Source organism: Arachis ipaensis, chromosome B10, assembly GCF_059453495.1.
Source record: "Arachis ipaensis isolate K30076 ecotype BB chromosome B10, ASM5945349v1, whole genome shotgun sequence".
Taxonomy (NCBI): Eukaryota; Viridiplantae; Streptophyta; class Magnoliopsida; order Fabales; family Fabaceae; genus Arachis; species Arachis ipaensis.
The window spans coordinates 108,646,965-108,719,053 of NC_142435.1; the positions used below are offsets into that span (position 1 = coordinate 108,646,965).

Here is a 72,089-nt window from a genome sequence, read left to right on the forward strand (position 1 = left end):
TCTTGATGTGGACTTCACACAACCTCCAATATTTGACTTGAGTAATGATGAAGAAGATTCAAAAGAGATTGAGGAAGATATTAGTTTCCAAGAGGTGAAGATAGTTGTGCAAGAACAAATTGAGCGGGCGAAGATTTCTCTAACAAGATTTCTAGGCCCACATCAATATGCCATTTTGGAAACGGATGGTCAACTTCAAACTTTTCTTGGAGTAGTAGATGGTGAAAAGAAGAATGTTGATTGGCTAAAGAATAGGAAGTTCATTATCGGAGCCAATTCAACATTTGGAGCTCAATTTTGGTGCAAGAGTCACTTTAGTGAATTCTGGGAAGTGCACAAGCATGTCAATGGTGATGAAGAAACTCAAGTATGGGATTCGGGCATTAATTTCAAAAAGCAATACTTGAGGATCCCAGTTGCTAGCTTGAAGTCTCTCATAAGTTTGATGAAACTTAATTGGGACCCCGGAGGTCGGATCAATAGCAAACTTGGTTGGAGATTCAAGGAGGAGTGGAAGCATAAGCCGCCCTAGCAAGGATCTTCTCACCAAGTCCAACTTAGGACTATAAACAAAGTGCTAGGTGGGAGGTACCCCACCATGGTAATATCCTTCCAACCTATTCTCTTTTAGATTTTGTTTCATGAATAATTGGTTAGTTTGCTTGGTTGATTGCTTTATTTTGATGGTTGTCGAGTAATTTTAATGAAATAAGTGTTTTTGGGAGTTTTATGATGTTTTGGGGCTTGAAAACCTGTTTGGAATATCAATTTTGGTCCCTTAGAGCCAAAATTCTTGTTGTAGGAACAGAGACCTGTGCATCCGCACAGATCTGTGCTTGCGCACAGCTCTCCTATTTCGCATTCCTGTGCGTCCGCACAGAAGTATGCGCGAGCACGCCTTCAAAAGCCCTCTCAGCTCGCAGCACACGCACGCCTTGTGTGTGTGCACACCTCCCTCTTTTCCCTTCTATGCGTCCGCACACCATGCGTGCGGCCGCACACTTCCCTTCTTTCAAAAAAAAAATCCCTTGTGCGAGCGCACACCCTCTGTGCGCCCACACAGCTAGAGCAACACCCCGTGGTCGCAGCGCACGCACAAGTTGTGCGTATGCACCCAAACCTTTTCCTTCTTCTATGCGTCTGCACACTATTATTGCGGCCGCACAGGCTGCGTTCCACCTTCTACTTGCAGCACTCGCACAACCCTGAGCACGCGCACACCCCTTCTTTCTCCCCTGTGTGTGTCCGCACACGACCTTGTGCATCCGCACAGGTCACTTTTCGAACGTTAATTCGAAAAGATCAGGGGCTCGCGCTTCATTTCCTCACTTCTCTCCAAAACTTTCTTCTCCTTCTCTGAACACATACCCACCCAGCCCCTTCGTCCCTCCACCCCACAACCAACCACCGCCGAGGACCACACTGCTGCCGCCGTCACTCTCCCTCCCTCCATCTCTCTCTTCCTTTCTCTTCTCTCTCGCACTACATTTCTCTCGCCTTGTCCCTGTTTCGCGCTTCTCTGCCACCACGCCAGCGCTGCCCTAGGCTGCGCCTCTCTGTCCGGGGAGCAGCACCCAGTAGCGGCGGTCCCCTGTGCCACTGCGCCTCTCTCCATCTACCACCCTTCCTTCCCTTTACATTGTAGGTCTTCCCCCTGTTTTCCTTCACCCCTATTCCATTTCTTTCCTGCTTTTTTTTACTGCTTCTTTTTACTTTTGTTTTTTATTCTACTTTAGTTTCTAGGTGGTTTTAGGTTAGATGATTCACAGTTTTCTGGATTGAATATGAACATGTAATTTTGGCTGAATACTTGAATCATTTTCTGCACTGGATGAAGTTGCTGTTCTTACTTGAACTGTGAATGCTGCTTGTCAATTTCTGCACATGACATACCTGATTAAATGGAAATTCTGGTTCAAATTCTGTGTCTGATCAACATAAGTTTTTGCATTTTCTTTTATTTGGCATTATTAATTTCTGATTGTGCACATTTTCTTTTATTCTATTTGCGGTCTGAGATGATTTGCTTAGTATATTCTGTACTCCTGCTGAAAACATCAATCTGAACGTCACTTTGCCTATGTAATTATCGTGTTTGATGTCGCCTTTTTGCTGAGCATATCATTCTTTGAATTAACATGCTATTATGCACTTCTTTGCTGATCTTGTCCTAAAACCGAATTGGATTGGAATGTACATCTTTGATCCTCCTATTTGGTACTTTTAAGTGTATAGTATGCTGATTCCATGCATTATATGCTGACTGCCAAACCATCTTGTTTTAAACCCAAACTAGCTTGAATAGTATCAATCTTCAATTCTGTTTGGCACTTTATGCAGCAGTAAATATAATGTTTATTTGGTGAATTGAATAACTGCTTATTCATGTGTGTTTAACATCAAAGCCATGTACATAACAACTTGTTGCTTTAAGTTTTTGAGCAACGCAACCTTGTTTTCAATCGAGCATTGCTTTGGACAACAGATTGTGTATATATGGTGATCTCCTATCTTCTAAACATGAATATGCATAGGCTTTTGCTCTGAATCTGATTTGTACCCATTGTGCCAATTTTTACAAAATTTTTCAACCTATAAAGCACAATGGCGAAAATCAATTTCTCTCTATTCAATTCACATACATCATGCACCTAAGTCCTATCTATGCTTCCATTTGTTGTTTACTCGTTGATTTGTCACTTAGGTTGCTTAATTTTAGGAAAATGCATTCTCTTTTGAACATTCTACTATTTACACATGTTTTTCCTTGATTTGCATCTATTTATCTGACTGGCTCTTAATAGAATTGTTTGATTATATCCTTCTTCTTTCTGTGATTTTATCTGTTTCCTGAGTTGTATTCTGTTTTTGTCTTTTAAGGATGGGTCGCAAGGAAAAGGAGAAAGCCAACCCCTTGGCTCGCCCTCCTCCCGTGCCTCCTAGTGACCATCTAGACACTTTTATCAATTCCGAGGCCCAAGAGCAATATAAAAAGCTAGAAAAGCGCGCCTTTCATTATGAGAGGAAGCTAAACCTGCCTGAGAAATATGCGGATGCCATTCTAAACAGAATCGATTTCTATCATTGGGAATTCGTAAAATTCGATCCGTTGGAAGTAAATGAACACCAGGTCAAAGAATTTTACGCAAATTTCCTAACGAGGGATGCCAAAACTATTTTTCTCAGAGGTGTCACCTTGGACACCTCTGATACTGCTTTAGAGGCCCTCTTGGACATTCCGCATATTCCTCCGGCTAGGGACGCTCTCACTCAAATAATGACGGACGTCACCAAGGGCAAAATTTCATTGGATGGGATCCTAAAAAAGATTGGCCAGCCTGAGGCTAAGTGGGAATATAGCAAGGGAGAGCAGCCTGTCTCCGCGAGTATTGCGTGCACAGACCTTAACCCGGAAGCAAGGATCTGGCAGCAGATCATTGCCGATTATATCCTTCCAAGCACGCATGCCACGCATATTAGGATTCGGGTGGCAGTGATACTATGGTCTATTCTGGAGGGGAAGAGGATCTCTGTTCTTCCCCCCATCAGAGAGTCGATGATGAAGGTGAACCTACAACAGAAATTCAACATTCCCTTCCCATTCCTCATCACCATATTAGCAGCCTTATCTGGTGTAGAGAGACATCCGATAGACCGGATGTCTGTCTACAACAATAAGCAGCCGTATCTGCCATACATCGATTATGACGGGCCACCTCAGAAGAAAAGGAAGACTATTGAGCCTCCATCAGTAGCAGCAGAGCCTTCAGCACCTCCTTCAGCACCCGCACCTATACCCCGACCTCAGACACCCTATGAGATGTGTCGGGAGATCCTTCAGGCCGTCCACTGCTATGAGCACCGAAACGCTCGCCGCTTCCAGTGGATAGTGACGAAGTTTGAGGGTAGAGAGCCTGGACCACCTCCTCCAGATACGCCAGAGGCCGAGGAGCTTGCATTTGAGGAGCCAGCAGCTGAAGCTAGTCAGGTAGTCCAGCCACCTGAGCAGCTACCTGAGGAGCCTATGACTGAAGAGGTAGTAGTTGACAGAGCTGAGGAGCATGCAGTGGAGGAGCCGGCAACTGCAGCCGAGCCGAGAGCGGAGGCAGCTGACCAGGCAGTGGACCCGCCAGCAGCACAGACCACCACACAGCCATCCAATGCCCTTATTGTCTACCAGCGCCATCACCACCCACCACCGCCAGGCGGTGGAGCCTCACATGATTAACCTCTCCCGATTGATTCCTTAGGCACTGAGAACAGTGCATACCTTAAGTGTGGGAGAGGATCTTCTATTTTTGGGTGTAAATATTCTCTCCTGAACACTCTCATTCAGTTTACTCTTAGTTTTATTATGGTTTTATGGATATTGACAGCACTTTACTTTCTCATATTGCTTACTACTTTTCAGTATATATATATTAGTCGCCTTTAGTTATCTTTAGTATTGCATTTCTAGTCTTGGTATATATATATTGCATCTTTATATTGCTTGGTATATAGTATAGATATGGATTGTGATTGGATGATGCGAATAGCATATGCCTGGTTATCTTGATCCTAATTATTCATGTTACTTTTTGCTTGTTGAAAATTAGAAAAAGAACTAAGAAATTTTGAAAAATTTTGCATCCATCACATCATACATACATATAGGAAATAACTTTGGTGAAAAATAACAATTTTTCCAAGAATTTTGCTTCAAGGGCATTCTATTGAATTGATTGAGAAAACTATTTTCAAACTTGCTTGAATGAATTCTTCTAGAACATAGAAGAGTAAAGAACAAATACCTTGTGAGTCTTTGAGCTATATTGAGCGATATATCTCTTCTATGATAGTAATCTTGGTTTTGCTTGATTCTTTATTTCCATTGATTGATGTCTTGAATTGCATTGAGCATGATTGAGGCCATCTTTGATAAAAGCTTACTTTACCCATATAGCCTTACCCTTGCATCTACCATTGTTAACCCCTTTTGAGCTTTATTTACCCCATTGTTCTTGATACTAGCACATCACAACCTTAAGCAGAATACCATGATTTACCTTGGATTGTATCCTTGATTAGCTTAGGTTAAGGAGGGTGTTTCATTTAAGTGTGGGGAAATTTTGGGAAACATTGGTAGTGAATGACATCGTTTGATTTTTTGGGTGTTCATTGAAAATTTTGGAAAATGGGTGCATTCATGTATGAACTATTGAACCATATGCATTTGACTTTCAAAAAAAATATATCATCATGAAAAGGGGATGAAAGTTACCCCTAAGTAAGGAAAATGAATAAGAAATGCATATGTGATGAAAATGAAAGAGCATACATGAATGTGTATAAAAAGTAAGAATAAGAAGGTTAGGTTGCATACTCTTGTCATTGGATTGAGAAATATTAAGTTGGATACTTAAACTAATCAAGGATTCAACCAATTTAGTCCACTTAGCCATATCTATCCCACCTTTACCCTAACCCCATTACAACCATATGAAGCCCTCATGATAAATGCATTCATGCATCACTTGTTGTTGATTGTTAGATGAAAAGTAACTCTTTGAAAGTATGATTAGAAGAGACTTGAGTGAATTGACCCTTAGACACCTAGTAATTAGAGTGTATACATACCTAGTGAGGGTTCAATTACTCAACTCTATGTTTTCATACTTCTTATCATGTATTCATGCAAGTTACTTCATTTTGATGAGTTGAACCAATTCTTTAGATTTTGGTTGCAATGGATTGTTTCCTTGCTCTGCCCTACTTGTCTATACTTGCTTGGAAATTTGATTGTTTGTTTTCACCAATTTCATATAGATACTATAGATAGATAAATAGATAGATAGTACTTACATACTTGCATGCACATAGATAGTTGCATTTAATAAGTTGATTACCCCCTTGATGATTCTCCTTATTGGTTTAGCATGAGGACATGCTATTGTTTAAATGTGGGGGAGTTGATGAGTCCATATTTGATGGTATATTTCAACTCACTTTGAATGGATTTTAGCATATGAACTCACACTTAAGCACCAAAATAGCATACTTTTGTGTTTGATCCCTAATTTGAACTTAAATGTGAAAAGATGCAATTTTGTGCTTTAATAGAGCAATTTAATCCCACCTTTGTGTCATTCGATGCCGTGATATGGTTTGTGAGTGATTTCAGGCCTTGAAGGCAAGACTAGAAGGATAAAAGTGGAAGAAAGCATGTACAAGGGAGAAAACATGAAGAAAACAAGGAAAAGCACACACAGCGAAGTATGCGTGCGCACGGCCTTGCGTGCGAGCGCACAAGCGAGAAAATCCATGTGTGCGTGCGCACGCACAAGCAAGAATTTCCATATGTGCATACGCACGCACCTGTGCGTACGCACAAGTCAATTTTCAGCCGAGTGTGCAGACGCACACGTCTGTGCGTCCGCACAGGTCCCTGCACGTGATTGCATTAATGAAACATGTGCTGCGCAATTTCTGGGTTCTTTTGGGCCATTTTGAAAGGTTGGAAAGCTAAAATAGAAGGCTATATAAAGGGGATATCAACACATTTGAAGGAATTATGACTTAGATTTTATTTTTCCTTAGTTTCATATAGTAGGAGTAGGAGTAGTGTAGCTTTGCTCTCTTAGGGTTTAATTTCCATTTTCATTGTAGCATTTTATAGAAGCTTTTCTCTTGGATTTTGCATCTTTAATTGTAAGTACTCTTTAATTCCTCTTTAATTACATTGTCTTTATTTTCATTTCCTTTGGTTCAAGCACTTTGTTTATATTGCAATTTTGTGTCTCTTGAAGTTTTGATTAATGAATTTTACATTTCATGCTTTCTTTATGTTTGATTGCTTGTTTATGTTTGGTTTATGTTGATAGTTTGTTATAGTTTTCCATTTTCCTTTACAATTTTCCATGTTTTTCAATTATGCACACAAGGTGTTTATGAAAATGCCAACTCTAGATTTTGAGTAGATTTTCCCACCTTGGCTTGTGGTTTGAGTCCCTAGGATACTAGAGTCATAATGTCCGACATTTAGTGGTAATTCTTGGGTAGTTAGTTGGCTCTTGTTTCCATTGACGCTAGCCTTTTATCAATTAGTTTGGTAAGTTGGTTAGGACTTATGGATTAAGGTCAATTATGCTTGCTTGACTTACTCCTCGATGGTTGGAATTGACTAGGCGAGATTGACTCATGATAATTACCATAGTTGTGGTTATGGCAATGATAGGATTCCTTGGATCCTCATTCCCAAGTCAAAGCTCTTTATTGCATTTTCACTAGTTTTGACCTCACTTTCTCTTTAATTGCATTAATTACAATTTTGATCATTTCTTAGTTATTTTAATCTTTTGTTCTTTGATTTCAAAACCCCTTTTTGTTCCCTTCACAACCGAAAGAAGTAACATTTTATTTGCAGTCCTAGGGAGAACGACTCGAGGTTTCATTACTCTCGGTTTATATTTTGTTTTGAATTTAAATCATTTGATCTTGAGAATTTATTGTTGGTTTAGACTATACTTTCAACGATGGAATTCTATTTTGTGAAAATCTAGACTAACAATAGTCCTCCTTCTCATTGGGCTAAATGAATAAAAAATACTAAGCGGTTGGACCGGGTCCAAGTTGGACCCAAGCCTAACATATAAATATCTCATTAACGAGGCATTCAGTCTTATTCTCACCCTAAGAAGAAAGGAATCACGTTGAATGTAACACCCTAACTTTTGGCACCTCATGACCATACTAAAAGCTCAGGTATTACTTACCTCCAAACCTTGTTATTTTATACTATCTTTATTTAATATCGAGCCTTCACTAATACGAACCGAAACCTTTAATTAAGAAAACGAAGATTCTTTATTTTAAACCAATTAACCACAAAGGTATATATATTCACATAGCATAAAATACATAGACTAATTTCAAGATTCTCAAAACAAATCCTACCCCTCTAAAAATCGAAATAATAAATGATGAGGGGAAAATATATTCTAACAACTCAACTTGTGAATATAATCTTCTATGCTTCAGTAGCTCCCACTAAACCTTCACACCTGTAGCTAAAATGGGTGGAAATAGGGGGTAAAAACTGGGGAGTTCTTAATAAGGTCGGGGTTAGAAGTTAAGTTCTTTATCCAAATTTAAAACTCATATTTTCCTTATAAAAATTTCACGCAAAATGACATTTCATATATTTCACCGCTTACTAAGAAACCATTTTAACCAAAACTTACCACTGGTCCTTCTAATCACGGCCTTTGCCCCAAATCAAATCAATTCGGCCTACGGCCTAATTCAACACGAATCACCATCAAAACTCAATCACAAAACAGAATCAATCATAGGCACAAACAATGTAAGACAAACACAAATCAGAGAGCAATTATAGAACATAAAATCCAATCACAAGCACACACAATCATGAAAACACAATCACAATAAGTATACTCAAATAAGTATGATGCATGCCTAGTCCTATACAGGTCATGAGCTCATGTGTCAGTTTGTTGCCCGATTCCCGACACTGATCCTGAAATAAGCATTTTGTATCGCCGTTCTTATCTCAGCCAACGTCCCCTCCATGAGCGTTACACATCGCCGTTCTCATGGGAACCTTCCTTTCGATCTCCAGTGAGTGTTACGTATCGCCGTCCCCACTAGACACTTGGCACTAAAGCCCAAACGGCATTCAATTTCTTTTTAATCTTTGCTCTCTATTCTACCGCAGCAGAGATCCCTTTAATTAATACCTTCTTTTCTATCTACTCTACTATGGCAGACGTTCATTAAAATCTTTTTATCTTTGGTCTCTGCTCTCCTGTGGCAAAGATCTGCTCTCCTGTGGCAGATATCCCTTTAGTTAATACATTCTTTTTTTTCTCATCTTTCTCTTTTATTTTCTTACTTCTTTTCTTTCTCTCTTTTTTTTCTTTAATCTTTTAATTCTTTATCATAACTCAACTTCACATTCTTCTTTTTCCTTTCCCTAAGTATCTTATGAAAAAGAATTATAAAGTACTTTAATTAAGTCTGCGTTCTCTAAAACTTTTAAGATCACTACTCTATTTGCTCTTCTCTAAAATATAATAGTATTAATAATATCTTTACTAGATAATATTCTTAATAAAATAATAATAACAATAATATAAATAAGATATTTTAAATAGTAAGTATATATATATATTCTTAAAGCTTATTTTATAAAACTTTAGTTTTTAAACTCTTATTAATTACTTTTAAACTACGAACTTTTAAATATTCTATTTTTAACCTTAATATTTTATAAAATTATATTCAAATCCTCAATTATTTTCATATTTATAAAAATAGCCTGAAGTTTTATAAAATACTCATTTTATTTCTGAACTTTATTTATTATCCAAAATACCCGAAAAACGTATATAATTACAAAACTAACTTCGATTTTTATTAAATTACTATTTCATTCTCAAATATAAATTTTAATTCTCTGATTATAACTTTATCAAAGAACCGAATCTCATTTGCAAAATTCATCAAGTTTTCAACTTGAGTTTTAAGTCCATTTTTTAAGCTTTATTATTACCGATTTTTCTCATTTTTTAATTTAATCTTTTAACTACCAAATCTCATCAATTTTCTCAAAAATATCACATCACAACAGTCCTAAAATCATTAAAAGAACCACCGCTGAGCTATTTTTCAAACCAACAAATCACAAATAACAACAATAATTCAACATAAACTCATTTAAACTCAACAATTATCAACCAAATCAACATTCACCTAGTAAATTCATATTTAATTATTATAAAATTACCAAACCCTACCTTCGTACATAAATCACAACACCGGACCTTCTGAAAAAGCTTTCTAACCGAGTTGCTGAAGAGAAAAACGTTAGAAATCGTTTATGTCTCCTAAAACTCTAATTGGCCGAACTCAAGAGAAAAGGGAGCTATGTCACCGTCAGCTTCTACCAAACAAAAATAACGCTAACATGTAGAGGAAAATGATACAAATACTTTTATCAGATTAAATTTTTTATTGAAATTACAGATCACAAGAAATCGAAACCGAAAACTCTCGGGTTCCATGGAGCTTACGTTCCCTCTCTCTCTCATTATTTTTTCTTGGTTTAATTACTCTGTTGGTCCCTATAGTTTCACAAAATTTTCAATTAGGTCCCTATACTTTTTTTCTTTTTAATTAGGTCTCTGCACTAATTTTTTTTTCAATTGAGTCCCTATACTTTTTTTTCCTTTTATTTTAGTCCCTGCACCAATATTTTTTTTTCAGTTGAGTCTCTATACAATTAAGCCAATTACTACTAAAAAGGACTTAATTGAAAAAAAAATTAATACAGAGACCCAATTAAAAAGAAAAAAAATATAGGAACCAAAATTTCGTGAAACTATAGAGATCGACAAAATAATTAAACTTTTTTCTTTCTTAACGTTAAAGCAAGAAATGAGATGCTGATGATGGTGATTAAATGATAAAGAATGTGAAGGTGTCATGGTGTTACACATATGTATATATATACATGCCACGTTGCTTTCTTTCTTTACCCCTTCAATGGCTTCGGCCAATTTTTTTTTTGTTTTCATTTGTTCCATAATAATAATAATAATAATAATAATTAAAATTTTGTCTATTAAAATAATTTTTAATAAATAATTCAAATTAATAGAATAAGTTATAATTAAATTAAACTTTAATAATCATAAAATTTTATTTAATTATTTTTATTAAAAAATAATTTTTTTAAAAACAAAATTTTAATATAATATAATATAATAACTCATAAATAATTAATTATTTGATTTTTAAAAATTAAAAGTGTTACAGTGAACTTGTGAAGAGAAGAAGAAACTCCATTGTCACTATTCATCTCTTTTTTTTTGGCCATATCTTGAGTTAGAGAGCTTCTATTTGTGTGTTGTTTAGGGCCACGCGATATTTTTATCGAGTCCGTCATTTCTATCTAAACAAAGTTGGTAAGAACTCGAAATTCATGCTCCAGTTTTCTTCCCTAACATATTTTGTATTTTATGTTTAGTTTTTGAGTAGATTTTTGTGTTTTTGGTTGATTAAGTGATATCTAATGTTGGTCTATTATTGGTTTATACCTCAATCACCGTTGGGTAAGATAAGGTATCTCTTTACCCTTGTGGTTTAATGATTTTGTGAACTTTAAGATTGGTTTTAGTATATTATATGATATTAGATTGAGAATTGGTGTCTATTGGAGCTGACTTAGGGTATTTGGAACTTTTGGATTGAGCCTGGTTGGCTTTGTTTTGGTGTTTTGAATTTTACAGGAATCGACCAAGGTATTGTTTTGGTTTTCTTTAGTTAATATGTAATATTTTGTAAAACTTAGACTAATGGACCTTAAGATATGATTGAATTGATTGTTGATGATTATTGTTGATTGATGATGATTATTGAAGATTTTGTTGTTAATTATTGAGGTTGGCAAATATTGATGATGATATAATGATGAATAATGATTGATGATAAAATTGATGGTTGATATTGATGAGAGGTTGTGATTGTTATTGTTATTGATGAGTATTGAAGATGAAAAATTGGCAAATAATGATAGTAATGAAAATTTATAAGTTTTGGTGTGATTTAGATGGAATTTGGAGTTTATGAATGAAGCGATAGTGAGAAGTGTATGATCTAGGCTTTGGAATACTTGAAAGATGATTGAGGATTGCTTATATATTATCTTGGGTATAGTTAGTTTGGTTGTAAATTGAGTGTTTTGAAAACCAGAGGTTTTTACAACTTTTGGTAAAATTTTGTTTTTGATGAACTTTGATGAGCCATAATATGGCCTTCAAATCCTCGAATTTGATAAAACTTAATTTAACTAAAATTTTGATCCAAGAGGTTTAAGACGTTCAAAGAACGAATGAAAAATATTTTAAAACAAGAAAATATGGCGCATTTGAAGTTTGATGTCAAAAATTAAATTCTGTAGCAAAACAACTTTTTGTGAAAATCGGGTGTCATGCATACGCGGAACCGGCGTATGTACACGAGCCTTGGCCTTGGACAAACACTCCTGCGTATGCAACCTGGCCTTCGTACACGAGTTTGCCATTTTTACACTTCCGCATACGCAGCCATTTGCATGCGTACGTGGCACCCCTTTTCTGTTTAAACGCTCGCGTACGCGGACAACGTACGCGTACGTGAGATTGGAAAAATGACACCCATACGTATGCGAGAATGGGCATGTGTACACGAGACCCCCTGTTTTGCTGAAAAATGTAATTTTTGTGTTTTGAAGTACTCCTCTCGCTTTCTAAACCACTTAATTGCTATTTAGGACCCCTTAGCTATTATTTAGACTTTTGGGATAAGGGAAAACACTTTGAGTGGATTTAGTTAGATAAATTCTATATGAAATTAAAAACGAAGACTTAGGTTTGGAAAGTTCTGTGGATGGAATGACTTGAGTGGATTAGAGGAGTGTTGAGATGATAATGTATTGAGATAAATGAATGATTTGAGTTGTTGGAATTGACGAGATGAGTATTAAAGGACTTTTGTTATATGAGCTGTGATCACTGAGACTGATTCTATATTATTTGATATGCTGAGATTTGGTAAGTCGCTATGCGCCTCGAGTAAGAACGGTGGTGAATCCCGCTTGTCAAGGTAGCGGCGCCGGCGTAGGAGTTGTGGCAGTCTCCTGCCTACGTTCAGATGTGAGGGCTGAGGTAGTATCCTGCTCGCATAACCTTCTCTGTCGCAAGAGTGAGACGGACACTATATCCTTGGAATGCGCATGAAAGTGGGATGGGCTATATATCCCAGGAATGATAGTGTGCAGGCACTATATCCCTAGGTGCACAGAGTGAGTCGGACACTATATCCCAGGACATGGCAAAAAGGCTACATCCAAAAGGATGTGTCGAGTTGGCAAGTTTGAACCAACAATGTGATATCACAGGCAATAGGACAGGTATTCATCATAAGCATCTTCTATATGCTTGTTTGCTTTGCTTAACTTTATGCCTAAATGAATCACATGCCAACTTGATTTTTGTCTTACTTGTTGTATATGTATATTATTTGTGCTTTACTTGTTTGTATTACCTGTGTTTTCTCCTGGGATTGAGGAGGCTCAGTAGGCGGTGGCGATGGAAACGCATGGAGGATAGTTGGTAAAGGCTGTGGGATAGCGGTGACTAGTATTAGTTAGAAATCTCTTAAGTTAGATTACCTTATTTATGGTTTAATTTATATATATTTCAGTAAGCTTGAATATCTGTACCGATGTGAAGTTCTAGGATTGCCTTTGGCTTTCCAAAACCTTATATCTTAACTATTGGACACTGTTACCATACTGAGAACCTTCGGTTCTCATACTATATGTTGTTATTTTTTAGATGCAGGTCGCAACCCATCTCGGTGAGTTTGCGGATGGTAACAGAGTGGAGGATGACTCACTCTTGTATTTTGTTATTTTGTTGTAGTATTCTTTCAGTCTTAAATAGTTTGGTTGGGACCCGAGAAGGGTGGTAAAGTTCAAATTTTAAGAGGAGACACTGCCAAAATTTTTATAAAACTATGAGACTTTATTTGATGCATTATTTAAAAGAAAGTTAGGTTTAAGAATCATATTATTTGATTTAGATTTATTATAGAAAGATGATTTTGGGTCTTCAAAAAATTATTGAAGTTGAAAATGAAGTTGATTTGAGACTTTTATTTTAGTGAAAAGGAGTTTTATGAAAGAGAAATGGATTTGAATTATTTTTAAAGAGAGAGTTTGATATTTGAAACACCTGGGCAGTACGCAAGGATTGTGGTTTAGTCCCACTTGCTTCGAGTCAATATTTTAAAAGATTGTGATTTTGAATGTGAGCTTTCATCTGGCAAGGATCGTGGTGGTGTACTGCTTATTCAGTGTCGTGATGGACATAGGGATCGTGGTTGTTTACTGCCCACAGGTTGTGAAAGTGTTTGTAGGGATCGTGGTTGTTTATCACCCATGTGTTTTTTCCAATTAAAAATCTTGTGATGATTGTGGTGGTGTACCGCTCACCAGGTAGGGATCGTGGTGGTGTACCGCCTACCAGTTTTCAAGAGGATGATATCCAGGTTAGCTACCGGATGTATCGAATTCTGGCAAAATAACCGACACGTGAGCTCATGGCCAGTAGGTACATGCATGCATCATACTGCATTTGTTTGCTGGTGTACTTAAGTGTTTTGGTTTGCCTATCTGATGATTTTTGCCTAATTGTTATTTGTTGTACTTGCTGTAATTGCTCTCTGATTGTGTTTGCCTTACATTACTTGTGCCTGTGATTGATTCTGTTTTGGGATTGAGTTTTGATGGTGATTTGTTTTGAATTGGGTCGGAGGCCGAGTTAATTTGATTTGGGCCAAAGGCCGAGTTGATTTAATTTGGGCTGGAGGCCGAGTTGATTTGATTTGGGCCAGAGGCCGTGATTGGTTGGATCAGTGGTAAGTTCTGGTTAAAATGATTTCTTAGTAAGCGGTGAAATGTATGGAATGATATCAGTTTTAAATTTGGATAATGAACTGATGATCACTGTGATTGAAAATAGTTTTATTTAAAATATCTTCTTATGACAATTCTTAAAATCCTTTACTGAGAACTAGTAAGGACGATGTTTTTACCCCCTACAAAGTTTTCTTTTCTGGATGAAAGAAAAGTTTAAGGATTTTTCTGCGCGTCTGATTATACTCTATATTATTGTATATATAGTTATAGTTTTTCTCGCCTTTTTTATTATGTGTAAGAGGGATAGGAGTTATAATGATATGTTTTGTATGTACAGTTATAAGTTACTTGTATAAGAAGTTTTGTATGTGTATACATATATATATATATGAGGATTGTGATTTGAATTTGGTTATATATACATGTTTGAAATTTCAAAGAAAATAGTGATACAGTTTCGAGTTATAAGGCTCATATCTTATTATTAAATATATGGAAGTTGTCGTAATATTCTTGCTATCAGATTGGCGTAGCCGAAAGCGTGACATTCTGATAGTGAGGATGTTACAACAAGGATTGCTTTTTCTAAAGAATTCAACATCTCCGAAGCTTTTAATATTCCCTATCCTTGATTACTTTTCTAACTCTCTAAGCCATCTCTCACCCAATAATCGAAACAAAATCAATTCTCTCCTCTGTTATTTCCTCTACATCACGATCCAATTTTCTCTTGCCAATGTTTGATTGATCTAATTAGAGATTCAATTAGACGTTGCTTGTTTCAATCCGTTAATCTTCGTGGGAACGATATCCACTTATCATGATATTACTTGATGCGATTTGGTGCACTTACCAATAGTACGAGCATATCAATTTTGTTTCATTAATGATATTTGCATTTTGATGGAATTGATATTGCTATCTTGTGTTCTGTGTCAAGGTGTTGTATCCCCACTAGAGCCGTCATCAGAAGGTTCATGAAAATGACACCGATTCTTGAAAGTGCTAGGTTTAGTACTTTTGGACAATGTTTGTGTCACCTCCTGCCTCCATTTCTCTAATTCATTCAAGCGATTAATTAAGTGTTGAGTGACCCTTTTGCATTATCCTCATATCAACTAAAATATTATTTAAAATGGATCGCCATAGCAATGAACCTGCAAAAATGTTATAAAAAAGATATCACTCTCTCATGTATTTTACTTAAAAATGGACACTTGTATTTACTTTTAAAATTAATTTTTATCCTCTATTAAATTTATCACTCTTACTTTTTACAACTCTAAAAATTTTTTAGTTGTTACACTTTAAAAACTAAATAAAAATAAAAGAATTTGATCAATTAAAGAAGAGTTAAATCACAAGTGTAAAAAAAAAATAAAAAAAAAACCAAAATATATCAAAATAAAGATAAAGACCAAACTAACAAGACCAAAAAAAAGTGAACTAGCAAAATTGAAAATTATCTAAGATATATAATTTATTTTTTTATTATTCTTGTACTATATGGGTTTTTTTTTTTTTAAGAAAAAAATGCTACTGATGCTCACTTTTTTTTTGGGTTTAAATCAAACCTCTCTTAAAAGGAAACAAGTTAGAACGAAAATAAATAAATAAAAATAAAGAAAGAAAGAAAGAAAATCAAACAAAGAACAAAGGACATAGAAAAATAAATAAGAGAAGGGGCAACACTGGAGAATGAGAATCACAATATTAAATGAATAAAAAATAATAAAATAATAACAAAAGAAATCCACTTTAAGGTGACTTAGACAAATGTAATTGACCAACATCATAAGAGATGAGAATATTAAGACTATATTTAGCTATGATAATAGGATAAAATAAGATATTAAGAATAAAATATAAAATATAAAAATATAAAAATTAATATTTTTATATTTTATTTAATAATAAATTAAAATAAATTATAAAGTTTAATTTATTTTTATTTTTTTATTTAAAAAATAAAAAAATATAACAATAAAAAATATTATTATAAAAAATTAATAAAAATAATTAAAAAAATAAAAAATAAATTGTGTCTTTTATTAATATTTTTGTATTTTTTTTGTCAGAATGAACACAAAACACACTAATTTAGTATTTTTAGACACAATATCTCTATTTATATTTCATATTTTTAACATGTTTTTGTGTCTTTGTATTTCTGTCTTATTGTTCCATACTTATAAACAAACGTAATCTAAAATGCAACATTTTTTTTTTGGAACAAGAACGAAGATATGATACTAAAAGAACAAAAGTGCAATTTATTTTGTTTTTAACTTAAGAACACAAACAAACACAGACACACAAAAAATAAATGAAGATAACATTTTTATCTTTGACTCAAGAAAAACAAACACACAAATAGAGATTAAATATAGTTTAATAAGAATTAATTTAATATTTAAAATCTGATACTAAATTATACGAAATAAAACTTAGGATAAGATAAAAATTAAAAAAAGAAAATCACTTTACGTCAATTTGATTTTTTGATACTCCAATTCATACTTTGATTTTTTGATACTCCAATTCATACTTAAGTTTTTCAAGAAATTCAGAGAAATTTCATTCATCAAAATTAGTAAAAAATAGCTATAAAATTCAAAAGTTTTTATATCACTTAGTTTTTTTCTTTTTTTTTTTTTGGACAGGGATCTTGGCCAACTGTAACAACCCGAATTTTTTAAATTTTTATTATAAATTATTTATAACCTATTTTATTTAATTAAATTATTTATTTAAAAATTATTTTGTTAGATATCATTAAATTAATTTTATGACTGTTGAAATTTAAATTGACTAAAATTATCATATATAATTTATTATAATAAAATATTTTATAATCAAAATTAGAATTTCAGTAATTAATAAATAATAAAAATTATATAATTTAAATTGAGTAATTGATATTTTGCTAAACATATTATTTTAAATTGTTAATTATGAATACCTTGTAACTTATTTTGTTGGAGCTTTTATTTTTAAAAATTATTTTATTAAAAATATTTAAATTAATTTTTTTTGTTATAACTTGAGTTTACATTAACTAAAATTTTTATATAAGTTCAGTTTAATTAGATATTTTGTTTAATTGAAATTGAAATTTGGATCATTAAAAAATAGTATAAGTTACCTAATATAATTTGACTAAATTAAAATTTTGAATTTATATTTTACAAAATAAAAATTTATTTATTTAATTATTTAAAATTTTAAAATTTAAATAATTATTTAAAATTTTAAAATTTAAATAATTATTTAAATTTATTGATATATTAATAAATTTTATGTGTTTCTAAAATTATTTTTGATATTATATTTTAGTTCTAAATTATAATTTTATTTTAAATATTTTATAAAATCTTATACTACTAGTAAATATTTTTCTAATCCAGTCACCAAAAAAATATTTTTCTAATCCTAGACACACTCATATCACTCACACGTGTATCATCCTCTCTTCTCCAACACATACATGCGTTCTTCTCTTCTTCATCATCACTGTGACTCACTCATCCCTCAACTTCACTCAGACACGTTCATCTTCCCTCAGCTACTCATTCATGCATAAAATCACTCCCTCTCCCTCTCAATCACTCATTCACTCTCTGACAAAGAAAAAGAGAGGAGAAGGGAAGAAGAGGGAGACCGCGTTGCTGCTGCCGCCAATTGGAGTTGTTGCCATCGCTGGAAGGAGCTGAGCAGGCAGGGGAAGAACGTGACGATGGGCGCATCTACTGCTGCTGCTACCATCAACGTTGTTGGGACTCACGAAGAATTGAACCGTGTTTCTGCTGCCCAGGCTGATTGGGTTGGTGCTGCCACCACTAAAACAAGTGTCTTGGCTTCTGGCTTCTGTTCTTCTAAGCGCCAGAGCTGCTGGTGCTTCGTTTGATCTCCCCTGCTGCAGTAAGTCAATTTCTATTATGAAACTCTCACTGCTACCTTGTTCCAATTTAGGTTCAGCGTCAATACTTTGATCCAGCATGTCTCCTAATTCTGCTCCAGCTTCGTGTTCTATTCCGCCATCAATTTAATTGTCTGTTTGTTCTTGTTCTAATTCAATTTTAGTCTCTGCCTTGTCCTGAATTTCTAGAACTATTTCCATATTTAATTTCCGTCAAATTCGAATCCCTTGTTTTGCTGCGATCATCATCACTGCCGTGGAAAGTTGCTGCTGCTGCTGCTGCGGGAATGATTTCAGAACAAAAAGAGGGTTTTGCATTTAATTTCTGAGTTCGACTAATCTAGGTAGGGGATGCATTTTTAAATTAAAGATTTTAAATTTTTAAATGCCTGTGAGATTCAGTAAATAAATGCAAATATATTATAATTATTTTGTGTAATTAATTATTGATAATGGTTGATTTGTGGCTGTAATTGGTGACTGGTTTCATGTTATTATGGTTGTGGATTATGTTTGGTTTCCTGATTGTTTGGAAATGATTGGTTGTTGGAATTCTCGGTTATGTGGATTTCTTTGATTTGGTTGTTGGATTTAGACTTGCTTGATGTTTGTGTATATTTTTGCAAGTTTGATTGAGAATTATTATTTGATGGAGAAAATTTGATTGGATAATGCTGGGCTGTATGTTGAATTGAATTAGGATAAGTTGAGATTGAGATTGGGAGAACCCTTAAGGGTGGTTAAATCTATTTTCAAGAGGAGATTATGCCCGTATTTTTGTAAATGTAAGGATTAGGTAGTTATGTATCTATACATGTGGCTGTGTTTGATGATGATTGTTGATGATGAACTGTATATATGATTGATGATTATGTTGTTTGAAAATTCTTGTATCATGGGCGTACATGATGGTGAATGATGATTTAATGCTCTTGGGGATGTAATAATATATGAGACAAGTAGGAATAACCACAAATATGTTAGAATGAAGAATTGATGGGAGTTAGAAGTTTAGGAAACCAAACTTACTTAGTATAGCTTCAATACACTTGCTGCAAAAATTCTGCAAAATCTTGACAGCAAATTATAAGAATTTCTGGGAACAATCTAGATGGTCTTTTTAAATAAAATTATTTTTCTAATAAACTTCAAGAAGTATATACCATCCCTTAAAATTTTCAGAATTTTTTACCGAGTAGATTGGATGGAAGATATGATTTTTCAAAATCTGTTTTTCTCTGCTAAAATTGTTAATTTTGAGTGATGAGGACAGCATCTTCCAAGCTACTTAATTTTTGATTCCCTTAATATTTTGAGTTACAACCAAAATAATATTGAAGCTTTGTATGTGTAGTATATCCTGTCCAATTTTCAGCTCAATTCAAGCTCTAAAAAGAAAGTTATTCAAGTTGGAAATAATATTGCTGTTGTTGTGTCAGAACAGAGTGTTACAAAATTTTAGTCAACTTACCCGATTTAATGCTTTTATTCTAGACATCCAATTTGAGTGAAATCAATTTTGTATAAAACTTTGACATGTTAAACTTACTTTCCTGAAAATTTCAGAATTAATTGAGTTATAACTTGGGAGTTATGATTTTTGAAAGTTTGGACGTTTTCTGCATAAAACCTATTTTCGTATTCTGAAACAACAAATTCCAAGTCATATATCTTTTGAGTCTGATTGAATTTTAACTTAAAACTGGTGGCAAACAAAAGATTGAGATGTCTAGAATAATTAGGTCCAAAGTGATTCATTTCTATTTTGAGTAATTAATTATATAACTTGAAAGGTGACTAGTTCACTGAATTTTCATGAATAAACCGATTAAAACAGAACATGCTTCACAATTACATAACTTCTTCGTATGATATAATATGAGGATAAAACTTGGTTTAAAACCTCACTAAACAAGTGCTCAGTGAGGGAGAGTCTCCGAACTAATAAAACATGATATAGGACATATTTTATTGGCTAGGCAGAGATCCCCAGCCAGGAAAAATGTATTGGTTAGGAGAAGAGCCCTTGGTCAGGATGGATGTACTGGCCAAGTATGAATATTTTGGTGAGGACCAGAGTTGGCAGTAAATATTCTAGGCAGGACCAGATTTGATTAGTGGTAGCATCGATGGACCCAGAGCGAATTGTTTGGTGAGAAGGGGTGAGGTCGAAGGGGTGAGGTTGCTCTGACGAAACCAAAGCGAATTATCTGAGAAGGAAAAACGTGTTGGGTAGGGATGAATTATTGATAGCCCCAATGGACCCAGAATGGACTATCTGGTGTGATGGAGTGAGGTTCGCTCCGACGGAACCAGAGCAGATTATCTGGTGAGAAGGAGAAACGTATGGGGTAGGAATGTCTACCGAAAAAGTTGTTTCTCTTTCGAGCGCATACCTTTGAGTTGCATTACTGATTGAGTTGAGAAACTATATCCGAGCATAACCTCAGGTAAGTCGGGATGCGAATAAACAACCGTTGCATGAGCTCATGGTTTACACTAGAGACAGGCATGCATCATATTGCATTGGATTGTGTTTGTTTATTTTATTTTTTGTGATTGTGCTGTTTGTCTCATTGCGACCTATTTGTGTATTGATTTGGGTGTCTTACTTGTGTTGTTGGTCATGAATGTATTGAGGTAATTGAGAATTGATTTATATGTTTGAGGAATGGTTAGTGTGACTGAGAACTGATTAGGAACGTAAAACTGTGTTAAGATTTAAGAAATTTTTAGGTTTGATAAAGAAAATTGTTTTTGGAATACGAGTTAACTATTTGTATTTATTATTTCTTTTTGTGGCATTTGCGTTCTGTATTGAGAATATGTGGTTTGTTCTCACCCTAAATTTTCTAAAACCTTGAGATACAGACAGAACGAATGAAAGATTTGTTTCGGATAGTTACTTTTGGGTTTATTTTCCCTCGTCCTTGATGTTTTAGTATTGTACTTTTTTTTTTTTTTTTATAGAGGGGTAGGTTTTGTATTTGAATTCTTTTGAATAATTATTATGTATTATCCGTATGAATTATGTAAATGTGCTTTTTGATATACATTCATACTTGATGGAAAAGAATTTAGTTTTTGGTAAAACTGTCGACAAGTTAACGTGTAGAGGAGGCTTAATATTATGTAGGTAATAACAGAAAAGTCTTGTGACGTCTATGGCTTAAGTATGGTGTTTTGTTGGGAGGGTCGTTACACCATCAGCCTACCCCAGGCCCAGAACAGAAGATCCATGTCTAACCCAACTCGAAAAGTTCACTAAGGGAAAATAGGACAAATCATAATTGAGTCTAAAAATACCAAAAAAATAATTGAGTCTAAAACAATAAAAGTAAAATAAAAACATAAGTCTTAAAATAAATACTAAACAAATGATGCATATTTGTTTATAGTTGTTTAGACTTGACTAACGAGAATGTTCAATATAACTTGAAAATAGTAAAACGTTTGGTTTTCTATAATCATTAATGATAGTCTTGGTTAATTTTTGATGTATATCTTAAACAAATGATTTAGTTATGTTTGTAAAATATTTATTTATTTTTTAGATGTTACTCTTCTAATTGGACTAATTGGACTAATTAGCATATAATAGCTCTCAATTTGTTCCTCAAAACTCATATTAAGTAATGTCAAAGGTCAACCTGATGCAATAAAAAATTCAAAAGCCTGTGTCAAACCGTAAACACTCTAAATCGGTCTATTTTAATTTTGCTGTATCAAACCAACCAGGTTAAGAGAATCTTTACTAGTCTAATTAAATGAGAAAATTTATTGGATATGTGTTGCATCTCCAAAGAAGTCACATCACCGTTTGAAGAAAATGATGTTCTTATCGTAAACATGTGAGTGGGGCTCATTTTTTAAGGTATGTTTGATTTATATTTTTTATTTTAAAAATTTTATATAAAGAATAATAAAAATAATAAAATTTTTGCTTTCATTGTTGGTCTTATTTGTTTTACAAAAATTTAAAAATAATTAAAAATGCAGATCAAACAACCTTAAAATGAAAGAAATAAAAAGTAAAAATTTTAACTAAAAATGAGTAGGGGTGGCAAAGAGGGCTGGCCCGCCCCAACCCGCCCCGCCCCGCCTAGGCCCGCCACATAAACGGGACGGACCGGCCTGCCCCGCCAACTAAAATGGGTTCAAAATGCTAGCCCGCCCCGTTTTATGGCGGGTTGGCGGGCTAGCCCGCTTGACTCTTTTTTTTTTTTTGAAAAATAAAATTCATTAAAATTAACCAAAAAATAATAATTAAAAAATCAAATACAACTAAAAAATAGTCAAATTATAATATAATTTTTTTACTATTTTTTTTATTTTTAACTTCAATAAAATTGTTCAAAATAATATTTGTCAATAGAATCATCTTTATTTTAAAAAATAAGTCACATAATTTGAGCATATATACAAAATTGTAAAATAAAATAAATAAAGTTAATAACTCAAAAAAGAATAAAAACAAAAAATGAAAAAAACGTGTTTAAAAATTCTATAATTATTAATTTTATAATAGTAATCACTCTTTTATTTAATTAAAAAAAAGAAAATAAAAATCTTCGGCTCGGCGGACCGGCCCGTCCCGCCCCGCCAAAACCCGCCAATTTGGCGGTGCGGGTTTGGCGGATTTTTTTAATTTGGCGGGCTCCAATTCCTAGCCCGGCCCGCCTTTTTTAACGGGTTTAGCGGATCGGTCCGACGGGCTCGACCCGTTTTGCCACCCCTAAAAATGAGGTTGGTATTAGTTTTACTTTTGTTTTTCAATGTTGAATCTGATTACTATTACTACGAATCTTCCTTAATTTGTAAGAATTGCTTTTAAAAAATTATAATAATTATATTTGATAAAATAAATAAAAATTATTTGTTTTTAAAAAAAAGAAAGTGTCATAGAGAAGAATCCATGATCACTACTCACAACATAGGAAAACTAATGGCTCCAACAATTTTTACAATGTGCTATTAAGCAAGCAGGGATGTTTGTGGTGGGCTTTGGATCGATTTTGAGTCAAAAAGTTATTCGATCCAAACACTTATTTTACTTGCGATACAATTTGGATTTGATGATTTTTTAAAAAAAAAATCCGATTCAATTCGGATTAGATGGATTTATGATTTTATAAAACTAAAATATTAAATATACATAACAAGTCTTAACATCAAATTTTAAATAACCAATTTTAAATAACCAATAATGACATAACAAGTTTCAATAATATTTTAAAAAATCAACAATAACATAATAATAGAGATAAAAATATAGATTAGTTAAAATAAATTTTATTTTGAACATAAAATTTTTATTAAATAATAATGTATGAATAATATAAAAAATTTTAATAAATTGAACATATTATAAATAAAAGTATAAATTTAATAATAAAATAATATTATAGTACATTGTGCAGTTTGGATTGGATTGGATCGGTTTTGACAAATAGATTCAAAATCCAATCTGATCTATGCGGTTTGCAAAAAATAAAATTCAATCAAATTTAAATTAGTGCGGTTTTAATCGGTTTTTGATTTGGATTGGATTGGATGAACGATTTAATTCGGATCGGTTTGAATTTGAATACTCCTATTATTAGGTATGAGCGAGTAAAGATCTAACCTGACTTTGTCCATTTTCATGAAGGACAAACCACTCATTTTTACCAAAAAAAAAAAAGGACATTTCGACCCTCAATCTTTTTATTTTAGGACAATATAATTCCTCTGTTATTCATTAAATAATAATGAATAATTTTGTGGGGGTTTTATTTATAATTGGTGGGGTTTTAAACTCTCACAAACTATTAATAAGTTTATTTTTGAAAAATTCTTTCACCGATGATAATTAAGTGAAGAAAGACCATTGCTAGAAATGATATCACTGGAAAAAAAAATAAGTAATTATAGTACGAATATTTTTTAAAGAAAAAAATAATATCGAACAAGAAATGAAATAAAATAACATTAACGTTGATGATATTCGTATTGGTGATGATAACAGTAGAAGAGATAACGATGATGATAAAGTATGGTTACATAACAGAAATAGTAGAGGTAGAAGTGATCATGATGAGGATGAAGAAAGTGGTGGTAGTAATAGTTATAATTGGTTATATTATTGAAAAGAACTTTATGGAGATTTAAAACCCCCATAAATTACAAATAAAACTCCCACAAATTAATTTGTTACTATTTAATAATTTTTTTAACAGAAAAATTGTATTATCCTAAAATAAAAAGATTGAGGGATAAGGTGTCTTTTTTTTTTAAAACAAAAAGCCTTGTTTTTCGTAAAAATGGATAAGAAGTGGGTTGGGTCTTTTATTCATTAAAAATTAACATGAAAAGAATGAATAACCATTTTCGACCATGAAAGATTTAAACGCCGACAAAACTAACAATAAAAGAACAAAACTAACGTTTTACTTGTAAAAGATGAATTATGTTCGACAAAAATAACCAATTATTAATTTTTTATTTAGGGTAAAGTATTAAATTAGTCCCTTACGTTTGGGTATAATTTTGTTTTAGTCTTTAAGGTTTAAAGTGTCTTATTTGAATTCAAAAAAGTTTCATTTAGTTTCAATGTAGTCCTACTGTGAGGTCAAAGTTAAATAATTAACGGATTGTCGTACGTGACAGCATTACATGTAAAACTCGGAAGATTAGTAAATAATTAATGAATAAATTAATTATTATTTAAAGAAATTAGAAAATAGAATTTTATAGTTTAATGAGATAGAACTAATTAAAATAAGAATTTTGTCACTAATTTTAAAGAATTTGATCCAATTTAACGGGTCCGTGGCCCAACCCCACTCACCCAATTAAATGAGCTTCAGCTCTGAATTTGGATCCTCAAAATTTTGAATTTTTACTTTAGAGGGTAAAGTGTGATCTCTTACTCTTAAATAGTTTCTCTTTTATATTTTCTCTTGGTCTTACTTATGAAATAAATGGTGAGAGATCACACTTTACTCTCTAAAGTGAAATTTAAAATTTAGAGGATCCAAATTTCTTCGGCTCCTCCCTCTTCCCTAAGATGAAACACGCTGAAGCCATAGGAAAAGGGGGAGAAGGAGAGAGCAAACCCTTGGCCAAAATTCAAATCACCATAACTTTTGATTCGAAACTCCGATTGACGAGCCGTCAGTGATGAATCAATATTTGAAGATATATTTTGGTTTGATTTGAGTGGATTTCATCATATAAACTTATATTTATTCATCTAAATAGCATACTTTTGTGTTTTCTCCCTAAATTGAGCTTAATTGTGAAAACATGCTATTTTGTGCTTAATTTAATCTCTTTTATCTCATTCGGTGCCTTGATGATTTTGATGAGTGATTTCAGATGTAATAGGTTGGAATGGCTTGATAAGAGTGGAAGAAAAGCATGGAATTGGGAGAAAACATGAAGAAATCAAAGGAGAAAGCATTTTAGAGAGTGCCCACGCACACCATCTGTGCCTACGCATAAGAGTCAAAATCAGCACCTGTGCCCACGCACAGATCTGTACGTACGCACAAGTCCCAACACGTGACCTCATTAATGCAAATCGCTGGTGTAGCACCCTAACTATCAAAGCTCACGCTTCCGGCTGCGCAACTCTGATAGCTCGGACATTACGACGACTCTTATACTATTTAATACTAAAATATGAGCATGTTTAAAACTTTAAACCGCAATACCGCTCCAAAATACTTTTGTTATACAACGTACATCCATACGTACAATGCAACTTACAAAAACTCACAAAGAACACACACACACACACTACAAGCATTAACCAACACAATTCCTATCCCTCTTACATAATGTATAAAGATAGAGGCGAGGGAACAATAAGCAATAACTAAAGCAATACAAAACATCACGACAACAACTAGATAAACTCTTCGTGTGACTTCTGCATCCATATCCTGAGAAGGAAAAATTTGTAGGGGGTGAGAATATCATCCTCGAAAGGGTTCTCAATAGAGGGTTTCTGAGAATTACTATAATAGGATACGTGAGATAAAATCATTTCAGTGATCAATAACTGCCTTATGCCTCTTTTCAAAAGTAAAGGTTTACTATCAAGAAAAATCTGAAATCATTTCTGAAAGAGGAAACTGTTCATGTAAATTAAAATTCAAAAATCTTTCAAAAGGTTTATCTATGCTGAACCAACTTAGCCTTTTATACTTTTCCAAACCAGAAATATCAACCAGATATGGCCTTCGACCCACCTCATGATCAACCACAGCACTAGGCCTAAACAATCCAACCAACAACCAATCACCACCGTCCAACAGAATCTCATTTGCAAACACAAATAGGAAAGTTCAAGCACAACCAAACAGTTACTACAAGTAGAACAATTAGCAGTTAATCACAAGTAATCACAAAGACAAACCAAGTACAATATGCACACCAAAATAATGTCACATAGATGCATATGATGCATGCCTATCCTAGTGGTTGATGATATCATGTGTCGGTTATAAAGCCAACCCGACAAGTCCTGGTAGCTAACCATTGGACTGTCCCTCTGTCGTGCATCCCCAACTCGAGTTATACTCAACATAAATAATAATCTCATATATATCCAACACCCTCACTAATGTATCTTTACGGGGGCAAGCTCATCTGGGACTTTCACAGTGCCCGGCCACACTTACGACATAGGGTCAGCAGAGTATCAAGACTTAACTTGGAGCACGTGGTGGCTAGCCACTGCTTTAACCCAGAAAAACTCGTGTCTCAGATAGGTGGAAGTGCAAAATCACAATATCAATATCTCAGCATATATGTATTTATTCTCAGCCATAAATCAACATTCATTTTAGCCTTTCGGCTTAAATTCATGACTCATAGTCAGCCATCTGGCTCATAACATATTCTGCAATCAGCCATAATTCATTATCATACACAGTCATTCCGGCTCATAACAAAATAGCACTTCTACCATCCAACATCATCAAATTCATAAAATCATTATTCAAAGCTATAAATCACTTTTTCTCAATTCACTTCGCTTTGAAATCGAGTTTCAGATTTTTTCAGCCTTGGCTTTAAAGTTCTCATTTCTCAAATCATCTCAGGCTCATAAGCCACTCTTACTCAAAGTAAGTTCCCCTTTTAAAAACAAAGCCACTCTCAACATCCTCTTTCCAAAACTTCCAAAACCATGGCAAATTAAAATTTCCTGTTAAGGATTCAAAATCATTCATCCTAATATAGGATTCGATAATAAAATTTTCTCAGCCGAGTCTCAAGACTTTAGGGAAGGGCAACCTATCTCAATTTCTTAAAATTCATTGGAATTCTTAAAATCATAGATCCTTGGTTTAAGCAAATAAAAATAGAGTTTATTGTAAAACCGGATCATATAAAGTCACAAGTCCCAACCCAATCCAAAGTCAATTCACTTGAAACGGAACCGATTCATTTAAATAAAAACCACTTTCAGGTTCCTCCTTAAATCAATTCTCTGACTTCTTCCAAAATGTCACAAACACAATTATTCAGTCAAAGTCCAATTTCCTTTAAAATCACTAAAAGCTCCTTTGAACAAAACCTTTATGTCTAACCAAAAGCAAAAGCCCTTTTTATGTTAAAACCAATATTAGAACATAATACTTTCCTTCGGTGATTCAAATGGTAAAATAGTTCATTTCTAAGTAAATCAAACTCGAGACATATGGTTTACTTAAATAAATTAAGCTCGAAAACATAAATATTTTCTTAATAAGTCAAATAATACGATTTTCCAAATCCAAACCTTTATAAATAACTTTTAAAACAAAGTCTAGGATTTTTATAGAAATTTCGACAGCACCTCCCCTAAAACTTGGACTTTGCCACCCGGTTCGGATTCTAACTATACCGTTCCACAATCCTTCTCAACAATCCAGAATCCAAAAATCAGTTCAAAAGCAAGCTAAATCCAACAGTAATCTCATTTTCATATCTCAAGGAAACCGTTTCAAAATCAAATCATTATCAACCGATTAAACTCATTTCCAAAACCTTAAAGAAACAGTTCAGCAGCAATTCATTTATCAAAACCAAATCAATTAAAGCAAACCAGGCTGAATCCACAAATGGTATTCTATTTTTCACATTATCAAGAAAATTAACTCAACTCAAATCAATTCCCATCGGATTAAACTCGATCTCAAATCTTTAAAAGAATCAACTTCAAAAATATTACGTTTCACAAAGCCGCACAACAATCCAGTCAAACAAATGTTCGTAATCATTCAGGACAACCACACAATACATAAGACTGATAGAATCACCAAATAGACATTGTCTCACATTAGTATCAATATGTAATAATTCCAATATATAAAACATAGTTTTCGGAAAATAGCCCCTACCTCAATTGTCGAAACCTGAAAACTCTAAAACTCATCACAACTTGTTTCCTCTTAGCCCGTAACTGCGGCAGCCGCAACCTCAGCTCCAAACTGTTCTCTCAGCAACCACAACAAATCTACTCGCAATATGTAAAAATCAGGACTCAATCCCACATTACCAAAGCTCAGATTCATTAACTAAACACAACGGAATACTAATGCGAGACTTTTCGAAACATACTTACTTACCGAAATTCCAAAATGAGGTAGCTGCGATTCCGAACCGACCCGGCAACAGCTCCGGTAGCGGCCAGAAGCTCCGGTGGATCAACTATAATAACCACGCAGCATCAAAACCTTCTCGAAATCCAAAAAGACAAAAACCTCAATTAAAACCCTTACTGGCAAAGTTTTCCGGCGACGGCAGAAACAGCCAGAAGCTTCGACGGGGGTCCCGAAAGTCACAGAACCACTCCCATCGTCCAGAATCCCAGAGACGCAGCTCCCTTCTCCGGCAGTGACAGTGATAGAACGGCAGCTTCCAATGACAGCATCAGAACAGCCGGCGGTGACCAGGGACACGGTGAACACCGCGACAGTCACGGTAGCAGCGGCGTCGCAGCAGCGGACTCCTCTTCATAGCGACTCAGCTGTGGCAGCTCTGAAGGAATGGCGACTGTATTGCAACGGTGCCGGCCATGGGAGCTTGGTGCCAAGCTGACGGCGATGATTTCCTCCCGCGGCAGTGAGGATGTAGCTGGATGCGTGACTGCTCTCCCTCTTCGTGTCTCTCTCTGTGCCCGATCTCTCTCTCTGCTCCTCTGGTTTGGGTGACTGGCGCGACGGAAAGCTGGGCGGTGGTGAGGCGCAGCTCGCGGCGAGGCGTGGCATGGTGGCGGCAGCTCTGCACAGCGCGGTGGCGGCGAGCTGAATGGCGACAGCAGCGCGGTTCATCTCCTCTTCTGATCGCAGCTCCGCTCCTTCTCTCTTTGACCCATTCTTTCTTTGTTCCTTTTCCCCAGTATTGCTGCGAATGATTTGAGAAAGGGGAAGGGTTTGTGTCACTGTTGTTGGGTCTGAGAAGAGGGCAATTGGAATAGGGTTTCGGCGGCTGAAGGTTAGGGGAAAAAGGGTAAGGGTGTTGTGTGAAAAATTAAGGTTAGGGTTAGTTTAGTAATTTCAAATAAAGGTAGGGATAGTATAGTAATTAAAAATAAATTTTAATCCAACAATAATAATATATAAAAATACTATTTGTTCATCACTTTTATAAATTATTTTTCATAGAATGTTCAAATCTAAAAATTAGAAATACTATAATTAATTTCTTTATTTTCTAAAGCAGCAGCTTTAATATCTTAAAATATTAATTATTTATTCCAAGTCATATAAAATTATTATTATTTCATAACTACCAACTTTATGATTTAAATATAGAAAATAATCCAATAATTATAAAATTGGATAATAATCTTAATTTATTTCAAATTCAATTAATCAAAACTTGCTTTAATTATCTTTAATAAAATAATTTCTGAAATTAAGACTATAAATAATTATATGATTTGAGACTTGATCATAATAAGACTTTTTAAAAGTTTTGTGTCTTATAGCTGGGGGTGATTTCTGGGCCTCTAGAGCCCGTTTTGGGACTTTCTGAAGCTGATTCTTGCTATATCAAAGTGGCCATCATTCCATGTGAAAAGGGAGGATGGGGGGAGGGGAGAAATTAGGGTTAGTTTAGCATAATGTAGGTCATTTTCTAGAGAGAGAAAATCTCCCTTCTCTCTAAAACTAGGGTTTCTTAGTTTAATTTCCTTGTAATCCCTCTTTTTAATTCTTGTTTTCATCTAGTTTCTTCTACTTTTCTTTGTTCTATTGCCTTAATTTCCTTAGTTTGTCTTGTTAATTTCTCAATTTTGTCACTTTTATGTTTATGGATACTCTTGTTAATTTTAATTTTAATTAATGCAATTCATGTTTTCATGTTAATTGTTGCTTCCTTTAATTGTTATTATTATTTTCTTGCTCTTGGTAGCTTTAGAATTTAATTTTATTGCAATTTAATTTGATTTTATTTTCATGCACACCAAGTGTTTGACAAAATGCTTGGCTTAGTTTTTGCCTAGTTTTTCACACTCTTGGTTGGAAAATTGGGTAATTGGGTGAACTTGAGTGGTGGATGTCCATTCCACATTGTGTGAGGATTGTTAGTTGATTTGGTTTCTACTAACTCTAAGCCTTCCATTAATAGAGTTGGCTAGGACTTGTGGATTGGGACCAAATATGCCCTTTTGACTAATTCTCGATGTTAGGATTGACTAATTGGGATTAATTCTACACAATTACCATGTTTGTGGTTCATGACTAGGATAGGAATACTTAATTTTCTAATTCTTGTCAAGAGCCCTTTTTGCCATTTAATTTCTATTTTCATTGCTTTACTTGCTTTCTATTTAATTACTTGCTATTTTAATTCTTGCCTCTTATAATCAAAACTCCCAAAATCTCCCATAGCCAATGATTGAGCATTTAATTGCAACTCCTAGGGAAGACGACCCGGGACTTAAAACTCCCAGTTTATATTTGTTTTGAATTGTGACAATTTTTAGAATTAAAATTTGATTGGGAGTTGATTGTTGATTTAGACTATACTTGCAACGAAAAGATTCTATTTTGTGAAAATCTAGATCAAGAAAAAAAATTCCTTCATCAAATTTTTTGACGCCGTTGTCGGGGAGTTGCAATGGTGTTATATTGTTGGCTATTGTGCATATTGTGAATATTGTGAATAGCTTATTTTTGGTTGATTGTGCATATGTTGCTTGCTTATTTTCTTGGTTATTGTGAATATGTTAATAAGTGAATATGTGAATAGTTTGTTTTTGATTGAGTGCTTGTTTTTGCTAGTTTTAGGAGTTCATTTTATTTGTTCTTATTACCTTTGGTTTTTTATTTCCTTTTTATCCTATAAATTCTCACCCATTTCATTGTGAGTTTTGTTGCTATTGTGTTATAGGAATTGGAAATTTTAAATGATTGTTACCTAGATGGAATGCAAGAAATTCACAACAAGATTTGGGTGCACAAGTTTTGAATCTCAAAAGCCTTGGAGAATACAAGCTTGGGTGGGATTTCAAAGAGGTTTGATGAGAGTTTCTCAATAAAGTCCAACTTAAGGACTCTAAATAGAAGTGCTAGGTGGGAGACACCCCACTATGGTAACATTGTTCTTACCTTCACTTTTTGTTTATAATTTGACTTTATTGCATGTTTGCTTATTTTAGTTAGCTTAGAAGTAGTTTAATTTTGAGATTTGCTAGGTTAATTTCTGTATGGATCATGATTTTGTTAAGTTTTGGATGTTTTGGGGTTGAATTTTGGTTGAGCTAAGGCTTGATGCCTTGAAATTTTGAAGAAAATTTTTTTGTAAAAACAGAGCATGTGCGTGCACCAATGTTCTGAGAACCGGACCGGTCATCAAACCGCTCTAGTCACTGGTTTACTGGTCCAACCAGTCTAATCGGTGGTTCAACCAAAAAAATCGTTTTAGAATAAACAATAAATAAATTATAATTAAACACCCTAAAATATAATTATAGTCTAATATAAATCTTAAAAGATCAAAAGTACATCAGCAACCCTAAAATAGAACTAGTATATTATCGAACAGCAACAATAAAACAGCAACACATTATAAAACACTAAAACAGCAATACCAGTACATTATCAAAACACTAAAACAACAACACCAGTACATTAGCAACATCATTCAGCAAGGCAGTGATGACACTAAACTAAACACTAAAAACAGCAAAATTAGTATATTATATTACATATCAAAAGTTCAAAACAGAGCATTCAGTAACCAAGGATTAGCATCAGCAAGGAAGTGATACACTAAATTAAACAGAGTATTAGCAAGGCAGTGATGAGTGATGACACTAAATTAAACACTAAAAATAGCAAAATCAATACATTATGCAACATATCAAAAGTTCAAAACAGAGCATTCAGTAACCAAGTATTAGCATTAGCAAGGCAGTGATGACACTAAATTAAACAGACCATTAGCAAGGAAGTGAGGACACTAAATTAAACACTAAAAACAACAAAATCAGTATATTATACAACATATCAAAAGTTTAAAATAGAGCATTCAGGCACTAAGCATTAGCATTAGTATTAGCATTAGCATTAGCAAGGCAGTGATGACACTAAATTAAATAGACAAATTATTTTTTCAATGAATAAAAAGAGCAACTAATTATGGAAGAGAAAAAGAACATGAATATATGATTACATGAAATGAAATGAGAAAAAAATTGAACTGATAAGAAGAAATTGTGATAGATGAGTGATTTTTGAAAAAGAAAAGAGTGAATAGCAGCAGATCAGGCTGCATTGATTTGCAATGCATAAGTTAAAATATTAAAATATCTTTTAAATTTAAAATCAGAGATATCCATAGACTCAAGTCTGCGGGTTCCATTAATAAAAATTGAACAGATAGTATTTGTTGGTAAAGCTCCTTCTATGGTTGGCTTATAACTATCAGGTTCTGGAAACATTACTTCCTGCTTCAAGATTTCAGGATGCCAGCAATCAATATCTTCAGAGATACTAAACATATAGGAACCAGAAATCAAATAGTCATTAAAAAATAACATGGAAAACAGCAAAAACATGAAAAACAGCAACTCAAAAAACAAATAGCACAAGAAAAAAATAGCGACAATCAAGAACAATAAGAATAAATACAGCAGTGAACAAACATCACCAATCAAAACTATCAAGAACAAACAGCAACAATCAGCAACAACAATAAACACAACACTAAACAATTAAATAAAAAAAATACATCTGAACAACAAAAACAGTTCCATAATTACTGTAAAATAAAATAATCTAAATTGCTCATAACAGATAAGCAAGAAATTACTTAAAAAAACCATGAACAACACAGAGATTCAGCATTTCAGATGAGGGAGATGGAGCTCAAATCAGGGCTGAGCACTGGCGTAAGCTCAGCCAAAACAGAGGCTGGTGCATGAATTGTGAATCACACTTTTCACAACTCGTACCACTAACCAGCAAGTGCACTGGATCGTCCAAGGAATACCTTACGTGAGTAAGGGTCGAATCCCACGGAGATTGTTGATTTGAAGCAATCTATGGTTATCTTGCAATTTTTAGTCAGGAAGTCAGTTATATTTATCAGTTGAATTGCGAATAAACAAGAGAGCATGAGTTAAAGGTTACTTGTTATGCAGTAATGGAGAATATGTTAGAGTTTTGGAGATGCTTTGTCTTCTGAATCTCTGCTTTCCTCTGTCTTCTGATTCACGCACGCACGTCCTTCTATGGCAAGATGTGTGTTGGTGGATCACCGTTGTCAATGGCTACCATCCATCCTTCCAGTGAAAAGGGTCCAGGTGCGCTGTCACCGCACGGCTAATCATCTGCAGGTTCTCAGTTGTACCAGAATAGGATTTACTATCCTTTTGCGTCTGTCACTACGCCCAACACTCGCGAGTTTGAAGTTCGTTACAGTCATCCAATCCCAGAATCCTACTCGGAATACCACAGACAAGGTTTAGACTTTCCGGATTCTCATGAATGTCGCCATCAATCTAGCTTATACCACGGAGATTCTGATTAAGGAATCTAAGAGATATTCATTCAATCTGATGTAGAACGGAGGTGATTGTCAGACACACGTTCATGGATTGAGGAAGGTGATGAGTGTCACTGATCATCACCTTCTCCATAGTTAGGCGCGAATGGATATCTTAGATAGGAACATGCATGTTTGAATGGAAAGCAGAATTATTTGCATTAATTCATCAGGACACAGCAGAGCTCCTCACCCCCAACAATGGAGTTTAGAGACTCATGCCGTCAAAGAGTACAAAATTCAGATCTAAAAATGTCATGAGATGCAAAATAAATCTCTAAAAGTTGTTCAAATACTAAACTGGTAACCTAGGTTTACAGAAAATGAGTAGACTATGACAGATAGTGCAGAAATCCACTTCTAGGGCCCACTTGGTGTGTGCTGGGGTTGAGACTAAAGCTTCTCACGTGCCTGGGCTGTTTTGGGCGTTCAACGCCAGGTTGTAACCTGTTTCTGGCGTTGAACTCCACTTTGTAACTTGTTTCTGGCGCTGGACGCCAGACAGCAGCATGGAACTGGCGTTGAACGCCATTTTACGTCATCTATCCTTGAGCAAAGTATGGACTATTATATATTGCTGGAAAGCCCTTGATGTCTACTTTCCAACGCAATTGAAAGCGCGCCATTTGGACTCCTGTAGCTCTAGAAATTTCATTTTGAGTGCAGAGAGGTCAGAATCCAACAACATCAGCAGTCCTTTTTCAGCCTGAATCAGATTTTTGCTCAGCTCCTTCAATTTCAGCCAGAAAATATCTGAAATTACAAAAAAACACAAAAACTCATAGTAAAGTCCAGAAATATGAATTTTGCCTAGAAACTAATGAGAATAAACTAAAAACTAACTAAAATATACTAAAATCTATGTGAAATTAACCCAAAAAGCGTATAAAATATCCGCTCATCACAACACCAAACTTGAACTGTTGCTTGTCCTCAAGCAACTAGACAAATAAAATAGAAGACTAATAAGTCAAGAAGCAATAATATCTCAGAGTTTTTGAGTGAAGCTCAGATTCTAATTAGATGAGCGGGACTAGTAGCTTTTTGCTTCCGAACAGTTTTGGCATCTCACTTTATCCATTGAAGCTCAGAGTGATTGGCATCTATAGGAACTTAGAATTCAGATAGTGTTATTGATTCTCCTATGTCAATATGATGATTCTTGAACACAGCTACTTTATGAGTCTTGGCCGTGGCCCTAAGAACTTTGTTTTCTAGTATTACCACCGGATACATAAATGCCACAGACACATAATTGGGTGAACCCTTTTTGATTGTGACTCAGCTTTGCTAGAGTCTCCAATTAGAGGTGTACAGGGTTCTTAAGCACACTCTTCTTTTTGCTTTGGACCTTGACTTTAACCTCTCAGTCTCAAGTTTTCACTTGACACCTTCACGCCACAAGCACATGGCTAGGGACAGCTTGGTTTAGCCGCTTAGGCCAGGATTTTATTCCTTTAGGCCCTCCCATCCACTGATGCTCAAAGCCTTGGGATCCTTTTTATTACCCTTGCCTTTTGGTTTTAAGGGCTATTGGCTTTTTCTGCTTGCTTTCTCTCTCTCTCTTTTTTTTTTGCAAGCCTTGTTCTTTGCTGCTTTTTCTTGCTTCAAGAATCATTTTTATGTTTTTTCATATTATCAATAACATGTCTCATGTTCATCATTCTTTCAAGAGCCAACATATTTAACAGTCTTAAACAACAAATTCAAAAGACATATGCACTGTTCAAGCATTCATTCAGAAGACAGAAAGCATTGCCACCACATGTTACTAATTAGAATTTTTCTTATTAAAAACTCGAATTTTATTGCCTCTTATTCAAAAGATCTACTATTTTATTCATGTTTGCTGATGATGAGAAAAATAGACTATAACTTAATTGGAGATAAAATCAAAATAGACACTAATTACTACTATATGACTCCTAAGGTAAACTCCCATAACGACAACTATCACAGAGTTAAAGCAGAAATTGGAATTTAACAACCTTTGTTCTGGGAAGTGGATGTTCCTCGGATCTGTGGGGTGCTTGGTCCTTCAAGAGATAACTTCTGGCGCTTCAATTCCCTCAAGTCACACCCTTGCTCCTCTTGTTCTTTAATCAAATAGCAAAGAATTTGACTTTGTTCCTTCTGTTCTTTTATTATCTGTTCCACAGCTTCTTGCATCTTGGTAATGGATGTTTCAAGATATTCCCAGTATTCAGATTGAGGGATTTCTGGGAGAAATTCCTGTGCTTTCTTCTTGATGAGATCATCCTGTGCTTGTTGTTTTTCCATTGATGCTTTGGTGATTGGTTTCTCAACTGAGATATACTCAGTTATTCCCATCCTTACTCCAGCGTCCTTGCAGAGCATAGAAATCAAGCTTGGATAAGCCAACCTGGCATCTTTGGAATTTTTATTTGTAATTTTGTAGAATTCAGTTGAAATCAGTTGATGAACTTCCACTTCTTTTCCCATCATGATGCAATGGATCATCACTGCTCTTCTAATAGTGACTTCAGAACGGTTGCTGGTGGGCAGCAGAGAATGCCCAATGAAATCCAGCCAGCCTCTGGCTACTGGTTTGAGATATTCTCTTTTGAGTTGATTAGGAACACCCTTCGTGTTGGTGGTCCACCTGGCTCCAGGGATGCATATGTCTTCTAGAATCTTATCCAGGCTCTTGTTTGTTCTCATCATTCTCCTATTGAAGGAGTCTGGATCATCTTTCAACTGAGGTAGCTTTAAGATCTCTCTGATCTTGTCAGGGTGGGTATGAATAATCTTTCCTCTGACCACGGTTCGATAGTCATAGATATCAGATCCAAATAGTCTTTGCCTGTCTGTATGCCACATATTAGCATAGAACTCCTGGACCATATTCCTTCCCACTTTCGTTTCAGGATTAGCTAGGCCTCCCAGTTCCTGATTCGAATTTGCTCCTGGATCTCCAGATATTCGTCTTCTTTCAGATCAAATCTAACTTCTGGGATCACTGATCTTAGACCCATTATTTTGTAATAATGGTATGAATGTTCTTTAGATAAGAACTTCCCTTGATTCCAAAGTGGTTTTGGAATGCTCTCTTTCTTGCCTCTTGAAGTGGGTTGTTTTCCCTTAGAAGCCATGCTCTTAGTGATCATGGATAAACACACCAAACTTAGAGGTTTGCTTGTCCTCAAGCAAAGGAAAAGAAAGGAGATGGATAGAAGGAGAGCTAGGTGCAATAGTTGATGGAAGGGGAGGGAGGCCGAACCCATATTTAAAGGGAGGGGGGTGGGTTCAAAAATTTAGATAGGATATGATAAAAAAGATTGATTTGGAAAAGATAAGGTAGAAGATATGATAAGAGAGGATATAGTTTAAAATTGAAAAGATATGAAAGATTTTTGAAAAAGATAAATCTAATTTTTGAAAAAGATAATGTGAGGATTTGAAAAAGATATTAGTTGAGAGGATTTTAGAGTAAAAAGATAGATTTGTTTTGAAAATTTGAAAAAGAGTTGAATTGGATTGAAAAAGAGGGTGGTGCTTATGGATTAAGATATATTTGATATTTTTAAGGTAGGATTTTTAGAAATTAGGGATTTTAGAAATCAGGGTTCTTAACATGTTTATGCAAGAAATCATGAATTGAAGTATGAAAATTAAGATTAGAATAAAAAAAATATGAAGAAAAATGAATTTACCTCCTCCCCACCATCCTGGCGTTTGAACGCCCAAACGCTGCATGTTTTGGGCGTTCAGCGCCCAAATGCTGCCTCTCCTGGGCGTTCAACGCCCAGCTGCTGCTTCTTTCTGGCGTTGAACGCCAGGAAGTCCTTTGTTACTGGGCATTTTTCTGAACGCCCAGAATGCTGTAAATCTGGCGTTAAACGCCCAGAAAGAGTTTCTTTCTGGCGTTTAACGCCCAGATGGCTATCCTCACTGGCGTTCAACGCCCAGTGGATGCTTCTGTTGGGCGTTGAACGCCCAAAACAGACTTTTACTGGCGTTTTCTTGCCAGTGAGCTCTTTTTCTCTGTTTTGTGTGCAGAATCCTTCTGTAACCATGTGAACTTATACAATTGACTCTTTACCTTAGGATCAGTGAACTTTATATAAACAAATAAAAATAAAAATAGGGCAAAAATGCTTAGAGGATTGATGCCCCATGGCTGGGTTGCCTCCCAGCAAGTGCTTCTTTATTGTCGTTAGCTGGACCTTGCTGAGCTTTTAGTCTAGCTTCAGCCTTGAGCGCTCTTGCTCAACATTGCCTTCAAGATAGTGCTTGATTCTCTGTCTATTGACAATGAACTTCTTATCAGAATCAATATCTTGAAGCTTCACATAACCATATGGTGATACACTTGTAATCACATATGGTCCCCTCCACCGGGACTTCAATTTTCCGGGGAATAGCCTGAGCCTAGAGTTGAACAACAGAACCTTTTGTCCTGGTTCAAAGATTCTAGATGACAGCTTTCTGTCATGCCACTTTTTTTATTTTTCTTTATAAAGCTTGGCATTTTCGAAAGTAGTGAATCTGAATTCCTCTAGCTCATTTAGCTGGAGCAATCTCTTTTCTCCTGCTAATTTAGCATCAAAGTTTACGAATCTGGTTGCCCAGTAGGCTTTATGTTCCAGTTCCACGGGCAGGTGACATGCCTTACCATACACAAGTTGGTATGGAGAGGTCCCTATAGGGGTCTTGAATGCTGTTCTGTAAGCCCACAGAGCATCATCCAAGCTTCTTGCCCAATCCTTTCTACGGGTACTTACAGTCCGTTCTAGGATTCTTTTTAGCTCTCTGTTGGAGACTTCAGCTTGTCCATTAGTCTGTGGATGATATGGAGTCGCCACCTTATGGCGAATCCCATACCGGACCATGGCAGAGTAAAGCTGTTTGTTGCAGAAGTGAGTGCCCCCATCACTGATTAGTACTCTAGGGACACCAAACCTGCTAAAGATATGTTTCTGGAGGAACTTCAGCACTGTTTTAGTATCATTGGTGGGTGTGGCAATGGCCTCAACCCATTTTGATACATAGTTAACTGCCACCAGAATATAAGTGTTTGAGAATAATGGTGGGAAAGGTCCCATGAAGTCAAACAACTCAATCTCCAAGATTCCTTGTTGAGGCATGGCGTAACCATGAGGCAGATTACCAGTTCTTTGGCAACTGTCACAGTTACGTACAAACTCTTGGGAATCTCTATAGAGTGTAGGCCAATAGAAGCCACATTGGAGGACCTTGGTGGCTGTTCGCTCACCTCCGAAATGGCCTCCATATTGAGATCCATGACAATGCCATAGGATCCTCTGTGCTTCTTCTCTAGGAACACACCTACGGATTATTCCGTCTGCACATCTCTTAAACAGATAGGGTTCATCCCACAAGTAGTACTTTGCATCAGTGATTAATTTTTTCTTTTGTTGCCTATTGTACTCTTTGGGTATGAACCTTGCAGCTTTATAGTTTGCAATATCGGCAAACCATGGTGTTTCCTGAATGGCAAATAAATGCTCATCCGGAAAAGTCTCAGAGATCTCCAGAGAAGGGAGGGACGCCCCTTCTACTAGCTCTATCCGGGACAGATGATCAGCTACTTGGTTCTCTGTCCATTTTCTGTCTCTTATTTCTATATCAAACTCTTGCAGAAGCAGCACCCATCTGATGAGCCTGGGTTTTGAATCCTGCTTTGTGAGTAGATATTTAAGAGCAGCATGGTCAGTATACACAATCACTTTTGATCCTACTAAGTATGCTGAACTTGTCAATGGCATAAACCACTGCAAGTAATTCTTTTTTTGTGGTTGTGTAATTTTTCTGGGCATCATTCAAAACGCGACTAGCATAATAAATGACGTGCAGAAGCTTGTCATGCCTCTGTCCCAATACTGCACCAATGGCGTGATCACTGGCATCACACATTAGCTCAAATGGTAATGTCCAGTCTGGTGCAGAAATAACTGGTGCTGTGACCAGCTTAGCTTTCAGCATTTCAAACGCCTGCAGACACTCTGTGTCAAACACAAATGGCGTGTCAGCAGCCAGCAGATTGCTTAGAGGTTTTGCGATTTTTGAAAAATCCTTTATAAACCTCCTATAGAATCCTGCATACCCCAGAAAGCTTCTGATTGCCTTAACATTGGCAGGTGGTGGTAATTTTTCAATTACCTCTATTTTTGCTTGATCTACCTCTATTCCCTTGTTTGAGATTTTATGCCCAAGGATAATCCCTTCAGTCACCATGAAGTGACATTTTTCCCAGTTTAAAACTAGTGTGGTCTCTTGGCATCTCTTCAGAACAAGTTTCAGGTGATCAAGACAGGAACTGAATGAGTCTCCATATACTGAGAAGTCATCCATGAAGACTTCCAGAAATCTTTCTACCATATCAGAGAAAATAGAGAGCATGCATCTCTGGAAGGTTGCAGGCGCATTACACAGCCCAAATGGCATCCTTCTATAAGCAAACACTCCAGATGGACATGTGAATGCTGTTTTATCTTGATCCTGGGGATCTACTGCAATCTGGTTATAGCCTGAGTAGCCATCCAAAAAGCAGTAATAATCATGACCTGCCAGTCTTTCTAGCATCTGGTCTATGAATGGTAAAGGAAAATGATCCTTTCTGGTGGCTGTATTGAGCCTTCTGTAGTCAATACACATGCGCCATCCTGTAACTGTTCTTGTAGGAACCAGTTCATTTTTTTTTATTATGAATCACTGTCATGCCTCCCTTTTTTGGGACGACTTGGACAGGGCTCACCCAGGGGCTATCAGAAATAGGATAAATAATTCCTGCCTCTAGTAATTTGGTGACCTCTTTCTGCACCACTTCCTTCATGGCTGGATTTAGCCGCCTCTGTGGTTGAACCACTGGTTTAGCATTATCCTCCAATAAGATTTTGTGCATGCATCTAGCTGGGCTTATGCCCTTAAGGTCACCTATGGACCACCCAAGAGCTGTCTTGTGTGCCCTTAGCACTTGAATAAGTGCTTCCTCTTCCTGTGGATTTAAAGCAGAGCTTATGATCACTGGAAAAGTATCACCTTCTCCCAGAAATACATATTTCAGGGATGGTGGTAATGGTTTGAGCTCGGGTTTAGGAGGTTTTTTCTTTTCCAGAGGAAATTTCAGAGGCTCTTCCATCTCCTCTGAATCCTCCGAATCAGGCTGAACATCTTTAAAGATGTCTTCCAACTCTGATTCGAAACTCTCAGCCATCTTGATCTCTTCTACCAAAGAGTCAATAAGATCAACTTTCATGCAGTCTTTTGATGTGTCTGGATGCTGCATGGCTTTGACAGCATTCAACTTAAACTCATCATCATTGACTCTCAGGGTTATCTCCCCCTGTTGGACATCAATGAGAGTTCGTCCAGTTGCTAGGAAGGGTCTTCCTAGAATGAGAGTAGCACTCTTGTGCTCCTCCATTTCCAGCACTACAAAGTCAGTGGGAAAGGCGAATGGCCCAACTCTGACGATCATGTCTTCAATCACGCCTGATGGGTATTTAATGGAGCCATCAGCAAGTTGGAGATATATCCGGGTTGGTTTAACTTCTTCAGTTAAACCAAGCTTTCTGATATTAGATGCAGGTATTAGGTTGATGCTTGCCCCAAGATCACATAAAGCTGTCTTGGTGCAATTACCTTCTAATGTGCATGGTATCAGAAAACTCCCAGGGACTTTAAGCTTTTTAGGAAAGCTTTTCAGAATGACTGCACTGCATTCTTCAGTGAGGAGAATTCTTTCAGTTTCTCTCCAATCCTTCTTATGACTCAAGATCTCTTTCATGAACTTGGCATAAGAAGGTATTTGCTCAAGTGCTTCTGCAAATGGAATCTTTATTTCAAGAGTCCTGAGATAATCTGCAAAGCGAGCAAATTGCTTATCCTGCTCCTCTTTCCAGAGTTTTTGAGGATAAGGTATCTTGGCTTTATATTCCTCAACCTTAGTTGCTATAGGTTTATTGCCTACAGAAGTGGTTGAAGAAGCCTTTTTAGAGGGGTTGTCATTAGCACTTGTGTGTGTCTGATCCCTCACTGGCAATGGATTGCCAGAGTGAGAAGCTGGAGTGACGTTAGACGCCAGCTCCTCATCTGTTCCTGGCGTTTGAACGCCAGAACTGTGCCTCTTTTGGGCATTCAATGCCAGATCCTTGCTTGTTTCTGGCGTTGAACGCCAGTCTTGAGCATGGTCTGGGCGTTCAGCGCCAGCCTTCCCCCCAACTTCTGGCGTTTTAGCACCAGAATTATTTTTCCCTGGGCTCTTACTGTCCTCAGATGGATTTTGGGTGGTTTGCTCATTTCTTGGTTTCCTGCTGCCTTGAAGTGGGGCATGTAGTGCTTTCCTACTTCTTAATTGAACTGCTTGGCATTCTTCTGTTATTTGTTTTGACAGCTGCTGCTTTGTTTGCTTTAATTGTACTTCCATGTTTATATTAGCCATCCTTGTCTCTTGTAGTTTATCCTTGAATTCGGCTAACTGCTTTGTTAGAAAGTCCAATTGCTAATTGAATTCAGCAGCTTATTTTATAGGACTGAGTTCAGCAGTTACTGTTTTAACCTCTTCTTTCATGGAAGGGTCACTGCTTAGGTACAGATGCTGATTCCTGGCAACTGTATCAATGAGCTCTTGAGCCTCTTCAATTGTCTTTCTCATGTGGATAGATCCACCAGCTGAGTAATCTAGAGACATCTGAGCTCCTTCTGCAAGCCCATAATAGAATATGTCTAACTGAACCCACTCTGAAAACATTTCAGAGGGGCATTTTCGTAGCATCTCTCTGTATCTCTCCCAGGCATCATAAAGAGATTCATTATCTCCTTGTTTGAAGCCTTGGATGTCCAGCCTTAGCTGTGTCATCCGTTTTGGGGGAAAGTATTGATTCAGGAATTTTTCTGTCAGCTATTTTCATGTCCTTATGCTGGCCTTAGGTTGGTTATTTAACCACCTCTTAGCTTGATCTTTTACAGCAAACGGAAATAGTAATAGTTTGTAGACATCCTGATCTATTTCCTTATCATGTACTGTGTCAGCAATTTGTAAAAATTGTGCCAGAAATTCTGTAGGTTCTTCCTGTGGAAGACCGGAATATTGGCAGCTTTGCTGCACCATGATAATGAGCTGAGGATTCAACTCAAAGCTACTGACTCCAATGGAGGGTATGCAGATACTACTCTCATATGAAGCAGTAGAGGGGTTAGCATATGACCCCAAAGTCCTCCTGGACTGTTCATTTCCACTTAGATCCATGATGGAGAAAGGGAGATGATGTCAAATAAAAATTTTATTTTTATTTATTTATTTATTTATTTACTTATTTAGAAAATAAATAAATTAAAATAAAGAAAAAAAATAGGTGAATATTTTCGAAAAAAATTGAGGAGAGAGAAAGTGGTTAGGAAGTTTTGAAAAAGATGTGATTTGGAAAAGATTTTAAATTTTGAAAAAAATCTGAATTTTTAGAAAATAATTTTCGAAAATTTGTTTTAGAAATAGAGAGAAAAGATATTTTTGAATTTAGTGAGGAAAGAGAAAAACAATAAAATAGCACAAGATTTAAAATTTTTTTTAGATCTAATGCTCCTAGTTTTCGAAAATTTTGGAGGGAAAACACCAAGGAACACCAAACTTAAAAATTTTTAAGATCAAGACACAAGGAAAACTCAAGAACACTTTGAAGACTCACAAGAACACAAGAACATGAAAGAACAACACCAAACTTAAAATTTTTTAGAAAACCAAACTAAAATTTTCGAAAAACACAGAAAAATCAACAAGAAAACACCAAACTTAAAGTTTGGCACAAAATTTAATAAAAAAATTATTTTTTGAAAAAGATTTTTAATAAAACTGGTGCCCAATCATCAAGAACATAAACCAACACTCTAGCCAATTGGGCAATAAATGTAACACTTGTTTTGAAGAAGGGTATTTTTTTTTTGAAAAGAAAATAAAAGACTCTGACCCAAAAGACAAAAATTTCCTAATCTAAGCAACAAGATTCACCGTCAGTTGTTCAAACTCAAACAATCCCCGGCAACGGCGCCAAAAACTTGGTGCACGAATTGTGAATCACACTTTTCACAACTCGTACCACTAACTAGCAAGTGCACTGGGTCGTCCAAGTAATACCTTACGTGAGTAAGGGTCGAATCCCACGGAGATTGTTGGTTTGAAGCAATCTATGGTTATCTTGCAATTCTTAGTCAGGAAGTCAGTTATATTTATCAGTTGAATTGCGAATAAACAAGAGAGCATGAGTTAAAGGTTACTTGTTATGCAGTAATGGGGAATATGTTGGAGTTTTGGAGATGCTTTGTCTTCTGAATCTCTGCTTTCCTCTGTCTTCTGATTCACGCACGCACATCCTTCTATGGCAAGCTGTGTGTTGGTGGATCACCGTTGTCAATGGCTACCATCCATCCTTCCAGTGAAAAGGGTCCAGGTGCGCTGTCACCGCACGGCTAATCATCTGCAGGTTCTCAGTTGTACCGGAATAGGATTTACTATCCTTTTGCGTCTGTCACTACGCCCAGCACTCGCGAGTTTGAAGTTTGTCACAGTCATCCAATCCCAGAATCCTACTCGGAATACCACAGACAAGGTTTAGACTTTCCGGATTCTCATGAATGCCGCCATCAATCTAGCTTATACCACGGAGATTTTGATTAAGGAATCTAAGAGATATTCATTCAATCTGATGTAGAACGGAGGTGATTGTCAGACACATGTTCATGGATTGAGGAAGGTGATGAGTGTCACTGATCATCACCTTCTCCATAGTTAGGCGCGAATGGATATCTTAGATAGGAACACGCATGTTTGAATGGAAAGCAGAATTATTTGCATTAATTCATCAGGACACAGCAGAGCTCCTCACCCCCAACAATGGAGTTTAGAGACTCATGCTGTCAAAGAGTACAAAATTCAGATCTAAAAATGTCATGAGATGCAAAATAAATCTCTAAAAGTTGTTTAAATACTAAACTGGTAACCTAGGTTTACAGAAAATGAGTAGACTATGACAGATAGTGCAGAAATCCACTTCTGGGGCCTACTTGGTGTGTGCTGGGGGTGAGACTAAAGCTTCTCACATGCCTGGACTGTTTTGGACGTTCAACGCCAGGTTGTAACCTGTTTCTGGCGTTGAACTCCACTTTGTAACTTGTTTCTGGCGCTGGACGCCAGACAGCAGCATGAAACTGGCGTTGAATACCAGTTTACGTCGTCTATCCTTGAGAAAAGTATGGACTATTATATATTGCTGGAAAGCCCTGGATGTTTACTTTCCAACGCAATTGGAAGCGCGCCATTTGGACTCCTGTAGCTCCAGAAATTCTATTTTGAGTGCAGAGAGGTCAGAATCCAACAGTATCAGCAGTCCTTTTTCAGCCTGAATCAGATTTTTGCTCAGCTCCCTCAATTTCAGCCAGAAAATATCTGACATTACAGAAAAACACACAAACTCATAGTAAAGTCCAGAAATATGAATTTTTCCTGGAAACTAATGAGAATAAACTAAAAACTAACTAAAATATACTAAAATCTATGTGAAATTAACCCCAAAAAGCGTATAAAATATCCGCTCATCAGAGGCCGAAGCGTGGTGATAACAGTAGGCTGGAACAAAAACAAGGGCTTGAGGCAAGCTCGACCAAGCGATGAAGAGGGAGCACTGCGGCGGAAGCACGGCGATACAGAGGCGGCGGAAGCTCAGAATAGACGCAAAAGCTCAAAACTGACAGGAAAGCGAGGTGAGCAGACGCGTTTCGACGACCATGGGTGCAGTGCGGACGGCGGCAGTTGTGTGGTGGCGGTGACACAGCTTGAAGAAGAAAGTGGCATTGGAGGCTAGGTTTTATTGAGAGAAGGAAGCAGATGCGGTGAGTGAGAGAGACAGAGAGGGAGTCAGGGTCAGGGATGTGTCTTTTTTTTTTGGTTGAAAAGTGAAAACTGGCCGGGTCCCAGTTCAGTGGTTCATCGACGATTTTTAAATTAGCGGTTTTAAGATACTAACCGAACCGTAATTGTTGCCGGTTCACGGTTAGACTGGTCGGACCGGCCGGTCCGATCCGGTTTTCAGAACCTTGGCGTGCGCACACCCTTGTGCGCATGCACACAACAACAAAATTTTGCGTCCTGTGCGTACGCACCACCCTGTGTGTATGCACACAAGCCTTTATGCCCTCTGTTGGGTTGCACGCCTTGCGCGCGCATCCCCTTTGTGTTTGCACCTTGTGTGTACGCACACCACCTTGTGCGTACGCACACCACCTTGTGCGTATGCACGTGACGTTCTTTTTGCGCGCTTTGTATGTACACACCGCCTTATGCGTATGCACACTCCCATACACTCCCCTGGTGGGAGCGCTGGCACTCCCTGTGCGTATGAACCCCTACCATTTTTTTATTTTGTGCGTGCGTACAGATCTGTGTGCGCACGCACACATGATCCTTTCCTAAAAAAAAGTGCTCTGTGTGTGCGCACACACTTCTTAATTCTCTTTCTGTCCAGAGCGTTTGCACATCTTGTGCGAGCGCATACCTCCCCTATTCCACCTTGTGTGCGTGCGCACACATACTTGTGCGTACGCACAAGTGCTGTTTTGGACAACATTTTTATTATGCTTTGAATTAAGCCCTAACACACTTCCACCCCCTCCCCACCCCTCTCTTCTCTTGCTTTTGCCCCATTTTCTACTTATTCTAGTTGCTTTTAATTGCATTTTATTTTTATTTTAGTAATTATATTAGTTTTAGTTTTATTGTTATTAATTGAATAAATTGCAAGTGTTTGATTGATATTGATTGGGTTGCTTGTTGCTTAAATTTTGGTTTAATTTTTGATGAATATGTGCACTGAGTATTAAGTCTTTGTTTAATTGCCTAGATGAATCGTGAGTTTGATTCATATGTTGTAGCTACCATATGCATTAAACTTTATCCTTGTTTGGCATCTTGAATTGTACACTTTTATTTTAGTGAATTGAGTTGAATTACTTGTTCATCATGGTTTTAAAATCAATACAAGCACATTACAAGGCACTTGTTTATTTTTAATGCTTTGCATTTGTTTGAGTGACTTGACTTGATTGTTATCAAGCTTATCACTTTTTGCAACAAGTACCTTTACCATGTGACTATTGCATTATGTGTCATGATGAATAAGGAGTTTTCTTTTCATCGTGGAATTGGTTATTTTTGATTGTGCCATTTTACATTCAATTTTGCTCTTTCACTTGCACAACATCAATACCCAATATCTGCTATACTCAATTCACTTTAGTTGTGATTACTTAGGTTTGCTTGTGCTTTAATTCGTTGCTTCTCTTTACTTGCAACCTAGGCTACTTGATTGAGGAACACATGCTATTTCTTTTTGATTGTGTGGTTGCCGTTTTACCCGGTCAATGTGTGTTCTAAACTGCGCACACTTAGAATACACATATTGTCTTTTATCTTACCACACTCACATGAACTTTTTCTCAATTCTTGTTTATTTGTTTTACACAGCAGCCTGAGCCCTAGTGCCCACCAGCTGAAGGTGGAGCTTCATAGTTCTTCACTCCCGGATTGAGTGCATACACGGAGGACCGTGCAACATTTAAATATGGGGGAGAATCCGCAATTTTCGGGGCGTAAATTTCTTTTTCTCAATACTTTGCATTAATTTCTAGTTTTAGTAGTTCTATTTTTGTGAATATTTGTTTAGTATTTCGTTACATTTCACTTTGCTTAGTTGCTTGTATATACCTTAGTTTGCTTTTATATATATCATAGTTTGCTTATAGTTTTATAGTAGTAAATATTTGCATGTTACCTAGTATAGTAAATAAGTTTGGTAAAACAACAAAAAATTTTCAAGAAATCCCTTTTAGGGCGTTCCATTGATTAGATTTGAAAGCTTGTTTTTGAACTTGCTTGAAGTATCTTTCTTATGGAACATAGAAAAGAGGTTGAACAAAAACACCTAGTGAGATTTGAGCTTTAATTGTGTGGTTGCACATTATCAACCACAAAAATTTTGTTCTTGTGTGTTATACTCCTTTCATGATTGTAATCTTAGATTTGCTTGAATCTTTATGTCCTATATTTGATGTTTTGAATGCATTTAGTATGATTGAGGCCATTTTTGAAATTGAACTCACTAACCCATATGACCAACTCTTACATCTACCTTTATAAACCACTTTTGAGCCTTTAATTCTCCTTTGTTCTAATTTTAAGCACATCTTTTGTCCTAAGCGAAAAACCATTAATGTCCATTAATTGTATCTTTGATTAACTTGGGTTGAGTAGTGTGTGTCACTTAAGTGTGGGGAGAATTTGTGGAAAACATTGGTAGGGAGTTTATTTTGGGTATTCATTGTGAAAATTTAGAAAAATGGGTAAACACTCATGCATCTATTACTTAAAATATATACATCTCTTTTTGGTGATAAAAGAAAATATTTTGGTGTACATACTTTATATATATAAAAAAAGAAAGAGAAAAAAAGAAAGGAAAAGAAAAAAAAAGAAAAGAAAAGAAAATAAAGGATGCATATGTGTATGATTAGAAAGAAGATGCATGAGTGAATGTGAGAAATGGGATAAATAGGGAGTTAAGTTGGTTTCTTTTGTGTAAATAGGTTAATATAGGATTAGGTGGGATACTTGAGCTAATCAAAGATCCAATCTATTAGCCCACCTAACCATATTAATCCTACCTTAACCCTAGCTCTATTACAATCCCCCAAAGACCTCATGATATTTGCATTCATTCATCAAATATTTGTTGATTGTTAGATGACTAGCAAATCCTAGAAAACATTATTAATGGAGCATTGAGTGATTAAGCCCTACACACTGAGTGATTAGAGTATATACACATCCGGTGAGGGGTTCAATTGCTCAATTCTATGACTCCATCCCTTATCTTGTATCTTCTTGCAAGTTGCTTATTAGTTTTTGAAAATTTCAAATCAAATCTTTGGACATTGATCATATTGCTATATTTTCTTGTCTTGGCCCTAAGTTTCTACTTTGGATTGATTGGAATTCTCTCCAAACTCCATAGGAACCATAGTATAGATATAGATAGATAGTAGTTAGTATAGTTGCATGCATATAAGTAGTTGCATTGAATAAATTGCTTGCCCTTTTTCCCTTCTCCTTTGAATGTGATTAGCATGAGAACATGCTATTGTTTAAGTGTGGGAGAATTGATGAATTCAGCACGTGACCTCATTAATGCAAATCGTTGGGGACGATTTATGGGCCTCCAGAGCCTAGTTTTAGGACTTTCTAAAGCTGATTCTTGCTATATCAAAGGGGCCATCATTCCATGTGAAAAAAGGGGAGAGAAATTAGGGTTAGTTTAGCATCATGTAGGTCATCTTCTAGAGAGAGAAACTTCCCTTTCTCTCTAAAACTAGAGTTTCTTAGTTTAATTTCCTTGTAATCCCTCTTTTTAATTCTTGTTTTCATCTAGTTTCTTCTACTTTTCTTTGTTCTATTGCCTTAATTTTCTTAGTTTGTCTTGTTAATTTCTCAATTTTGTCACTTTTATGTTTATGGATACTCTTGTTAATTTTAATTTCAATTAATGCAATTCATATTTTTATGTTAATTGTTTCTTTCTTTAATTGTTATTGTTATTTCCTTGCTCTTGGTAGCTTTAGAATTTAATTTCATTGTAATTTAATTTGATTTTATTTTCATGCACACCAAGTGTTTGATAAAATGCTTGGCTTAGTTTTTGCCTAGTTTTTCACACTCTTGGTTAGGAAATTGGGTAATTAGGTGAACTTGAGTGGTGGATGTCCATTCCACATTGTGTGAGGATTGTTAGTTGATTTGGTTTCTACTAACTCTAAGCCTTCCATTAATAGAGTTGGCTAGGACTTGTGGATTGGGACCAATTATGCCCTTTTGACTAATTCTCGATGTTAGGATTGACTAATTGGGATTAATTCCACACAATTACCATGTTTGTGGTCTATGACTAGGATATGAATCCTTAATTTTCCAATTCTTGCCAAGAGCCCATTTTGCCATTTAATTTTCATTTTTATTGCTTTACTTGCTTCCTGTTTAATTACTTGCCATTTTAATTCTTGCTTCTTATAATCAAAACTCCCAAAATCCCCCATAGCCAATGATTGAGCATTTAATTGCAACTCCTAAGGAAGACGACCCGAGACTTAAAACTCCTGGTTTATATTTGTTTGGAATTTTGACAATTTTTAGAATTAAAATTTGATTTGGGAGTTGATTGTTAATTTAGACTATACTTGCAACGAAAAGATCCTATTTTGTGAAAATCTAGATCAACAAAAAAATTCCTTTATCAGTCAGCGGCCACGCATTCCCTCGAAATTCTCTATAAAGCCTAGTAAATAATTTGGTAAGGAGGTTACATTCTCAGTTTCGAATTTTCTTCCCCCTAACTTCGAAAATTCAATGTGTGGGTGTTGAGATTTTTTATTCTTTGATGTTATAGACTTGAAATAACTTGAGGAAATTATTGGATTTTGCTCCATTGATGCTTGAGAAAGGTAAGGACTCCCAAACTCTCATGAAATCTGTGATATAATAAAATCTATATTGAGTTAGTAATGTTTATTGGTATTAGATTGAGTTGTGGGTTAATTGAGGCTTGTTGATGGAATTGGAGGTGTCGAAAAGCTGAAATTTGGGTTGTGGTAGCCGAGTCCTCTATTTGATGCACATTTTGGAAGCTTAGGTTTTGTGGAACGGTGACAAATTGTGACGTTCCAGGTTTTACGAGGAATCGGCTAAGGTGCGGTTTAAGTTTCATTTAAGTACCGTGTGATATGATGTGAATTCCTAGGTTAGGTGTCCCTAGGATTAATCTTGAATGGTATGAATGATTGGTATGATATGTGTAATGAAGGATATTGATATTGAATAAGGATTGTGAAATTTTGCAGAGTTGATGTGTGGATTGAAATTGGAATTAGATAGTGAATTATGTAGTTATGAATTTATTTGATGAAATATTGGGCCGAAGACCGTGAATTTGGGCCAGAGACTGGAAAGAGGTAAGAACGGTAAGTGATGGTTGATGATTTATGTTTTGATGATATGATGAATTGAATGAATGATAGTAATATATATAAATGTTTAAACATGAGGTTTTGTTGATTATTGAAGTAAGCTTGATGGATTTGTATGCAAGATTGAGGTATGATTGATTTTGATAGAATGTGGAGTTGTGATGCTGATTTGGTATGTTGTGGTGTTATTTATGTGTATAGAAAGTTGATATTGAGTTTGATTTTTGGTAAAAATAGAGGTTTATGAACTTTTGTGAAAATTAAATTTTTGGCTGAACTTCAGTGAGTCATAACTCGGCTTTCGAACTCCGAAATTGTTTCAAACTTATTCCATATAAAAATTGGGTTTGTGAAGTTTATGCTGTTCGAAGAATGGATGAAAAATGTTTTAAAACGAGAAAGTTATTCGCGTTGGAAGTTCGGTGTGTAAAATTGAATTCTGCAGACTTACCCATTTTTGACTAATCTGCAATGCATGCGTACGCAAACCCCTCCATACGTGGATGGGCATTTCTGTTTGGCATGTATGCGTATACAGACGTGGTAATGCGTATGCGTGACAGGCAAATTGCACTCCCACGCGTACGCGTGGTCCCTGTTTCAACAAACATGAATTTTGTGTTTTAAAATGTAATTTTGAACCTCTAAACCTCTATTTTTATTTCTTTAGCCTTAGACCTTAGTGGCATGCCTAGTGATAAGGTGAAGCTAAGAAGGGATGATAACTTGGGGGTGAAGCAAGTTTGGAAAGTGACGAATTAAGAATGAAAAGTACGAAGATGTGACTGAATTAGAATCGAGGGGGTGAATGTTGAGACTGGCAATGACTGGGTATGGCCGGAATAGCCGAGATGGCAGGATCTAGGTGTGATCCCGCTTGTGAGCTAATTGAAAAACTGAATTGTGTGGCAATTTGAGGATGGAGGATTCCCTCTCTTGTCATAATGTGAATTGTGTGGCAAGTTGAGGACGGAGGATTCTCTTTCTTGTCGTGACGTGGATGTGGGAAATGTGGAAAAGCACTCTCCTTCGTATTATTTTCTCCACATTCTTCTCTGGTTGCAAGGTGGAAAGGCACGCTCTTTCGATGTGGAAAGGCACTCTCCTTCGTATATCCTCTAGGAGAAGGTGGAAAGGCACGCTTCTTCGATGTGGAGAGACACTCTCTTTCGTTTTATGATCTTCCTAGAGATGCACAACCTAGAGACAAATGTCTGGGTTAGCTACTAGATGTGTCGGGTTCTAGCGATCTAACCGACACGTGAGCTCACGGCCCGTAGGATAGACATACATCATATGCATATGTTTGAATTGTTTGGGTATGCTTAATTGCCTTGCGTTGCCACATGTTCCATGATTATTTGCTAATTGTCTTACTTGCCTTACTTGTGCATTACTTGTCTGTATTATTTGTGTTTGCTTAAAAGTTGAATTACTTGAGGGATGGTTTGGTTCTTTGGCTATTTCGGTTGGAAGGTAGTGAAAGTATGAAAGATATTGGGTTAGAACTAGAATTCCCTATGATAGTTGCCAAGTTATAGATTAGTGAGAACTTAGGATGGAGATGACAAGGTGAGAAGTTTAAGATGCTCAGTAGATTTATGTTATAATACATTGTATTTATCTAGCATTTTTACCGTACTGAAAATTCATGGGTCGGGAGTTCTCATTTCGTATATATTGTCTGTTTTTCAGATGCAGGTCCTGGTGCTCAGCAGTGAGCTGGATTCGTCTGGATGACGGCGGAGTCTATCTGATTCTGTTTTGTGCTTTTTGATCTCTCCCCTTATTTTGAAAAACCAATTATGATGTATGCATGTATTCTTTTAAAACTTGCCTATAGAGGCTTTGATGTATTTTGAGAGAGATAGAAAATTACTGTTGTCAACTAATTTTATTTCTGTACCCTAGTCGGCCTAAACTTCGCAGGTCGCGACTAATGGCTATTTACTCATGTTATATATGTATATTTATATATACGTCTTGTTCTTATCTTATTCTTATCACTTTCTGACATGTGTTTTACCTTTCGTCTGCTATCTATTTACGAGAGTGTCTTTTCGTTCGCGATTTTATTTTGTTTTCCTTTCAGGGTTCTCGTTTACTAGTTCTTTCACACACACACACACACACACACACACACACATATATATTCTTACTATAATCCACCCTAAGAGTCGTACCACCTTATTATCATTGACTTATGACTCGAGCATAAGGATTTGAATATTAGGATGTAACAAGATCGATAATCTAGAGAATAAGTATAAGTTCTAGAAGCATAAAATCAACAATAGATGCATCAATACATTTATTTATCATTCTCCTTACAATTTAAATGAAATATTTTCTATAGAACTAAGGAGAATGATAAATAAATGTATTGATGCATCTATTGTTGATTTTGTACCTCTAAAGCTTGTATTTGTTCTCTAGATTATCGACTTTGTTCTTGTACTGCTGTCACATAGGATATTTCGTTAATTATTTAACTTTGACCTCACGTTGGGACTATATTGAAGCTAAATGAAACTTTTTTGGATTCAAATAGGACATTTTAAACCTTAAGGACCAAAACAAGATTACGCCAAACGTAGGTGACTAATTTAGTACTTTACCATTTTATTAATTTCATTAAAAATTAATTAAAATACCTAAATTACCCCTTTTATTATCTTTAACATTTTTTTCATCTCTTCCGGAGTTAGATTTTCTCCTCCTCTACATACACTCACCTTTTTTTCTTTTGCTATCAGATCCCTTTTCTTTCTTCTCCACACGCGATAGGCGGTGGCGACGCCGGCAATGGTGGCTTTTCCACGCCGTTGCCTCTTTCTTCATTCTTTCTCTCTTCTGTTTTTTCTCTCCCTCTCTGCCTTGGGTCTCTTTCTACGTTCTTTGTCAGCGGTGGCAACCTTTCACCGAGAACGCCTTTTTCTCCCTTTTCTCTTTTAGCATTTTTTCTTTTCTGTTGATTTTGTTCAACAAGAGCTAGCCCAAGTTATGGGCCTGGACCGTCAGGTCGAGAAGTCCGAATTCAAGAAGCTCACCTACCTCCGGTGCACACTCAAGGAGACCCTTTGCCTCCACCTGCCGATTTCCCTCCTCCTCCACGAAACAGCTGAAGAAATAACCATTGGAGGCTACTCCACTATTTCTCTTCCAGGTGCAGGGGGAGAGTGATGTAGTTTTGGCGGTTGGGCTGTGGAGGATGAGGAAGTGAAGGGTTGGAGAACATCAATGTACAAATCTCTGAACTCATTGTCGTCTACAACTCATCCCTCTTCAGACCTTATGATTAACGACCGCGATGATGTCGTTGCCGCGCCATTGGAGCCGGTCGTATCCGCTAAGGTTCCCATGATAGCAATGTTGAAATCACCCTAAGGGTTTCTCTGGATTTGAACCATGGCAAAGAATTGACTTCTGGTGTGGACGCTGAGACAAAAGGTAGTTGTGGCAAACGGTGATCCAAATCAGGACGGGGAGGAGCAAGACTAGGGCAAGGACGCCGCATGGCCTTCTGATGGCGATAAGAAAGATATCGAGTTGGCCAAATCTAGCAGTGGAGTGGTTACGCCACTCAAAATTGGGTATAGCGATCATGGTTATCATCCATTCCATTCATAATATAAGATCAGTGTGTTGTGTTGATTGTAAAGCAATTACTTGTGTTGAGGTTTTGTTTTCAACCGCCCAACCACATCAGTCTTCCTCTACACCTGGAAGATGGACTTAAGCGACGTCTTCGAACTCACCTCTCCCAGAGCCACACGCCTCTCATCACTGTTCCCACAAAGCGCATGCTCTTTATTTGTTGGTCTTGCTATTTATCTTCTTTATCTCATTTTTTTGTCTCTGTTTGTTGCTGTGTTGTGTTGATGATGGTGTTAACAGTAATGATAGTAGTAATAGTAGTAGTAATATAGTAGTAGTATTGGTAGTAATTATACTAGTCATATATTGATGGTATTCAAAATTTGAAAAAAAAATAATAATTTTGTTATTAATTGAGTTAAGTTGAAGAATTTAAAAAATTAAAGATAATGAAAGAAATGAAGATAATTTAAATATTTTAATTAATTATTTTAGTCGAACATAATTTATTTTTCATAAACACAATATTAATTTTATTCTTTTATGGTTAATTTTATCCGCATCTAATTATTGTTGGAAATAGTTATTTATTCCATGAAAATATAGCTTCTTTGAACATGAGCAGAGAAACACATCCAAACGATGTCGTTTTCAGAATAAATAAAAGAAACAACTTAGAACACGACCCGTGGTAGAAATCATCTTCCAGTAAAGCGCTTAAGTCATTATACATCTTCATCAAAGTACTTTTTACTCCTTTCGATCCTCAAAATCACAAACACCCTCTAAACGACGCCGTTTTGCACCAACTACTGCCAAAAATTTCCCTAAACCCTAGCTCAGAATTCCCTTTCGCACTTCCAAGAAAAGGGAGCTTTTTCACACTCACCATGTCCTCCGAAGACATAGGTCTCGTACCCGACCAGAGGATTGAAACCGGTCTCAGCTCCTCACTCGTTTTTCAAGACGAAACCTTGCGTTTCAGCTGCGGGGGACCGCAGCGTCGGGTCGGGGACCCGGGCCCGAAGACCCGGGAGCTTGGTGGGTTCATCGATGACAAGATGTTCTCCATGGAGCGCGACCGGTACTTCGCCGCACAGGGCTCTGAGTTCCGCCGGAGCGTCTACGGCGACTGCTCCGGCCGCCGTGATCCGCCGGGCGCACGCAATTGGAGTAGGAATGGTGGCGCCAACACTCCAAGCGGCGACGAATCCGACGGGGATGATGACGAAGATGATGACGATGACGACGATGACGACGATGACGTCGAAGGTGATGAAGGGCTTGTTGGTGTTGGTGATGGAAGCAAGCGCAATTCGAATCCAATTCTTGACATTAACGGTAGCAACGGTAGCAACGGTGGTGGCGGTGGTAGTTTGGGTGGTGTTAGTGCTGCAGAGCGGATGGCAAATGGGAAAGGACAGCATCATTCGTCTTATGGTATGAATTTTGAGACAAGTTTTGAATTTTTGCTTTATGTACAATTGCATTTTGATTTTGAATTTGATGTTTTTGTTGAGTTGTTGTAGTTTCTACTAGAGAAATGTTTGGGAAGGATGGTGATATGGGGCAGCTGGTGCATAACAATGCGAGTGGTACTGATGAAGATCATCATCAGAGAGAGAGATTGGGTAAATCACAGAGTGCTGTAACCATTGCTGAAACTGATTGTGATGAGTACTATTCACATTATCTTCATGGCACGGAAGGATCGGGTTCTGTGCAGAAAGTTATGGTGGATGAGAATGGTTGTGGGTTTAGTGGAAGAAAGGATGTTCTGTTTTCAAGCGAGTCAGGGGAGTCGTTGAGGGCAATTCTTTCTGATCCTGTCACGTAAGTCTCTTTCTGAGTTTGATTAACTTATTTTGCAGATTGACTCTTGTGCAGAACTAGTGTGTGAGGTAAATGAATAAACTTAAGTGCAGAATATCAACCATTTGCACAATTATACATGGTTGATTGATCCATCAGCCAAAAAAATCAGTCCGGCTTGTTCAAAACTGGTGGCATTTGTATTTTTCTTCTTTTAAATAAGGCTTGTTACTGGCTTATGCTTGCTTTATTTGATTTGATTGCTTTATCTTCTGAAAACACAGAGGTGCACTTATGGACGATGCCATGATATTACCTTGTGGGCATTCATTTGGTGGAGGTGGAATACAGCATGTTATTAGAATGGTGGGTTCTAAGCGATCAAATGCTGTAACTTTTGGACTTACCTTTTCTGTGACTAGTCATCTGAAAAATGTTTTTAACTATGGAGCTGGTAATTTTCAACATCTTTCTCTCATGTATGACTCTACATGCAGGATTGTAAAAGTAACTAATTGGGATGTTGTGGATAAGTACTTATGAAGAGTCACATAGGATAGGAGATAAGAATATGGTAGTACTGAGTAACTTAAATGGCAAGTCCTGGAAAAGTAAAACAATAGTAGTCTCAAAATTGATTCATAGATTCCAAATTTCATTTCCTTTGAGAACATGGAAGGTTATTGAATTGGTTTCGAGGATATGGAACTGGAATTTTTAACAAAGTTTGTAAAGAAAATGATATTGAATAGTGATTGCAAAAAATTTATCATGTTACTTTCATATTATTTGAGTTGCTGATCAACATATTATAGAATGTAGAAGTTTTGAGAGCAACTTATGTTTTTATTATCATGCTTCAGGACTTTTCTCATTCAGGAACACATGTATTTATGTAGCTAAGATAATGTTCATGTGATGCATTTTCAGAAAGCTTGCTGCACCTGTTCTCAACCCACATCCGAGGAATCGATATCTCAAAACCTATGTAAGCAAATTATGTTCAAATTCAATTATTTATACTCAAATAAGTTCCAGTTAAATGAACAACAATACTATACTAATTAATTTCAATTTTTGCTGATCACTTTTTGTGCACTTGGGTTTTGCTTTCATGTTGCTTATATGTAATGTACGCAAAAAGGAAAAGTACTATAACAAAAATGGGCTAGGAAGAGTTGAAAGGATTTCCAAACCTTCCTTTCTGTATTTGCAGTGCACTAAGTTGCTAACTACACACACTCCCCTTCCATCAATGCTTTCATTTACTAAGCAAAAACTAAGCAAACCTTTCATCTAAAAAGTTTATATATTGAAAATGCAAAATGCTGGATATGCGATACCTTCATTTTGTGAAGACAAATAAATGTATTATAACTAGTGATATCCTTTTTAACAATCCTAATTTGTTCCTTGATTTCTTGTGGGTCCTGTGCTGACTGCCCTGACCAGCACTTCGAGCTGCTGTGCAGGCATATCGGCGTGAAGAGGAGTCACAATTTTACCGGTCATCTAAAAGACGAAGAGAGAGATTTGATCAGGTGTGTGTTTCCATTCTGAACTATGTTTCTGTCTCTGTAAGTTGAGAAAATGGGATGAAAGGAGATTAGGATCTTACCTCATTTTTAGGTATATGTATATGTTGCTTTGACATTTTCCTTATCTTTTAATATGAGATATGTTTTGCATAGGACAGGGTGGTTTTGGAGATTCAGCTGTTGTAGAACCACCAAGGGGGAGAGGTGTTCAATTTCCTTTTGCTGTGATGGACCGTGTTATCATAAAGGTAGTATGCAAACATAAATGAGTTTACTTGGAGAATAATTTTAATGTATCAGAATAAATAATTGGAGAGAAATTGGATCAGGGAAACAAGAGGACACCGCAACGCTTTGTTGGGCGTGAAGCTATTGTAACAACACAATGCCTTAATGGATGGTTAGTGACTATATCTGATTTTTTTTCCTCTAGCAGTTAATTGCTTTCTTATGTAAATTTTGTGTTTCTAATATATAATGCTAACTTCCAGTGTGAAGTGAACTTGAGTGATGTTAAAGGCTATATATAACTATAAATAAATAATAAATGATCTTGCAAACATTATGCTACACTTTAAAATTGCTTGCATTGTTAATCAAAGACTTGGAATTTCAAAATTTACAGGTATGTGGTGAAGACACTGGACAATGCAGAGAGTGTGAAATTACAGTATCGGTCCCTTGCTAAGGTTTTGGATGATTCTTCAAAACCTTCCTCTACCAAGATGCCACCTAATTGGCGTTAGTTCTGAGCCATCAAACGTAGCTGATCATACTTCTCTACCAACATGATTGTGCTTTTGAAATCCCAGTGTTAGTGTTCCTTGTTGCAATAAAACCGTGGTAGCAACAGATCGTGTAAATATAGAAAGCCTTGTGCTTTGTGTTCCTTAATATTTATGATTGTATTTAATGTAATCATTTTGTTATACATAGATAATATTAGATACACTAACAGATTTATAGTAAAAAATGAATATGATTATTTGGTTTCAGTTTATGAGCTACGGGCATTGCATGTTTTCCAATTCCATTGATATAACCAGTATTTTCTGAAAGCGGGAAGTGCTATTTCACGTTTCAACTTGAAGTTTGGGTTGGACACTTTAACTAACAAAACGTGGTTGTGCACAAAGTTGTTGAATAATTTTGAATCTTTAAAAGAGCGAAATAGCATGTCACAAAAATATAAGTCTTCACACTGCCGTATATATGTTCTTTAAACACATTAACACATTTATAATGCGTTAAATGTTCACACCGTTGACTGTTCAACTATTATTTTTATTTTATTTTATTTTTCTTAAATCCCTCTTGCGTTTTAGAAATATGAAATTATTTGATATGGAGTCAAAGATATAACTTTCGTCAAAATCAACATTTCGGGCTTGGAAACTTCTCATAAATAAAAAAAACATTCAAAAACAAAATAAAACTTTATTACCCAAACTCTAGTTTTTCTTGTTTTGGTTTGGGTGGCGGGACGGGCCCATTTAAATCGGACGAGTTCCACCCAATTATGGTTCTTTTGTTTTTTAACATTATATATATTGTTTTTAGTAGTAAAATAAATTTTAATGTGGTTCCACCCAATTAGAAGTTATTCTTAAAGAAGAGGAGATAATGTGGTTACAAAAATTTAGACAACAGTGGACAAAATAAGAAGATAGGTTCTTTCATACAAAAATTCTTATTAGAAGAGGTAAAAATAGGATCCTTAAACTTAAAAATGTTTATGGAAGATGGTGTGATAATGTGGAAGAGTTAAAAAGTTTAGCTGTTGACTATTATAAAGATCTCTTTTGTCAAGATGAATATGCAAGTACTATCTTGCCAACCACTTATACCTTTTCTCAGATTGAGAATCGATACAGAGATGCGATGCAAGCTGTCCCTACTCATGAGAAAATTAGTAGAGCTATTTTCAGTATGGGATCCATAAAAGCTTCCGGAGAAGATGGATTTCCAGCTTTGTTTTACAAGGAACATTGGAACACCATCCAGTACTCAGTTTACACTTGTATAACACATTTTTGGGAAGAACCAGCAACCATACAAGAGGTAAATCAGACCTTAATCACTTTGATTCCAAAAGTCAATCAGCCGAAATACATTACACAATTCAGGCCAATTGTCCTTTGTAATGTGGTATATAAATGCTTATCAAAGATCCTTGTAGAGAAGATTAAGCCCACCTTGGCAAGCCGAATAGCACCAAATCAATCTAGCTTCATTCAAGGATTGATGATTCATGACAACATCATCATTGCTAAGTAAATGGTTCATGAGATGAGAAGGATGAAAGGGAAAAAATGATATATGGTGGTGAAGATTGACTTTGAGAAAGCATATGATAGACTTACCTGGAGTTTCATAAGGAAATGTCTTTAGAAATTTGGAATTCTGCAGCACATGTTGGATGACATTATGGCGGGAGTAACCTCAGTCTCTTACAAGTTAATGTGGAATGGGTGCAAAACAGATGGCTTCCAACCCACGAGAGGTATTAGACAAGGAGATCCGATATCCCCTTACCTCTTTGTCATTGCTATGGATAAATTATCACAACTTATTGAGGAAAAGGTGAATCGGAAAATATGGAAACCCATTAAAGCAGGAAGGAACGTGCCTCTCATCTCCCACCTCCTTTTTGCAAATGACCTTCTCCTTTTTGCTGAGGCAGGAACTAGCCAAATGGGGGTTATCCTTGACTCTCTACGAGAGTTTTGTCTAGCTTTCGGATTAAAAGTTAGTGCAACAAAAACATCTATTTTCTTCTCGAAGAATGTGGATGTTGTCATAGAAGTGCTATCACCAACCTAAGTGGTTTTGATGAAGTTGCTGAATTAAAAAAATATCTCGGGACTATGCTCACTAATAGTCGCAAGAAGAAGGACAAGTATAAGAACACTTTTGAAAGAGTCAAAAGCAAACTTAAGGGTTGGAAGGATCATTGCCTATCTATGGCAGGACACGTGACTCTAGCAGAAACTGTCATCAGCCCTTCCATTAATCATGATATGATGCATTCCATTATTCCCATTGGCATATGCAATGAAATTGAAAAATTGCAACGTAAATTTATTTTGGGGGAGGTAGGAGAGCAATGGAAAATGTACCATATTAACTGGAAACTGCTGTGTAAACCAAGTATGGGAGGCACGGGCTTTAAATCACTCCATGCTATGAATAAAGCTTTCTTAATGAAAATTCTCTGGAGACTTAACCAAGACCAAGATTCCCTTTGGGCCGGAATCCAAATCAACAAATATGGAAGGGGATGTGATTTAACTCAGCAAATTATATGTAATAATGCAGATTCTTCATTAGGAAAGATGGTGCACGAAATTGTGATCATCAATGGCGCCAACAACTTGGGACGCACAATTGTAATCTCAACTCTTTATCACAACTCCGCACAACTAACCAGCAAGTGCACTGGGTCGTCCAAGTAATAAACCTTACGCGAGTAAGGGTCGATCCCACGGAGACTGTCGGCTTGAAGCAAGCTATGGTCATCTTATAAATCTCAGTCAGACATATTCAAATGGTTATGGAGGATTGATAATTAAAAGATGAATAAAACATAAAATAAGATAAAGATAGAGATACTTATGTAATTTATTGGTAGAAATTTCAGATAAGCGTATGAAGATGCTTTGTTCCCCTTGAACATCTGCTTTCCTATTACCTTCATCCAATCATTCATACTCCCTTCCATGGCAAGCTTTATGTTGGGCATCACCGTTGTCAATGGCTACTTCCCGTCCTCTCAGTGAAAATGTTCCAAATGCGCTGTCACCGCACGGCTAATCATCTGTCGGTTCTTGATCATGTTAGAATAGGATCCATTGATCCTTTTGCGTCTGTCACACGCCCAACAATCGCGAGTTTGAAGCTCGTTACAGTCATCCCTTCCCAGATCCTACTCGGAATACCACAGACAAGGTTTAGACTTTCCGGATCTCAAGAATAACCGCCAATAATTCTAGCCTATACCACGAAGGTTCTAATCTTAGATTAGAAACCCAAGAGATACGCATTCAAGCCATTGCTAGTAGAACAGAGGTGGTTGTCAGGCACATGTTCATAGGTGAGAATGATGATGAGTGTCACGGATCATCACATTTATCAAGTTGAAGAACGAATGAATATCTTAGAGAAGAAGCATGCGTGAATTGAATAGAAGAACAATAGTAATTATATTAATTCATGAAGAATAGCAGAGCTCCACACCTTAATCTATGGTGTATAGAAACTCCACCGTTGAAAATACAAAAGTAATAAAGGTGTTCATTGGCTTCGACCCCAGAGGGAGAACCAGAAGAACCAAGATAAAAAAGTATATCCAAGATGAAAATACAATAATAAAAGGTCCTATTTATAGAGAACTAGTAGCCTAGGATTTACAGAAATAGGTAATTAATGCAAAAATCTTCTTCCGGGCCCACTTGGTGTGTGCTTGGGCTGAGCATTGAAGCTTTCACGTGTAGAGACTTTTCTTGGAGTTAAACGCCAGCTTTTGTGCCAGTTTGGGCGTTTAACTCCAGCTTTTATGCCAGTTCTGGCGTTTTGACGCCAGAATTTCTCTACTAACTTGCAACGCCGATTTGGGCCATCAAATCTTAGGAAAAGTATGGACTATTATATATTGCTGGAAAGCCCAGAATGTCTACTTTCCAACGCAATTGAGAATGCGCCAATTGGGCTTCTGTAGTTCCAGAAAATCTACTTCAAGTGCAGGGAGGTCAGAATCCAACAGCATCTGCAGTCCTTTTTCAGCCTCTGAATCAGATTTTTGCTCAGGTCCCTCAATTTCAGCCAGAAAATACCTGAAATCACAGAAAAACACACAAACTCATAGTAAAGTTCAGAAATGTGATTTTTAAATAAAAACTAATAAAAATATAATAAAAACTAATTAAAATATACTAAAAACATACTAAAAATAATGCCAAAAAGCGTATAAATTATCCGCTCATCACAACACCAAACTTAAATTGTTGCTTGTTCCCAAGCAACTGAAAATCAAATAGGATAAAAAGAAGAGAATATACAATGAATTCCAAAAACATCTATGAAGATCAGTATTGTTGAGTTAAGAAATTAACTAAATTAATTAGTGATGACAAACATTATTTTTGGGCAAAATAAATAATTAGTGTTGATTAATTATATTTACTTATTACTAATTGTTTATTGTTGCAGGCCAAATTTCAAGAGCCCAAATGGAATAAAAAAGCAATCAACAAAGATGTTGGGCTGAAAACAAAATTAAGGGCCCAAAGAAAAGAAAAGAAAGGAGCCAAAGAATCAAATCGAGCCAAGCATATCCATACTCGATCCAAGCCCGATCTGGTTTCAGAAAAGCAAATCCCTCTCTTTTGCTTAACCAAAAGCAACGTTCATCTCTCTTTTGTCCTAGTCAAATCAGTGTTTCAGAAAAGTAAGAAAGAGAAAGAGAGAGAACTTCTTCACCAAGCTAGTCACCAAAGAAGCAAGAGAGAGAAGGATTAAACTTGAAACTCAGAAATCAAATCAGAAAATCCAAAATCAAATCAAGCTTAGGTTATAGGTAAATCACTTCCTCTTTCATGCAACTCGGTTTCATCTCTTCTTCCCAACTCTCTGCTCTATCCGAAATGGGATACAATGGAAAGAGGATTTCTGTTCTTCTCTATTGTGTATCTACGGTCTTAAACAAGACTTGGGGACCAAGTTGGTTTTCAAGGGCTCAGATCAAGTTGACCATTGAAAGATTTCTATGATTGCTGTTTTATGGCTTTCGGTCAAGATGAAGAAGTCAAAAGCAAAGTTTCTACTCTAAGGTGTAATGAGAAAAAGTGATTCTGTGGGTTGGTGAAGCTCAAGGCTCAAGGTGTTGACCTTAGAAGAAGAATCCAGAAACATGCAAGGAGATAAGAAGAGGTTTGATGTTCATTCAGAAACCAAGGAGAGAAAACCATAGTGTGAGAACAGTGTTCTGTAAAAGAAGTTCCTCTACTTAGATAATGCTTTCTTTCAAAGAAGCATTCGGCCAATACTGAAGAACTCAAGCTGAGGTTTGCGAATCTGGTTTTGCACATAGCAAAGAGGCTGCTGATGAAGTCAATCTTCTTCATGTTTTACTGATTGTAATGTACTTTTCTAAGTTTATCTTTCTGTAATTTCTTGAGAGAAAAGGCATTGTGAGAAAGCTTAAGAAAAAGCCATGAGTGGAAAAAGGCTGAGAGATACACTTGAGAGAAAAGCCTAGAGTTATTCTCTGATTTCTTTAGGTTGATTAAGTGTCTTGTATCTTGTACCTGTAAGGTATCCCTTTCTTAGTTGGGTTAGCACTAAGAGGAATAGTTAGGTATTAGCATAGCCAATATCAAGTTAGGTTAGAACTTGAGTGTGAAAGGATTGGGCTAATCCTGTAAAATTGGTGTATGTAATACTGTTAACTATAGCGAAATTCTTCCATAGTTGTGGAGGAGACTAGATGTAGGTTGCATAGCACAAGGCAATCAAACCAGGATACATGCTGGTGTTAGCTTTTCCTTTCTTTGCTGAATTCTGTTTTCTGATATTCATGAGACAAAAATAAATTGTCTCATAAATTTCCGCTGCTGAGTTCAAACAGAACCTAAATTGAAATTTTATTTTAAAAGGGTAATAACAGCAACTAAAAGGAAGGCATAGATTCAACCCCCCTTCTCTAAGCCTACCACAACCTTCAAGTATTAATTAGATGAGCGGGGCTTTTAGCTTTTTGCTTCTGAACAGTTTTGGCATCTCACTTTATCCTTTGAAGTTCAGAATGATTGGCATCTATAGGAACTCAGAATTCAGATAGTGTTATTGATTCTCCTAGTTAAGTATGTTGATTCTTGAACACAACTACTTTATGAGTCTTGACCGTGACCCTAAGCACTTTGTTTTCTAGTATTACCACCAGATACATAAATGCCACAGACACATAACTGGGTGAACCTTTTCAGATTGTGACTCAGCTTTGCTAGAGTCCCCAATTAGAGGTGTCCAGAGCTCTTAAGCACACTCTTTTTTTGCTTTGGACCACGATTTTAACCGCTCAGTCTCAAGTTTTCACTTGACACCTTCACGCCACAAGCACATGGTTAGGGACAGCTTGGTTTAGCCACTTAGGCTAGGATTTTATTCCTGTGGGCCCTCCTATCCACTGATGCTCAAAGCCTTGGATCCTTTTTATCACCCTTGCCTTTTGGTTTAAAGGGGTATTGGCTTTTTCTGCTTGCTTTTCTTTTTCTTTCTCTTTCTTTTATTATATTTTTTTCGCTTCTTTTTTTCTTCTTCTTTTTTTTTCTGCAAGCTTTTCACTGCTTTTTCTTGCTTCAAGAATCAATTTTATAATTTTTTAGATTATCAAATAAAATTTCTCCTTTTCCATCATTCTTTCAAGAGCCAACAATTTTAACATTCATAAATAATCAAATTCAAAAATATGCACTGTTCAAGCATTCATTCAGAAAACAAGAGTATTGCCACCACATCAAAATAATTAAACTGTTTTAAAATCCAAAATTCATGTACTTCTTTTTCTTTTTCAATTAAAACACTCTTTATTTAAGAAAGGTGATGGATTCATAGGACATTCATAACTTTAAGGCATAGACACTAAGACACTAATGATCATGTAATAAAGACACAAACATAGATAAACATAAGCATAAAAATTCAAAAAATAGAAAATAAAGAACAAGGAAATTAAAGAACGGGTCCACCTTAGTGATGGCGGCTTGTTCTTCCTCTTGAAGATCTTATGAAGTGCTTGAGCTCCTCAATGTCTCTTCCTTGCCTTTGTTGCTCTTCTCTCATGGTTCTTTGGTCTTCTCTAATATCATGGAAGAGGATGGAATGCTCTTGGTGCTCCATCCATAGTTGTCCCATATTAGAACTTAATTCTCCCAAGGAGGTGTTGATTTGCTCCCAATAGTTTTGTGGAGGAAATTGCATCCCTTGAGGCATCTCAGGGATTTCATGATGAGGAAATTCCTCATGCTCTTGGTGAGGTTCTCTTATTTGCTCCGTCCTTTTCTTAGTGATGGGCTTGTCCTCATCAATGAGAATGTCTCCCTCTATGTCAATTCCAACCGAATTGCAGAGGTGACAAATGAGATGAGGGAAGGCTAACCTTGCCAAAGTAGAGGATTTGTCCGCCACCTTGTAGAGTTCTTGGGATATAACCTCATGAACTTCTACTTCCTCTCTCATGATGCTATGAATCATGATAGCCCGGTCTATAGTAATTTCAGACCGGTTGCTAGTGGGAATGATCGAGCGTTGGATGAACTCCAACCATCCCCTAGCCACGGGCTTGAGGTCGTGCCTTCTTAGTTGAACCGGCTTCCCTCTTGAATCTCTCTTCCATTGGGCGCCCTCTTCACAGATGTCCATGAGGACTTGGTCCAACATTTGATCAAAGTTGACCCTTCTAGTGTATGGGTGTGCATCTCCTTGCATCATGGGCAAGTTGAATGCCAACCTTACATTTTCCGGACTAAAATCTAAGTATTTCCCCCGAACCATTGTAAGCCAATTCTTAGGGTCCGGGTTCACACTTTGATCATGGTTCTTGGTGATCCATGCATTGGCATAGAACTCTTGAACCATTAAGATTCTGACTTGTTGAATGGGGTTGGTGAGAATTTCCCAACCTCTTCTTCGAATCTCATGTCGGATCTCCGGATATTCACCCTTTTTGAGCTTGAAAGGGACTTCGAGGATCACTTTCTTCTTGGCCACAACTTCATAGAAGTGGTCTTGATGCACCCTTGAGAGGAATCTCTCCATCTCCCATGACTCGGAGGTGGAAGCTTTTGCCTTCCCTTTCCTCTTTCTAGAGGTTTTTCCGGCCTTTGGTGCCATAAATGGTTATGGAAAAACAAAAAGCTTTAGCTTTTACCATACCAAACTTAGAAGGTTTGCTTATCCTCGAGCAAAAGAAAAAAGAAGAGAGTAGAAGAAGAAGAAATAAAAGAGATGGAGGGGGCTTTGTGTTTCGGCCAAGGGGGAGAAGTAGTGTTTAGGTTGTGTGAAAATGAAGGAGTGAAGATGGGTTTATATAGGAGTGGAGAGGGGGGTATGGTTTGGCCATGTATGGGTGGGTTTGGGAGGGAAAGTGGTTTGAATTTGAATGGTGAGGTAGGTGGGGTTTTATGATGGATGGATGTGGATTGGTGAAGAGATTATGGAGAAGAGGGTAGGATTTGATAGGTGAGGGGTTTTTGGGGAAGAGGTATTGAGGTGATTGGTGAATGGGTGAAGAAGAGAGAGAGAGATGAGGTAGGTGGGGATCCTGTGGGTCCACAGATCCTGAGGTGTCAAGGATATCTCATCCCTGCACCAAGTGGCGTGCAAAAATGCCCCTTTCTGCCAATCCTGGCGTTAAACGCCAGGCTGCTGCCCATTTCTGGCATTTAACGCCAGCTTCTTGCCCTTTTCTGGCGTTAAACACCCAGAATGGTGCCAGACTGGGCGTTTAACGCCCATTCTGCTACCCTTACTGGCGTTTAAACGCCAGGAAGTTTCTCCTCCAGGGTGTTCTATTTTTAATACTGTTTTTCCTTCTGTTTTTGCTTTTTCAATTGTTTTAGTGACTTCACATGATCATTAACCTACAGAAAACATAAAATAACAAAAGAAAATAGAAATTTAACATAGATAGTTAAAGATTGGGTTGCCTCCCAACAAGCGCTTCTTTAATGTCAATAGCTTGACAGTGGGCTCTCATGGAGCCTCACAGATGTTCAGAGCAATGCTGGAACCTCCCAACACCAAACTTAAAGTTTGAATGTGGGGGTTCAACACCAAACTTAAAGTTTAATTGTGGCTTCCCAACACGAAACTTAGAGTTTGACTGTGGGGGCTCTGTTTGTCTCTGTATTGAGAGAAGCTCTTCATGCTTCCTCTCCATGGTTACAGAGGGATATCCTTGAGTTTTAAACACAAGGGAGTCTTCATTGACTTGAATGATCAATTCTCCTCTGTCAACATCAATCATAACTTTTGCTGTGGCTAGGAAGGGTCTGCCAAGGATGATGGATCCATCCACATACTTTCCAGTCTCTAGGATTATGAAGTCAGCAGGGATGTAGTGGCCTTCAACCTTTACCAAGACATCCTCTACAAGTTCATAAGCCTGTTTCTTTGAATTATTTGCCATCTCTAGTGAGATTCTAGCAGCTTGTACCTCAATGATCCCTAGCTTCTCCATTACAGAGAGAGGCATAAGGTTTATACTTGACCCCAGGTCACACAGAGCCTTCTCAAAGGTCATGGTGCCTATGGTACAAGGGATTGAGAATTTTTCAGGGTCTTGTCTCTTCAGAGGTAATTTCTGCCTAGTCAAGTCATCCAGTTCTTTGATGAGCAATGGAGGTTCATCCTCCCAACTCTCATTACCAAACAATCTGGCATTTAGCTTCATGATTGCTCCAAGGTACTTAGCAACTTGCTCTTCAGTAACATCTTCATCCTCTTCAGAGGAAGAATACTCATCAGAGCTCATAAATGGTAGAAGTAAACTTAATGGAATCTCTATGGTCTCTGTGTGAGCATCAGATTCCCATGGTTCCTTATCAGGGAACTCCATGGAGGCCAGTGGACGTCCATTGAGGTCTTCCTCAGTAGAAATCACTGCCTCTTCCTCCTCTCTAGGTTCGGCCATGTGGGTTATAGTTATGGCCTTGCACTCTCTTTTTGGATTCTCTTCTGTATTGCTTGGGAGAGTACTAGGAGGGAGTTCAGAAATTTTCTTACTCAACTGACCCACTTGTGCCTCCAAATTTCTAATGGAGGACCTTGTTTCAGTCATGAAACTTTGAGTGGTTTTGATTAGATCAGAGACAATGGTTGCTAAGTCAGAGTGGCTTTGCTTAGAATTATCTGTCTGTTGCTGAGAAGATGATGGAAAAGGCTTGCTATTGCTAAACTTGTTTCTCCCGCCATTATTGTTGTTGAAACCTTGTTGAGGTCTCTGTTGATCCTTCCATGAGAGATTTGGATGATTTCTCCATGAAGGATTATAGGTGTTTCCATAGGGTTCTCCCATGTAATTCACCTCCTCCATTGCTGGGTTCTCAGGATCACAAGCTTCTTCTTCAGAGGAAGCTTCCTTAGTACTGCCTGTTGCTGCTTGCATTCCAGACAGACTCTGAGAAATCATATTGACTTGTTGGGTCAATATTTTATTTTGAGCCAATATGGCATTCAGAGTATCAATCTCAAGAACTCATTTCTTATGAGTTGTCCCATTATTCACAGGATTCCTTTCAGAAGCGTACATGAATTGGTTATTTGCAACCATTTCACTGAGTTCCTGAGCTTCTGCAGGCGTCTTCTTCAGATGAAGAGATCCTCCAGCAGAGCTATCCAATGACATCTTGGATAGTTCAGACAGACCATCATAGAATATACCTATGATACTCCATTCTGAAAGCATGTCAGAAGGACACCTTCTGATCAATTGCTTGTATCTTTCCCAAGCTTCATAGAGGGATTCACCTTCCTTCTGTCTGAAGGTTTGGACTTCCACTCTAAGCTTACTCAAATTTTGAGGTGGAAAGAACTTTGCCAAGAAGGCATTGACTAGCTTTTCCCAAGAGTTCAGGCTTTCTTTAGGTTGTGAGTCCAACCATGTCCTAGCTCTGTTTCTTACAGCAAAAGGGAAGAGCATAAGTCTGTAGACTTCAGGGTCAACCCCATTGGTCTTGACAGTGTCACAGATTTGCAAGAATTCAGCTAAGAACTGATGAGGATCTTCCAATGGAAGTCCATGAAACTTGCAATTCTGTTGCATTAGAGAAACTAATTGAGGCTTAAGCTCAAAGTTGTTTGCTCCAATGGCAGGGATTGAGATGCTTCTCCCATAGAAGTCGGGAGTAGGTGCAATAAAGTCACCAAGCACCTTCCTTGCATTGTTGGCATTGTTGTTTTCAGCTGCCATTGTTTCTTCTTCTTTGAAAAGCTCTGTTAGGCCCTCTAGAGAGAATTGTGCTTTAGCTTCTCTTAGCTTTCTCTTCAAGGTCCTTTCAGGTTCAGGATCAGCTTGAACAAGTATGCCTTTATCTTTGCTCCTGCTCATATGAAAGAGAAGAGAACAAGAAAGTAGGGAATCTTCTATGTCACAGTATAGAGATTCCTTGAGGTGTCAGAGGAAAAGAAGAATAGAAGGAGGAGGTAGATAGAAGAGAATTCAAACTTATCAAGAGGGATAGAGTTCGAATTGTACCTTGAGGAGGAGTGTTAGTCCCTTAAATAGAAGGATGTGAGAAGAGGGGAAGAATTTTCGAAAATAAATTAAAAAGATTTTGAAATAATAAAAAGAAATTTGAAAATTTGATTGAGATTTTTGAAAATTAAGATTGGGAAAGAAATTAAGTGATTTTTGAAAAAGATTTTGAAATTAGAAATCAAAAAGATATGATTGAGAGTTAATTTTGAAAAAGATGTGATTGAAAAGATATGATTGAGAAGATATGATTGAAAATCAATTTTTTTTAAAAAAGAAAGTTTTAAAATTAAAGTTGATTACTTGACTAACAAGAAATTAAAAAATATGATTCTTAAAATTTAAAATTTGATCCTTTCTTAATAGGCAAGTAACAACTTGAAAATTTTGAAGTAAATCATTAATAGTAGCAAGGATTTTCGAAAATAATAAAAAAAATGGAAAGAAATTGATTTTGAAGAGATATGATTGAAAAGATATGATTTGAAAAAGATTTGATTTTGAAAAATTATGAAAATTTGAAAAAGATTTGAATTAAAAACAAAATCTTCCCTCTAGTGTCCTTCTGGCATTAAACGCCCAGAATGGTATTCATTCTGGCGTTTAACGCCCAAAATGCTACCCTTTTGGGCGTTAAACGCCTAGCCAGGTACCCTGGATGGCGTTTAAATGCCAGTTTTCCTTCTTCACTGGGCGTTTTGAACGCCCAGCTTTTTCTATTTGATTTCTCTGCTGAATGTTCTAAATCTTCAATTATCTGTATTATTGACTTGAAAAGACATAGTTTTGAATTTTTTTTTGAATTTTTCAATGATGAGAAACAATCAAAATACAGCTAATCTTAGGAAACTCAAATCAAACAAACAATGCATGCAGGAGACCAAACTTAAAAATTTTCATATAAGAGACACTAACAAATTGAGAATGCATATGAGAAACAACAAAACACACAAAACAAGAGAATTTAAAGATCAGAGCAATGAAATCATCAAGAACAACTTGAAGATCAATGAAGAACAATATGCATATATTCGAAAAATGCAAGAAGAAGAAAGTCTTGCAATTGACGCCAAACTTAAAAATTGACGCTAGACTCAAACAAGAAACATAAAATATTTTTGATTTTATGATTTTATAAATTTTTTTGTGGTTTTTCGAAAATTGAGTGGAAAAGAAAATAAAGGGATTCAAAATTTTTAATAAGAATTCCAGGAATCATTGCAATGTTAGTCTAAGACTCCGGTACAGGAATTAGACATGGCTTACTAGCCAGCCAAGCCTTCAGTGAAAGCTCCGGTCCAAAACACTAGACATGGCCAATGGCCAGCCAAGCTTTAGCAGATCATTGTTCACAACAACAAAATTGATAGAAATCAACAAGCTCTTGTGATGATAAGTTGAAACCTCGATCCAAAAGATTAGACATAGTTTCAC

The 72,089-nt window shown here is 36.4% G+C and overlaps 1 protein-coding gene, 1 long non-coding RNA gene and 1 other non-coding gene across 10 annotated transcripts; all 3 read left to right on the forward strand.

Moving 5' to 3' along the window:
• The first annotated feature begins 18,124 nt into the window (after positions 1–18,124).
• LOC148581255 (uncharacterized) lies at positions 18,125–53,393 on the forward strand. Of its 5 annotated transcripts, none has more exons than XR_015907476.1 (4): positions 18,125–18,727; positions 31,755–31,956; positions 47,908–48,032; positions 53,151–53,393. It is a non-coding gene; the product is annotated as an uncharacterized LOC148581255 (long non-coding RNA). The 5 variants fall into 5 exon arrangements; XR_015907480.1 differs by having other exon boundaries at positions 31,755–31,879; XR_015907482.1 differs by lacking the exon at positions 31,755–31,956.
• Positions 53,394–54,521: 1,128 nt separating this feature from the next.
• Positions 54,522–59,400, forward strand: LOC107623813 (RING/U-box superfamily protein). 4 transcript variants are annotated; one of them, XR_015907487.1, is made up of 8 exons: positions 54,522–56,492; positions 56,582–56,885; positions 57,149–57,318; positions 57,795–57,852; positions 58,317–58,405; positions 58,556–58,650; positions 58,732–58,802; positions 59,028–59,400. XR_015907487.1 is itself a non-coding variant. In XM_016326189.3 (8 exons), exons 1-8 carry the CDS (start codon positions 55,943–55,945, stop codon positions 59,146–59,148), a joined length of 1,365 nt encoding a protein of 454 aa, XP_016181675.1. In that variant the 5' UTR covers positions 54,522–55,942; the 3' UTR covers positions 59,149–59,400. The 4 variants fall into 4 exon arrangements, 1 of the variants encoding a protein (XP_016181675.1); XR_002355220.2 differs by having other exon boundaries at positions 58,561–58,650; XR_002355219.2 differs by having other exon boundaries at positions 57,149–57,230.
• Positions 59,401–69,860: 10,460 nt separating this feature from the next.
• LOC148581256 (small nucleolar RNA R71) lies at positions 69,861–69,968 on the forward strand. The gene has a single exon (XR_015896579.1). It is a non-coding gene; the product is annotated as a small nucleolar RNA R71 (small nucleolar RNA).
• Positions 69,969–72,089: the final 2,121 nt, after the last annotated feature.

Bases quoted from the DNA above. Each gene is read 5' to 3' on its own strand.
- LOC107623813 (XM_016326189.3), top strand. From the start codon at position 55,943: ATGTCCTCCGAAGACATAGGTCTCGTACCCGACCAGAGGATTGAAACC. The intron at 56,493-56,581 runs GTATGAATTTTG...GAGTTGTTGTAG, and splicing joins ACAGCATCATTCGTCTTATG to TTTCTACTAGAGAAATGTTT. The intron at 57,231-57,794 runs GTGGGTTCTAAG...ATGCATTTTCAG, and splicing joins TACAGCATGTTATTAGAATG to AAAGCTTGCTGCACCTGTTC.